The sequence below is a fragment of the Rutidosis leptorrhynchoides genome, chromosome 11 (genome assembly GCF_046630445.1).
Source record: "Rutidosis leptorrhynchoides isolate AG116_Rl617_1_P2 chromosome 11, CSIRO_AGI_Rlap_v1, whole genome shotgun sequence".
NCBI classification, from domain to species: domain Eukaryota; kingdom Viridiplantae; phylum Streptophyta; class Magnoliopsida; order Asterales; family Asteraceae; genus Rutidosis; species Rutidosis leptorrhynchoides.
In genome coordinates this window covers 194992551-195064639 of record NC_092343.1, presented here as the reverse complement: position 1 = coordinate 195064639, position 72089 = coordinate 194992551, and the positions used below count along the sequence as shown (strand labels likewise).

The 72089-nt window shown below is 32.2% G+C and overlaps 2 protein-coding genes and 1 long non-coding RNA gene across 5 annotated transcripts; 1 reads left to right on the top strand and 2 right to left on the bottom strand.

The window, feature by feature from the left end:
* Window positions 1-35189: 35189 nt before the first annotated feature.
* On the bottom strand, window positions 35190-46076 carry LOC139877538 (uncharacterized). The gene is made up of 7 exons (XM_071864973.1): window positions 45751-46076; window positions 38234-38407; window positions 37777-37869; window positions 37602-37670; window positions 36888-37094; window positions 35617-35742; window positions 35190-35523 (listed from the first exon to the last, which is right to left on the bottom strand). The coding sequence occupies exons 1-7, from the start codon at window positions 46009-46011 to the stop codon at window positions 35368-35370; spliced, it is 1086 nt and encodes a 361-aa protein (XP_071721074.1). The 5' UTR covers window positions 46012-46076; the 3' UTR covers window positions 35190-35367.
* Window positions 41851-44351, top strand: LOC139877433 (uncharacterized). 3 transcript variants are annotated; one of them, XR_011768584.1, is made up of 6 exons: window positions 41851-42101; window positions 42876-43086; window positions 43317-43756; window positions 43833-43866; window positions 44028-44123; window positions 44220-44351. It is a non-coding gene; the product is annotated as an uncharacterized lncRNA (long non-coding RNA). The 3 variants fall into 3 exon arrangements; XR_011768583.1 differs by having other exon boundaries at window positions 43317-43866; XR_011768585.1 differs by having other exon boundaries at window positions 42871-43086; window positions 43317-43866.
* A 7698-nt stretch (window positions 46077-53774) lies between the features above and the next one.
* LOC139875341 (uncharacterized mitochondrial protein AtMg00810-like) lies at window positions 53775-54155 on the bottom strand. The gene has a single exon (XM_071862680.1). The coding sequence runs from the start codon at window positions 54153-54155 to the stop codon at window positions 53775-53777; it is 381 nt and encodes a 126-aa protein (XP_071718781.1).
* Between the last annotated feature and the right edge of the window lie 17934 nt (window positions 54156-72089).

Sequence of the window (72089 nt, the reverse complement as noted above, 5' to 3'; positions counted from 1 at the left end):
TGCGCTTCCGGCTTTTAAGAGGTTCCCCGGCAGCGGCGCCAAAAATACTTGATGTTTTAGCAGAGAGGTATAAAATACTATTAAATTTTAGAAGGAAATATTATTAAATACGATACATTTTTACACAAGATATTTATTTATTTATTTATAGAATGGATATACTCAAACCTTGCTACAACACTTATAGGCAGTGTACCTAATCGTAGAGTAGTGTAGTTTTTAGTAAGTCCGGTTCGTTCCACAGGGAGCTCTTTAAACAAAGCTTAACGCTATATTAGTTTACTTTTATAAAAATACAAACATATATATAAGTAATATTATTATTATAAAGGGGGTTTTTACCGTTTAATGACCGGTTTGTCGATTTTAAAACTTTAGTCGCAGTTAAAACCAAATGTAAAATAATAAATAAAAGACTTAATTTAAAGCGTAAAGTAAATAACGATAATGAAATTGCGAATAATAAAAGTGCGATAAAATAAACTTGCGATAATTAAAAAGTACGATAATTAAAAGTGCAATTAAATAAAATAACAATAAAAATGCGATAATTAGAAGTGCAATTAAATATAAAATAAAGGAAATTAAATATGAAATAAAAGAATTATGCTTATTTAAACTTCCGTAATCATGATGTTTGACGTGTTAATTTTAGTTTTATGCCCATGGGTTAATTGTCCTTTGTCCTGGATTATTTAATATGTCCGTCTGGTTTTTGTCCATAACAATCCATCAGTCATAAATATAAAATGCGAGTGTCCTCGTCAAATTATCCTTATACCCGAAGTTAAATATTCCAACTAATTGGGGACTTAAACTGTAACAAGATTTTAATACTTTGTTTAATAATTACACCAGGATGTTGACTGAGTGTAACTCAAGGTTTTAATATTTTGTTATCAATTATACCAAGTGTCCTTGTACATAATTTCACCCCTGTTTTAATTATTCTAGTGGCTATTAATCCATTCCCGTGTCCGGTTAAATGAACGATTATTCGTACATATAAATACCCCGCCCATCGTGTCCGATTGAGTGTATATGGTAATTTATAGGGACGCCCAATTGTAAATCTTTAAATTAAAATTAACAAACTATCATTTAGTTAAACAAATATAAAGCCCATTAATAGCCCATAGTCTAATTTCCACAAGTGTCGTTCTTTTATCCAAACCTCAATTATGGTACAAAGCCCAATTACCCAGTTTTAGTAATTAGCCTAACATCATGATTACTTCGGATTAAATAAGCATAATAATAACTTAGCTACGAGACATTAATATAAAAAGGGTGAACATAACTTACAATGATTAAAAATAGCGTAGCGTTACACGGACAGAATTTCGACTTACACCCTTACAATATTCGCTAACATACCCTTATTATTAGGATTTAAAATTAAAATTAAAATATAAATTATATATATTACGTATATATTGAGAGAAGAAGGAAAAAAAGATGATTTTTGCGATCAGAATTCGGTTGCTTTTATAGGGACTTTCAAAACTTGGTGCTCCGCGACTCGCGGCATTTTTGGCCTTCAAACTCCGCGAGACGCGGAGTTTGAAATTACAGCTCACTCATTTTGGAGTCTCTCTTGCCGACGGTTTTTATATATTTATATAATATATAAATAATTATAAGAATTATTTAAATATTATATTATATTTATGTGCATAGTTGACTTGTAATTTTTAGTTCGTTGCGTCGAGCGTTGAGAGTTGACTCTGGTCCCGGTTCCAGATTTTCGAACGTCCTTGCGTACAATTTAATATCATGTACTTTGTGTTTTGAATCTTGTACTCTTGTAATTTCGAGACGTTTCTTGTCAATAATTGGAACCTTTTTTATTGTCTTTTGTACTTTTGAGCTTTTTGGTCGTTTGCGTCTTCAATTCGTCGAATCTGTCTTTTGTCTTCACCTTTTTTTATTTAAACGAATATCACTTGTAAATAGAACAATTGCAACTAAAAGCTTGTCTTTCTTGAGGAATAATGTTATGAAATATATGTTCGTTTTTAGCATTATCAGTCACAATATATCACAAAATCATCATTCCCTTCAGGTAATGATAATATAGGTGATGTAGTTAACTTTTTCTTTAACAATTGAAACGTTTTCTCTTGTTCATCCTTCCATTCAAATTTCCTCCCTTTATGCGTTAATGCAGTTAAGGGTTTTGCTATTCTGGAAAAATCTTGGATAAATCTTCTGTAGTACCCAGCTAGTCCTAAAAATTGGCGTATATGCTTCGGTGTTTTCGGGGTTTTCCATTTTTCAATGGTTTCAATCTTTGCTGGATCCACCTGAATACCTTCTTTGTTCACTATGTGATCGAGGAATTGAACTTCTTCCAACCAAAATGCACACTTTGAAAACTTAGCGTACAGTTTTTCTTTCCTTAACAACTCTAGCACTTTTCTCAAATGTTCTTCGTGCTCTTGGTCATTCTTTGAGTAAGTAAGTATGTCATCGATGAAAACAATAACAAACTTGTCAAGGTATGGTCCACACACTCAGTTCATGAGGTCCATGAACATAGCTGGTGCATTATTCAACCTAAACGGCATAACCATAAACTCGTAATGACCGTAACGCATCCTAAAAGCAGTCTTTGGAATATCATCCTCATTCACCCGCATTTGATGATACCCAGAACGTAAATCAATCTTAGAATAAACCGATGAGCCTTGTAGTTGATCAAATAAGTCGTCGATTCTCGGTAGTGGGTAGCGGTTCTTGATGGTAAGTTTGTTCAACTCTCGGTAGTCGATACATAACCTAAATGTACCATCCTTCTTCTTGACAAACAAAACAGGAGCTCCCCATGGTGATGTGCTTGGTCGAATGAAACCACGCTCTAAAAGTTCTTGTAATTGGCTCTGAAGTTCCTTCATTTCGCTGGGTGTGAGTCTGTATGGAGCACGAGCTATTGGTGCAGCTCCCGGTACAAGGTCTATTTGAAATTCAATGGATCGGTGTGGAGATAGTCCCGGTAATTCTTTCGGAAATACATCAGGAATTCTTTTGCGACGGGAACATCATTGATGTTCTTTTCTTCGAAATTGACTTTCTCGACGTATGCTAGCACAGCATAGCAACCTTTTCTTATTAGTTTTTGTGCCTTCAGGTTACTAATAAGATTTAACTTCGCGTTACTCTTTTCTCCGTACACCATTAAGGGTTTTCCTTTTTCTCGTATAATGCGAATTGCATTTTTGTAACAAATGATCTCTGCTTTTACTTCTTTCAACCAGTCCATACCGATTATCACATCAAAACTCCCTAACTCTACTGGTATCAAGTCAATCTTAAATGTTTCGCTAACCAGTTTAATTTCTCGATTCCGACATATATTATCTGCTGTAATTAATTTACCGTTTGCTAATTCGAGTAAAAATTTATTATCCAAGGGCGTCGGTGAACAAATTAGTTTAGCACAAAAATCTCTACTCATATAGCTTCTATCCGCACTCGAATCAAATAAAACATAAGCAGATTTATTGTCAATGAGAAACGTACCCGTAACAAGCTCCGGGTCTTTCTGTGCTTCTGGCGTATTAATATTGAAAACTCTTCCGCGACCCTGCCCATTAGTATTCCCCTGATTCGGGCAATTTCTGTTAAAGTGGCCCCGTTTTCCACATCCAAAACAAACTATGGCGGTGTTATTGGTTCCGACATTATTTGTTCCTTTAGTTCTGTTATGCATTGGTCCGTAGATTTTGCACTTCTTCGCGCTATGACTATTTCTTTTACACCTGTTGCAAAATGTCGTGCAGAACCCCAGGTGATGCTCTTCACATCTTTGGCATGGCTGTTTTTTGTTTTTATCGCCATTGTTGTTATTGAGATTGTTGTTGGGATTGTTATTGTTGCTGTTGTTGTTGTTGTTGTTGTTGTTGGGACGGTTATCGTAGTTGTTGTTGGGACGTTTGTTGAAATTGTTGTTGCGATTGATGTTGCAGTTATTGGGATAGTTATTGCGATTGTTGTTGTGATTGTTGTTGTTGTATTGGTGACTCTTGTCATTGGTTTCTTCCCACTTTCTCTTGACTTGTTTCATGTTAGCCTCTTCGGTCGCCTGCTCTTTAATCCTTCCTTCGATCTGGTTCACTAATTTGTGAGCCATTCGACTTGCCTTTTGTATGGAGGGGGCTCGTGTGAACTCACATCTTCTTGAATTCTTTCTGGTAACCCTTTTACAAATGCGTCGATCTTCTCTTCTTCGTCTTCGAACGTTCTGGGATACAATAGGCACAATTCTGTGAATCGTCATTCGTACGTGGTGATATCGAAACCTTGTGTTCGTAATCCTCTAAGCTCTAACTTGAGCTTATTGACCTCGTTTCTGGGACGATACTGCTCGTTCATCAATTGCTTGAATGCTGACCATGGTAGTGCGTAAGCAGCATCTTGTCCTACCTGCTCGAGATAGGTATTCCAACATGTTAACGCCGAACCTGTGAAGGTATGTGTAGCGTACTTAACTTTGTCCTCTTCAGTACACTTACTTATGGCAAACACCGATTCGACCTTCTCGGTCAACCATTTCAATCCAATTGATCCTTCGGTTCCATCAAATTCCAAAGGTTTGCAGGCAGTGAATTCTTTGTAGGAGCATCCTACACGATTTCTTGCGGAATTAGTTCCACTGCTAGATCCAGAGTTATTGTTATTTTGCATCGCAGCCTGCACTGCAGCTATGTTCGCAGCAAGGAAAACACAGAAATCTTCCTCACTCATGTTCAAGTTCTGACGAGTCGCCGGTGCCATTTCCTTCAAAAATAGCCAAAAGAATTGAGTTAATCATATAGAATTTAAGAGTAGTCAATAGTATTTCATAGCATAATATGAACTTATTTATAAAAGCTTTTTCTTCATATTAGCATTTTATAGTTTTAATTCGGGTAGTACATACCCGTTAAGTTCATACTTAGTAGCTATTATACAATTCAACTACTACGATTCTATATGAAAAACTTATTACAATAATATTTCGCGTTCAAACTTTATACAATATTTTACAAACTTACAATACTGCTAATAAACATATAGGATGAAATATAGCACATAATAACTTTGCTACTCGGTAGCTATGAAGGTAATTTTAGTTATTACGCAAGTTGTTCAGTAAAAGAAATAAAGACACGCAATTCATAAGTCCAGAAACAAGTCATGCATTCAGGTTTTACTAAGACAAATTCCCATCCTTGATCTTGTGGAAAGTAACCGTTATGACCATTGGCTAGGCAGCATGTTGTAATGTCGTCAAAAGGACGAGGGTTTTGTAATGTCCAACAGCCCCGTAATAATCTAAAAACCATGTTTCTCACCCCAATTACTGAATTCGTCACTTGTGGGAAGGTTTTATTTAAAAGTTGTAATCTGATGTTTCTTTTCTCACTTTGGTAAGAAGCGAACATCACTAACCCGTAAGTATAGCATGCTTCTTTATGTTGCATGTTAGAAGCTCTTTCTAACTCACGAAATCCTATGTTGGGATATGTTGAGTCAAAATAGGTTCTTAACCCGTAGTGTAAAATTGCATTTGGGTTCCCCGCATTTAACGCTTTAAAGAAAACACGGCGTAACTTACGGTCTCCCCAATGTGATATATCCCAAATGAATGAACCTAACTGATTTGTCACTAAGAGTTTAGGCCTTGAAGATTCTGGCTAAGACGGATATTGAAATGTCCCGTTCATATTGATTATAAACGTTCCATATAAATTGATTTCGTCACGAGGTTTTGACCTCTATATGAGACGTTTTTCAAAGACTGCATTCATTTTAAAACCAACCATAACCTTTATTTTATCGATAAAGGTTTAAAAAGCATTACGTAGATTATCAAATAATGATAATCTAAAATATACCGTTTACACACGACCATTACATAATGGTTTACAATAAGAATATATTACATCAAAAATAAGTTTCTTGAATGCAGTTTTTACATAATATCATACAAGCATGGACTCCAAATCTTGTCCTTATTTTAGTATGCAACAGCGGAAGCTTTTGATAATCACCTGAGAATAAACATGCTTAAAACGTCAACAAAAATGTTGGTGAGTTATAGGTTTAACCTATATATTATCAAATCATAATAATAGACCACAAGATTTCGTATTTCAATATACATCCCATACACAGAGATAAAAATCATTCATATGGTGAACACCTGGTAACCGACATTAAAAAGATGCATATAAGAATATCCCCATCATTCCGGGACATCCATCAGACATGATATAAAAACTCGAAGTACTAAAGCATCCGCTACAACGGATGGGGTTTGTTAAGTCTAATAGATCTATCTTTAGGATTCACGTCAATTAGTAGACTGGTTTACTAATTCTTAGGTTACCAAGTAAAAAGAGGCATATTCGGCTTCGATCGTTCAACCATAGAAAGTAGTTTCATGTACTTGTGTCTATTTTGTAAAATATTTAAAAAACTGCATGTATTCTCATTCCAAAATATTAGATTTTAAAAGTGGGACTATAACTCACTTTCACAGATTTACTTCATCGGGAAGTAAGAGTTGGCCACTGGTCGATTCACGAACCTATAACAAATATGCACATATATATCAAAGTATGTTCAAAATATATTTTCAACATTTTTAATACGTTTTACTGTTTTAAGTTTATTAAGTCAGCTGTCCTCGTTAGTAACCTATAACTAGTTGTCCACAGTTAGATATACAGAAATAAAGCAATATACAATATCTCGAATCAATCCACTACCTCGTGTATATAAGCCTCAGGCTAGATCACAACTCAAAGTATATAATATTTTAGAATCAACCTCAACTCTGTATAGCTAACTCCAATATTACTGCATATAGAGTGTCTATGGTTGTTCCGAAATATATATATAGATGGGTCGATATGATATGTCAAAACATTGTATTCGTGTCTATGGTATCCCAAGATTACATAATATATTAGAATACATGTATAATACAATATAAGTTAGCTAGGATATAACTGGAATAGAATTGTTACAATATTTCCCGTAGCTACAACAATCAAAAAATATCTAATCTTGTTTTACCCATAACTTCTTCGTTTTAAATCCGTTTTGAGTGAATCAAATTGCTATGGTTTCATATTGAACTCTATTTTATGAATCTAAACATAAAAAGTATTGGTTTATAGTCATAAATATAAGTTACAAGTCGTTTTTGTAATAGGTAGTCATTTCAGTCGAAAGAACGATGTCTTGATGACCATTTTGAAAAACATACTTCCACTTTGAGTTTAACCATGATTTTTAGATATAGTTTCATGTTCATAAGAAAAGTCATTTTCCCAGAAGAACAACTTTTAAATCAAAATTTATCATAGTTTTTAATTATCAAACCCAAAACAGCCCGCGGTGTTACTACGACGGCGTATGTCCTGTTTTACGGTGTTTTTCGTGTTTCCGGGTTTTAAATCATTAAGTTATCATATCATATAGATAGAGAACATGTGTTTAGCTGATTTTAAAAGTCAAGTTAGAAGGATTAACTTTGTTTGCGAACAAGTTTAAAATTAACTAAACTATGTTCTAGTGATTACAAGTTTAAATCTTCGAATAAGATAGTTTTATATGTATGAATCGAATGATGTTATGAATATCATTACTACCTTAATTTAAGTAGGTAAACCTACTAGAAATGAAAAAAATAGATCTAGCTTCAAAGGATCCTTGGATGGCTTGAAAGTTCTTGAAGCATAATCATGACACGAAAACAAGTTCAAGTAAGATTTCCACTCGAAATAAGATTGTTATAGTTATAGAAATTGAATCAAAGTTTGAATATGAGTGTTACCTTGTATTATAAAGATATCTTACTGTAAATAAGAAAGATTTCTTGAGGTTGGATGATCACTTTACAAGATTGGAAGTAAGCAAGCAAACTTGGAAGTATTCTTGATTTTATGAAACTAGAACTTATAGAATTTATGAAGAACACTTAGAACTTGAAGATAGAACTTGAGAGAGATCAATTAGATGAAGAAAATTGAAGAATGAAAGTATTTGTAGGTGTTTTTGGTCATTGGTATATGATTAGATATAAAGGATGTGTAATTTTGTTTACTTGTAAATAAGTCATGAATGATTACTAATATTTTTGTAATTTTATGAGATATTTCATGCTAGTTTCCAAATGATGGTTCCCACATGTGTTAGGTGATTCACATGGGCTGCTAAGAGCTGATCATTAGAGTGTATTTACCAATAGTACATACATCTAAAAGCTGTGTATTGTACGAGTACGAATACGGGTGCATACGAGTAGAATTGTTGATGAAACTGAACGAGGATGTAATTGTAAGCATTTTTGTTAAGTAGAAGTATTTTGATAAGTGTCTTGAAGTCTTTCAAAAGTGTAAGAATACATATTAAAACACTATATGTATATACATTTTAACTGAGTCGTTAAGTCATCGTTAGTCGTTACATGTAAATGTTGTTTTGAAATCTTTAGGTTAACGATCTTGTTAAATGTTGTTAACCCATTGTTTATTATATCTAAAGAGATGTTAAGTTATTACATTATCATGATATTATGATATATTAATATATCTTAGTATGATATATATACAGTTAAATGTTGTTACAACGATAATCGTTACATATATGTCTCGTTTCGAAATCATTAAGTTAGTAGTCTTGTTTTTACATATGTAGTTCATTGTTAATACACTTAATGACATGTTTACTTATCATTTATCATGATTAAACATAGTGTATCAATATCTTAATATGATTCATATGTATTTAGTAAGACGTTGTTATAACGATAATCGTTATATATATCGTTTCGAGTTTCTTAATTCAATAAACTCAATTTTATGTATATAACTCATTGTTAAAATATATAATGCGATAATTACTTATCATAATATCATGTTAACTATATATATAATCATATATATGTCATCATATAGTTTTTACAAGTTTTAACGTTCGTGAATCACCGGTCAACTTGGGTGGTCAATTGTCTATATGAAACCTATTTCAATTAATCAAGTCCTAACAAGTTTGATTACTTAACATGTTGGAAACACTTAATCATGTAAATAACAATTTCATTTAATAGATATATATAAACATGGAAAAGTTCGGGTCACTACTGATATCCCTACTCCCAACGTTAACCTTAATAGGTTTAAATGACCTTATGGATAAAATCCTAGGTACATGAACAAAGTGGTATACCCATAAAGGAAAGTCTCAGGTTTTCTTAATCCGAGTTGATCTAACTAAAGCAATATTCCACCACTTAACACTATGCTATGCCTAAACATTAACAGACGTGCAATCTTAGATATTCTAAGGTACTGCTAATTGGATTAGAGGTCTCTCCTTTGCGATCACTTATTCAACCCTTGATCATCTTACAACATCTCAAGAACGTTGCTTCTGACACGGATCATGCTTTTGAGCAAGCTAGTGTTTACTGAACTCTATGTTGCCTACTCTAATCACAACCTAAATGCACAGCTCTTCTTTGACGAATAAATGGTTATTCGTACGTAGGTACTGAAGCGACCCATCCTAATCCATGAGGATGAATACAATAACATATGGTTACATTGCGAGGTATTTGACCTCTATATGATACATTTTGCAAACATTGCGATCGTTTTTAAAAAAAACAAACTTTCATTACATCAAAAGTTAACAGGCATGCATACCATTTCATAATATTCAAACTATAAATGACCTAATCTGTCATTTACTTAATAATAATCTTTATTGAATTCAATGACTTGAATGCAACGTCTTTTGAAATATGCCATGAATGACTCCAAGTAATATCTTTAAAATGAGCAAATGCACAGCAGAATATTTCCTTAATACCTGAGAATAAACATGCTTTAAAGTGTCAACCAACGGGTTGGTGAGTTAATTAGTTTATCGTAATCAATCATTTTCATAATTTTAATAGACCACAAGATTTCCTTTATTCAATAATCATACACTCGCAAGTGTTTAAAAATAATCATTCATATGGATTGAACACCTTGTAACCGATATTAACATCATGCATATAGAATATCCCTAAAACAGAAATCCATCTTTATAATATAAACTTGAAGTACTAAAGCATACCATTTTCCAGTATGGGGGTGTTAGTGCCCGTAGATCTACCTTTAGGATTCGCGTCAATTAGGGTGTCTGTTCCCTAATTCTTAGGCTAACAAGCTAAAAGGGTGATATTAGATTCGATAATCCAACCATAGAATGTAATTTTTGAGTACTTTGTGTCTATTTCGTCAAATATTTATAAAACAGTGCATGTATTCTCAGTCCCAAAAATATATATTGCAAAAGCATTTAAAAAGGGAGTAAATAAAACTCACAATACTGTATTTCGTAGCAATTGTGCATATGATTGCACTGACAAGTATAGGGTTAGCCTCAGATTCACGAACCTATATTAAGTATATATATATATATATATATATATATATATATATATATATATATATATATATATATATATATATATATATATATATATATATATATATATATTTTTATATAATGATCAATATCTGTCTAACAATTTAGGTCAAGTCATAGTGTACCACAATCCTAATGCTCGAGATCGATATGCAAAAGTCAACAAAACTCAATTTGACCCAAAATGACTACCAAAATCTATACATGAATATTATATAGTTTAAATATAGTCGTTTTATATATTTAAATATATATTTTTTTAACAGATTTTATTAGAGTAAATAATATAATTCATTTATTAATAAATAAAATTTTATATTAAAATTTATATAATAAAAATATACTTTTATATATCTTAAGTAATAAGATTTATAAAGTTCATTTAATATCATAAAAATAATATGATAGGTGTTATTAATGTAATTATATTACACGTAGTAAAATATCTTTATATCACATATTTATTTGATAAAATAATATCGATAACAACAATAGTAAGTAAAAATTATATTATTTTGTAATAATAATTATTATTATTCTACTAATAATAATAAAAATATTTATATTTACTAATGATTATAATAAAATGATAATTCTAATCATGACAATCTTAATAATAGAAATACTTTTTAATATTAACCGTAATAATAATATTTTATATAAGAATAATATTTCTATTCAAAATGATAATTTTTAAATAATAATAATACTAAAATGATAATAATAATGATATTTTATAATAACAATGATATTTCTATTAAAAATGATAATTTTAATAAAAATGATGGTTTTAATATTAGTGATACTTTTAATAATAATAATGACAATAAAAATAATAAATTGATAGTTTTGATATAAAAAAATATTAATTATTTTAATAATATTAATAATAATAATAATAATGATAATAATAATAATAATAATAATAATAATAATAATAATAATAATAATAATAATAATAATAATAATAATAATAATAATAATAATATTGATTATTAAATAAAAATAATAATAACGATAATAACGACGATAACGATAACGATAACGATAATACTTTAAAATTATAGAAAATTCAATTGACGATATCTTTTAATCCGTTCATCAAAACCATACGATATCTAAATAAAAAGTTTATAGTTTTTCACCAGCTTTCCAATGACATGCATATCATATACCTAATCTCAATCACATATGTATCAAATTCATAATTTATCATAAGTTATCTAACGACAAAATTAAACATACAAGCATGCGTAATCCTAAATACTCGAGCATTAGTCAGGGATACACTAATAATATATAAAAGTTAAGTTATGAGTGCTCACGTATCAATATTGAGATTCAATATTGCAGGAAAATACGTAGACGCAACGGAGATGATAAACACTGGGTTGACCTCACGAGCTATACCCCAGATCCATACCCATAATCTCCAAAGTAATAACTCATAATTTTCTTAGCCCTATCCTACTCGAAAACCAGTTTTGAAAACTCATTTTAGATCACTCGAGCAGCACTTCGTCGTAGTATTTTATGTATAATACTCATAATTATACTTATTCTTCTAATAATAATATGATGAATAATAATAATAATAATAATAATAATAATAATAATAATAATAATAATAATAATATTAATAATAATAATATTATTATTATTATTATTATTATTATTATTATTATTATTATTATTATTATAATAATAATAATAATAATAATAATAATAATAATAATAATAATAATAATAATATAATTATATAGAGAGAGATATCGGAAGAGAGTTTGAGAGTTGGATGAATTGTGAATGACAGAAAAATGAATTCGTTCGATCTTTAAACACATGAGCTGAACTTTATACCCATGCGATCGCATGGGTCTTGGTCTATATGGCCATACAATCACATGGCCTTCTCCACCAACTCTCATTCACTAATTTCATGGCTGCTGACGATTTTTAATATATTTTATTTTATTTATAATATATTTAATTTATATAATTATATATATATTATATTATATTTATGTGCTAAATAAATTATAATTTTAGTCCCAATGACTCGTACATTGTAGTTCGACTAATATACCGGTTCTGGTTTCTCGAACACATTTTCGTACGATTAGAAAACTAGCCCTTTACATTTCATGACTCGTACCCTTATCAAAATATAGACTAAAATCGTTGGTAGTTATATTACTCAAAGTGTAACTTATACATTTGGTTGTTTTGGTCATTTGCTTCTATAAACCGATGTCTCGTATTATATATATAATAGTCTTATCTTAACTCAAACGTTTTATAACTATATTAATATTAAGTTTTATTACATTGTAAAAATATATATATATTTTCATTTCAAAATATAAATTTGAAATATTTATTTAACAATAATATATTATTTTTCAAAACTAATAATATTTCAAAGTCCGTTTTATATAATTTAAACTCGTTTAAATAATAGAAATTATTATATCAATTAATGTTTTTAATAATATGAAAACCAAATAATTAATTTGTCAAGGAACACGAGGCAATCAAAGTAAAACACGCTTTTAAAATTTAAACAGGAATCTTTACTAACTTTTGACTAGCTCTTGTAAATGACACTTTTGTAAATCACTTTACCAAATATTCCGAATACCGTTAAAAGGAAAAGATTTCCTAATCCAAAGTGGACCTCTCAACAGAGATACGCAAAACATATCACAATGAATCTTGATAACTCAACCATTTGATATTATCTTATAATCTCGTCGAAAAATATATTAAACTTATATCGAAGCAAATACGCTCATGTAAAGTGTTATTCATTCACTACTTTATTAACGTTTCCAAGTCGTAAATAGATCTCATAACTTATATTCATATCAACTAAACCGTTAAATGTTTTATTAATATAACTCAATTTAATAATCATACATATATATATAAATATATATATATATATATATATATATATATAATCATACATATATATATAAATATATATATATATATATATATATATATATATATATATATATATATATATATATATATATATATATATATATATATATTTACACATAATTGTTCGTGAATCGTTAAGAGCAGTCGAAGGGTAATTGATTATATGAACACAGTTCAAAGTTTTTGAGATTTCAACATTACAGACTTTGCTTATCATGTCGAAAATATATAAAGATAAAGTTTAAATTTTGTTCGGAAATTTCTGGGTTGTCACAGGTACTATATCCCTATTGTGACGTTAAGCACACATAACTACTTACCTTGTATCCTAGGTTTAATCAGGTCCTAATACTAGGTTATAGCCACATGAATAAGCGGAAAGGGTGATCCGTAAATTAAACTTCTAAACCGTCAGGGTTTCAGCATAACAATAGGATAGGTTTCAGATAAAGTATTCAACATATAATAAACATTTGTAACAGATAGATAGGCATGCAAGATGAAAGCAACTTAAGATAACAAGATAACTTCATTAAAATAAGGAAAGCGTTCACCATATACAGATGAGATCTGGACCATTACAAGTGCTGACATCCTCTACACTGCTCCTATTACAATCTTTGGTGTTCGCTTCCGGGTACTTAATTTCCCGCTCGGAGGTGAGAAGGCCTTGAAATCTCTAGTGAGAGAAAGTATATTGTAGTGAGAGAGTGAGGAGAGTTGTGTTGAAATTGGATGACAAAAAGCCTTTAAATAGACTTGGATTTTCCCTGCAAACGGCTGGCAGGCCGTTTGGCAGGCCATTTTCCGGGCCCGTTTGCCAGACCATCCCGTTTGCAGGGCTGTTTGCCCTGGCCGTTTGGCAGGCTGTTTGTGAGCCAGACATGCCATTTGGCAGGCCGTTTGGCAGGCCGTTTGGCATGCCTGGTCAGCTGATTTTCCTGGATCGTAACTTGATTTCTTGTCTTTCACCGTTTTCGCTCTAGAATCTATGTTTTAGCTCCGTTTCTCTTGATTCTTTTTGCATATTCTTCGTAATTACTTTATCTACAAATTTAACTGAAAAAGTGATTATTTTGCCGACAAAGTTTGAAATTTATGCTTTTGGAACTCAATATCGGGGGTAAAAACATGACTTTTTAGCCGATATCATGCACACTGATAATGCTAAAAACGAACATATATTTCATAGCATTATCCCTCAAGAAAGATAAGCTTTTAGTTGCAATTGTTCTATTTACAAGTGATATTCGTTTAAATATTAAAAGGTGAAGACAAAAGACAGATTCGACGATTTGAAGACGCAAACGACTAAAAAGCTCAAAAGTACAAAGTACAATCAAAGTGGTTCAAATTATTGATAAGAAACGTCTAGAAATTACAAGAGTACGAGCCACGAAACGCAAAGTACAAGATATTAAATAGTACGAAAGGACGTTCGAAAATTCGGAACCGGGACCAGAGTCAATTCTCAACGCGCGACGCAACGGACCAAAAATTACAAGTCAACTATGCGCAAGAATATAATATAATATATAATTAATTATATATATTATTATATAATATAATTATACGCAGCCCATGTTTTGGATTTAATCTATGAGCTGAATTCCAGACCTCCGCACTCGCGGAGCTTTTATGAAGAAAACATCCGCACTCGCGGAGCTCTACAGTACAACGTGGGCCTATAAAAGGCATCAAATTCTGCACACAAAAATACACCTTTTTCTCTCTATCTCTCACGATATATATATATATATATATATATATATATATATATATATATATATATATATATATATATATATATATATATATATATATATATATATATATATATATATATATATATATATATATATATATGTATATAATTTATAATTTTAATTTTAATTTAAGATTAATAATAATAAGGGTATGTTAGCGAATGTTGTAAGTGTGTAAGTCAAAATTCTGTCCGTGTAGCTATTATTAATCATTGTAAGTTATATTCAACCTTTTTAAATTAATGTCTCGTAGCTAAGTTATTATTATGCTTATTTAAATTAAAGTAATCATGATGTTGGGCTAAATATTAAAGACGGCGTAATTGGGATTTGGACGATAATTGGAGTTTGGACTAAAGAACGACACTTGTGAAAATTAGACTATGGGCTATTAATGGGCTTTATATTTGTTTAATTGAATGATAGTTCATTAATTTAATATAAAGATTTACAATTGGACGTAATTATAAATAACCATATACACTCGATCGGACACGATGGGCGGGATATTTATAAGTACTAATAATCGTTCATTTAACCGGACACGGGAATGAATTAATAGTTAATGGACTTATTAAAACAGGGGTGAATTACATACAAGGAAAATTGGTGTAATTATAGTTTAAGTCCCCAATTAGTTGGAATATTTGACTTCAGGTATAAGGATAATTTGACGAGGACACTCGCACTTTATATTTATGACTGATGGACTGTTATGGACAAAAACCAGATGGACATATTGAATAATCCAGGACAAAGGACAATTAACCCATGGTAATAAACTAAAATCAACACGTCAAACATCATGATTACGGAAGTTTAAATAAGCATAATTCCTTTATTTCATATTTCATCGCACTTTTATTTACTGTCATTTTATTTAATTGCACTTTTAATTATCGTACTTTTTAATTTTATTTATTGTCATTTTATTTATCGCACTTTAATTTATCGCACTTTAATTATCGTTATTTACTTTACTCTTTAAATTAAGTTATATTTATTTTTAATATTTTACATTAGGTTTTAACTGCGACTAAAGTTTTAAAATTGACAAACCAGTCATTAAACGGTAAAAAACCCCTTTTATAATAATACTACTACTTATATATATATTTATATATATATACAAATATAGTTTTAAAAATATAGCGTTAAACTTGGCTAGATCTCTGTGGAACGAACCGGACTTACTAAAAACTACACTACTGTACGATTAGGTACACTGCCTATAAGTGTTGTAGCAAGGTTTAGGTATATCCACTGTATAAATAAATAAATAACTTGTGTAAAATTGTATCGTATTTAATAGTATTTCATAGTAAATATATAACTATTTCGTATACACCTCTACGCACATCAAGTATTTTTGGCGCCGCTGCCGGGGAATCCTAAATGCCGAAAGCGCAACGCTATATAAAAAAAAGATTTTTATTAAGTCGTAATCTATTTCTGTAAAAATATACGTTTTAAATATTAAAAATACAAGAAAAAGAAAAATATATCTATATAATTTTAAGTTTAGTTAAATTAAAAAGTTTATATTTTTTTATTTATTGTGAAAAAGTTATAAAAAGTAATAAGTTATATATATTTTTTATATGTTAAAAATAGTAAAATTAAAAAAGTAAAAAAATCACTGAACCTGCATAAATTCGACCTGCACCTCAGCTGAGTCTGTATAATCCGCACTCGCGGTACTTTTTGCCAGCTGGAATCCGCACTCGCGGAGCCCTCTGATAGGCTAAACCTTGTACGCATTTATTACACAATTAGGTTTAAATTAATTATTATTATTATTATTATTATTAAACCTAATTAGGGTTTATATTTAATATTAATTAGTTTTAGTTTAATTAATTTTGTATTTTAAGTTTTAAGTTTTATTTAGTTTTATAAAAATTAATACTTTTATAAAATAATAATATAAAAATAATATTTTTGTAAAAATTGTATTTTTATAATTTAAGTTTTATTTTTAAAATTTTGTATCTTTTTAATCGTTTATTCGTAATATTTATATTTTTCACTCATAATAAGTTTTGAGTTATAGTTTTTGTCGTAGTTATTTATATTTCTAGATTTTTAGGATTTGCCGTAAAATCCCTTAAGTGCTTTTTCTTTAGACTAAGATTTAGGTGCTTTAGAATTTTACGACGTCGTTTATCGCTTTAGTTTTTAATATATTTTAGTACCTTTTTAAGATATTGCCGTTTTGGATATAAAATTTCTCTAAGCTTTAATACCTTTAGACTCAACTTTTAATTTTTAGTTTTTAGAATTTTAAGTTTCGACGCGCTACTTTCTTATTTTTATTTTTCAGCCTTTTAATTTTTGACGTTTTTCGACGTGCTTCTTTTTCTTTCTTATTTCTCGCCAATCTAGTTTTTTAGGACCTAGAATTTTCTTTATTTTCTTTAAATTTCAACGAAAAATTATTTTAAGTGATTAAATTGATAGACATCCAAATTTTCTGCTTCGTAGTAATAGTTGAATTTGTTAGTGGCTGAGTTGTGAGCTTCCGATTTAAAGGGTTCTGGCTCCCTGCTACATCTTTTGGCTATTCGAAACGTGGGCAAAAGCAGAAAAGTCTATTAATTTGATAACTTATATAATTTTTATCTTTATAACTAATAGAATATTCAGTGTATGCACCGAGCAAAACGTTCACCACCTTTTATACGTTCACCACATGTAACTAGATCAAGACATCTAGCCAATATTGTCGCCGTTTATTTTTCTTTAGAATCATCATCTAGTCGACCAAGTACTCCAATTCAAATTTCCGATAATCCATTTTTTGAACCCGACCTCACAATTGAGAATCCGGAGGATATTCAGGGACAATTCTGAGATCCTGAACCATTAATCTTTCCTCCGGAACCACCAATCATTCAAACAGAGATTGTCGAGGAAGAAACCAGTAAGTCAGAATCCTCTAGTGATTCAGATTCAACAAATTCAATCATGAAAAATTTGGAACCTCTAAGTATGGAAGACCGAATGAGAGCTAAACGCACTGGCCAAGGTCACGCAATTACTCAACCAGACATTAATGCGCCAGATTATGAAATCAAATAACAAATCCTACACATGGTAAATAATCAATGCCAATTTAGTGGTGCGCCGAAGGAAGATCCAAACGAACATCTTCGTACCTTTAATAGGATCTGTACTCTATTTAAAATCCGCGAAGTGGAGGATGAACAAATCTATCTCATGTTATTTCCTTGGACTTTAAAGGGAGAAGCCAAAGATTGGTTAGAATCGTTACCTGAAGGGGCGATTGATACATGGGATGTCTTAGTTGAAAAATTTCCTAAACAATTCTTTCCGGCATCTAAAGGCATGAGACTTCAAGGAGAAATTGTTACGTTCACACAAAAGCCAAATGAAACTCTATATGATGCATGGACAAGATTTGGAAAGTTATTGAGAGGATGTCCGCAACATGATTTAGACACTTATCAAATAGTACAAATATTCTACCAAGGATGCGACATCACTACAAGAAAAGACATAGATATAGCAGCTGGTGGTTCCATTATGAAGAAAACTGCAACTAAAGCTTACAAAATTATTGATAACACTGCTTCCCACTCACATGAGTGGCATCAAGAAAAAGATATCGTTAGATCATCTAAAGCAGCTAGAGCCGATTCTAGCCATGACTTAGATTCCATTTCCTCAAAGATAGATGCTGTCGAGAGACGAATGGAAAATATGACTAAGGATATTCACTCAATACGAATTAGTTGTGAGCAGTGTGGAGGACCACATTTGACAAAAGATTGTCTCAGTATTGAACAAACAATGGAACAAAGAGAGAATGTTTCATACATTAACCAAAGGCCTGGAAATAATTATCAGAATAATTATCAACCGCCAAGACCAATCTACAATCAAAACTAGAATTATAACCGAAATGTTCCATACAATAACCAACAAGGTCCTAGCAATCAACAAGTATCCAACAATCTTTACAATCAGCAAAGACCTATTTTTCCAAACAAACCACCACAAACCGATGATAAAAAGCCAAATTTAGAAGATATGATGTCGAAGCTAGTTGAATCTCAAACACAGTTTTTCACATCTCAGAAACAAACTAATGAACAAAATGCTCAAGCATTTAGAAATCAACAAGCTTTTATTCAAAATTTGGAACAAGAAGTAAGTAACCTAGCAAGGTTGATAGGTGAAAGAAAAATGAAAAGTCTACCTAGTGATACAAATGCTAACCCCTGGAATGAAACAGCTAAAGCCATTACCACAAGAAGTGGTATTACACTTAAACCACCTGAAATACCTGTAATTTCTGATGATTCTATTCCTACTCCACAGGCACCACAAGCTGAGCAAGATAAGGAAACAGAATCGGTAGTTGAAAAGGTTAATGAAGATAACACCGTTAAGGCTAAACCTTATGTTAAACCATACCAACCACCACTTCCTTACCCGAGTAAAATGAGAAAAGAAAGACTTGAAGCCGAGCAATCCAAATTCTTTGATATGTTTAAACAGATAAATGTAAATCTTCCTTTCATTGATGTGATTTCAGTAATGCCTAGATATGCTAAATTCTTGAAAGATCTAATCACAAATAGGAAGAAAATGGAAGAACTTTCAGCTGTTACTATGCATGCTAATTGTTCTACAGTGCTGTTGAATAAGATACCAGAAAAATTATCAGATCCAGGAAGTTTCACAATTCCATGTTTTCTAGGTAGTCTTAGTTCAATAGAAGCATTGGCAGATTTAGGTGCTAGTATAAATTTAATGTCGTATTCACTATACGCTAAACTAGACCTTGGAGAATTGAAACCAACACGAATAAGCATACAACTAGCCGATTGATCAGTAAAATATCCTAGAGGGATAATGGAAAACATGCTAGTTAAAGTTGGTACTTTAGTATTTCCAGTAGATTTTGTTATTCTAGACATGGAAGAAGATTCTCGAGTTCCTCTCATATTAGGAAGACCATTCTTAAACACGGCTAAAGCAATAATAGACATGTTTCGTAAGAAACTGACCCTAAGTATAGAGGACGAGAGTGTTACCTTTTCTGTGGATAGAGCCATGCAACAACCGCAATCTGCAGATGATACAGTTATTATATTCAAACTATAGATTCACATGCAGAATTGTTAGAAGAATTTCCAGAATTACAAGGAACAGGGGAATGTTCTTTAGGAGAAGGAACTGAATCAATTGATGAAGCTGAAATGTTAGCTACACTTATGGCTAATGGATATGAACCAACAACAGAAGAAATTCAAATGCTAAAAGAAGAAGACAGATATCGATACAAATCATCGATAGAAGAACCACCGACATTAGAGTTAAAGCCACTTCCAAACTATTTGGAATATGCTTATTTACATGGTGAATCTGAATTACCTGTAATAATATCGTCTTCTCTTATGGAAAATGAAAAATCCCAACTCATTTCTGTGCTAAAAGCTCATAAACCAGCTATTGCATGGAAGATTCATGACATTAAAGGCATAAGTCCTTCGTATTGCACACATAAAATCCTGATGGAAGAAGGTCATAAAACGTATGTGCAATGCCAACGAACACTAAATCCAAATATGCAAGATGTTGTTAAGAAAGAAATTATTAAACTGCTCGATGCAGGTTTAATTTATCCAATATTTGATAGTCCATGGGTAAGCCCAGTTCAGTGTGTACCTAAGAAGGGTGGCATGATTGTCATGACAAATGAAAAAAATGAGCTTATTCCTACTAGGACTGTAACAGGATGGCGTGTTTATATTGATTATAGAAAATTAAATAACGCCACCAGAAAAGATCACTTTCCCTTACCTTTCCTTGATCAAATGTTGGAAAGATTAGCCGGGAATAGTTACTATTGTTTTCTTGACGATTTTTCCGGATACTTTCAAATTCCAATAGCACCCGAGGACCAAGAGAAAACCACGTTCACTTGCCCTTATGGTACTTTTGCTTACAAACGCATGCCATTTGGACTTTGCAACGACCCTGCAACCTTTCAAAGGTGTATGATGGCGATTTTTTACTACATGATAGAAGAATGCATGGAAGTTTTCATGGAAGACTTTTCAGTCTGCGGTGATACTTTTGAATCATGTCTAGTTAATCTTGAACGAATGCTTATTAGATGCGAGCAATCAAATCTAGTTCTTAATTGGGAGAAATGCCATTTCATGGTTAAAGAAGGCATCGTTCTTGGTCATAAAATTTCAAAGGAAGGAATTGAAGTGGATAGAGCTAAAGTAGATGTAATTGCTAAACTTTCACATCCCACCAATGTTAGAGGAGTTAGGAGTTTTCTAGGGCATGCCGGTTTTTACCGACGTTTCATAAAATATTTTTCTAAAATTGCCACTCCTATGAATAAACTCCTAGAAAAGGATGTTCCATTCATCTTTTCAGATGAATGCATCAAATCTTTTAATATTCTTAAAGAAAAACTCACTAATGTGCCGATCATGATAACTCCAAATTGGAATCTACCATTTGAACTTATGTGCTATGCAAGTGATTTTGCAATGGGAGCCGTTTTAGGACAAAGGATTACAAAACGATTTCAACCTATTTATTACGCTAGTAAGACGTTACAAGGAGCACAAAAAAATTACACAACTACTGAAAAAGAACTCCTTGCTATTGTCTTTGCTTTTGACAAATTTCGTTCATATCTCGTTCTAGCTAAAACAGTGGTCTATACCGACCATTCTGCTCTTAGATGCCTATTTTTGAAACAAGATGAGAAACCAAGATTAATCCGTTGGATCTTACTCTTACAAGAGTTCGATATTGAAATCCGAGACAAAAAGGGAGCAGAAAATCTCGCCGCTGATCATCTTTCTCGTCTTGAAAATCCTGAAATAGAAGTTCTAAATGAATCGGTCATATAAGATAACTTTCCTGATGAATATCTATTGAAGATAGATTATAATGAAATTCCATGGTTTGCAGATTATGCAAACTACTTAGTATGTGGATTCCTTGAAAAAGGGTTGTCGTACCAAAAACGAAAGGAATTCTTTAGTGATATAAAACACTATTTCTGGGAAGATCCACATTTGTTTAAAAGTTGTCCCGATGGAATAATACGCCGATGTGTATTCGGAGATGAAGCTAGTCAAATTTTAAACAATTGTCACACAAGACCAACAGGAGGGCATTATGGGCCTCAACTCACAGCAAGAAAAGTCTACGACGCTGGATTCTATTGGCCTACAATTTTCAAAGACGCACACCTTCTTTGCAAATCCTGTGATGCTTGTCAAAGGGCCGGAAAAATAAGTCAACGTGATGAAATGCCACAAAATGTCATTCAAGTATGTGAAGTATTTGACGTTTGGGGTATTGAATTTATGGGTCCATCCCCAAAATCTCATAATAATCTCTACATTCTCGTTGACATTGATTATGTATCTAAATGGGCGGAAGCACAAGCTCTCCCGACTAACGATGCATGAGTTGTAGTCAACTTTTTAAAACATCTTTTTGCAAGGTTCGGAACACCGAAAGCTTTAATAAGTGATCGTGGTACTCATTTTTGTAATAATCAACTTGAGAAAGTTCTCAAAAGATATGGAGTAACTCATAAAATCTCAACCGCTTATCATCCACAAACAAGTGGACAAGTTGAAAATACCAACCGAGCTTTAAAACGTATTCTAGAGAAAACCGTATGATCAAATCCGAAGGAATGGTCCATGAAATTGGAGGATGCACTCTGAGCTTTTAGAACAGCCTACAAAACTCCAATTGAAACCACACCTTTTAAACTCGTTTACAGAAAAGCATGTCACCTTTCAGTAGAAATTGAACACAAAGTATTTTGGGCTTTGAAGACATGTAATCTTGATTTACATGAAGCCAGACGTCTACGGTTAAGTCAACTAAACGAATTAGAAGAATTAAGACATGAAGCATACGAAAATTCGTTAATCTATAAAGAAAGAACGAAGAAATGGCATGATAAAAGAATCAGAAGTTCAAAAAAATTTAAAGAAGGAGGCAGAGTTCTTCTTTTCAATTCACGATTCAAGCTATTTCCTGCAAAATTGAAATCAAGATGGTCTAGACCATTCATAGTCAAAAGAGTTTTCCCGTATGGAACAGTAGAATTAATAAATTCAAATAGGATTGAATTTAAAGTTAATGGTCATAGAGTTAAACATTACATAGATAATCCAATGGAAGTTGTAGATGAAGTTAATCACGATTTCGACACCACAGCTAACTAAGTGTGGGAAGATTCGAATCTTTTAAGGGTAATATGTATTTCTGTTAGAGTTAGATATTCTGTTTTCGTGTAGTTTTCGATAATGGAATCCGAATGGTCTTTCCCTAGCAGACCCTAAAGAACTAGTCTTCTCCCTCCATTCTGAAATTTTATTTCTTTTAGGTTTTACAAGATGAAGAAATCCTTTGATCTGAACCATGGTCTAATGCTACATGCTAAGATTACTTAACGTAATAATGACACCCTTCCGAGTGAACTGGTATCATTCATAAGAGGCAAAATGGATGGAGTAAGAAAAGAACTAAGGAAAGATCATCATAAGATACATTTTGGTAAAGGCAAATCAAAGTCCACAACAAAAAAAGAGCACGACACCTTAAAAGATGTTATAAATGCGGAAAATGGTCACACGAAGGTAAATGTTCAAATAATCAAACATATTCAAATACCGAATTTGTTACTCTATGCAGAGAAGGACCGTTTATATGTTTAGAAGAAAAGATATTGAAGAATCGAGGTTACGCTTATGTAGCTATGGAGAACCAAATCACACGACTCTCCTATGAGTCGGCTAAAGCAGGTCTCTGAGAATTCTATCTCACAAGTAAGTATGTACAGTTTTTATTTTTGTTTTTATTTATTGCTTTTAACCTTTTGATAATAAACGCTGAATCGTTCGCTATAAAGTATTAAATTGATATTCAATAAAATTAGGTATGCGTAACTGAAATTATTGATATCATACAAAAATTTATTACATCACTGCGAAATTTACCGTTTATTCTTAAGGTATAAATATCTTTAATCAATCAATCCTAAAATATTTCAAAAATTCGTCAGGAGTAAAACTAGGTTATGGAACCGAAATTACTTTACCGAAAAGAGGGGCGTATATTTTTGATAATATTTGATTGATTAAAGTGGGATAAAAAGACCAAAAAGATTTTTAATTTTAATTTTTACCATGTTTTTAAAATTAATAAATTAATATTAAATTATTATTGTAAATCTTTTTAAGTTTTTAAATATTTTCAAAATTAATATTTTCAATATAAAGTTTGTAAAATTAATGTATAAAAATATTAATGATATTTATATGAATTTTTAATTTTATGCATTTTAAATTTAAGTTTGGTGTGAATTTAAAAACAAAAATTTACTTTATTTCATTAAGCTTAAAAATTCGATTTTTAAAATTCGTCGTGAGTTGAAACCTAGGTCGTTGAACCGAAATTGCTTTACCCGAAGGCCGGACGAGAACTTTTATTATCATTATTTTTAATATTATTGAATTAAAGTATGCCAAAAACATTAAAAAATCCAAAAATCTTTGCTTTTAAAACGACACTTAAAAAGTAACAAATTTTAAAACTTTGTTGAGAGACGGACTAGGACACTGATCCGAAACGCCCTCATTCTTAAAAGAAACAAATTTTTAAAAATTTATTAATTTATGTTTTATTAGTTAAAAGTTTTATATATAAAAAAAAACAGCACTCGCGGTACTTGAAAGGGGCCCATATTCGCACTCGCGGAGGTGTCAAAATACAGCTGGGTTAACTGGTCGAACATACCAGTCCCCAACACAACCCACACCCATATTTTCTGCGAAAAACACGCACAAAACCCTCTAAAAATCGCGATTTTTCACCGTTAAACATCAAATTTTTTGCTAAAATCATGTTGAGAAGGATGCTACAAAGAAGTTTCTCAAGGAGATCGGTAATTTCTACATCTAAACACCCTTTAATTCGGATTTTTAGTGTTCTTGGATAAATTTATACCTAATTTGATTTTGATGATTTCTAGTTTAATTATGCTAAAATTGTTTGCGTATTATGCTTGTATAACCTAGATTGATGCTATTTAACATGATTAGAAGTCTTAAACTTCAAATTTTGAGTAATTTAGGGTTTGTGTTCTTGAGCAGAATTGGGGCTTTTTGATATAAACGGGTTATGGCCGAATTTTGTTGTTAGTTTATACTAAATTGAGTAGTGTAACATGTTTAGGTTGCTAAATGATCAAAACTTTGATCATAAACATGATTTTCAAGTATTAAAGTAGACTTTTTGAGTCAAAAATGCATGAACTCAATTTAATTGATATGAATGCCATTTGGAACTTGTTTAATTGCTAGTAATGATTATTTTGACATGTTATTTGAGATAAAAGTTAAAGAACATTGTATACATTTTCATATATGTTTATTTGTAAAAGTGTAGAATTGTTAATATTGTGAAAATGCATATAAAGTTTAATATGGATTAAACATGTCAGTATGATTGTTTTGATTTATGATTTTGCTAATACTAATGCATATTTGGATGCACAAAAATTGTGTTTAATGTGTTTTACAGACTGAAAGGGGTGAATCTTCATCCGCATCTCAGGCTCACAATGCTCCTCCTGAGAATGCAGAAGAACAGGAGATTAACGACCAATATAGACAAAATCTACCGCATCAATTCATTTCATATTCAAATATAGAATTGGCAGATTTACATCCTAATTTAAGGTTTGACCGACATTGGATAGATTATCCAAAATACCAGAGGAACTTGCACACCCTTCAGTCTAATGTTGTTGAAGTACCCAGAGTAATAGATTGGGAACCGTTAGAAACAGTGGGATTGGCCGGTCCAATCAGAGAATTACTTACACAAAGGTATGGTAATTATACTTTTAATGATTGGGAATGTTTGTTTAATATACATAGGCGTGTATATAGAGAATGGTGTGTGAAATTATTATGTAGTGTTGAAATAAATGATCGAGTACCTACCTTAACCGATCGTAGTTTTATTAGATTTTTATTAGGAGGTGTGATGCGCCATATGTCTCTGCTAGATATGGCTCAGGCTTTGTGTATATATACGCCTGAGGAACTAGCATCTACAGATTGTCAAAGGTTGATAGTTAATGGTAGGAGGGTTGATGAAAATTTTGATATGAATGGAATATGGAGTAGAATGACTAGGCATAACCAATTTCATGGGGGGAATAACTATTATACTGATATTGATAGATCTGAGCTAAGAGTAATCCATAGGTTCTTAGCAAACTCGATTACACAGCGAGGTAAGAACAAAGAGAAAGTAAATGAGAATGATTTATTTTATCTCATGTGTATTCGAGACCCACAGAGCGCTGTGAGTATACCTTATTGTGTGGGTTATTATTTATCAGCTATAGTTAAGAGTATACGGCCTAATGGTATAATAAGAGGTGGTATCTTTGTTACTTTAATTGCTGAGTATCTCGGTGTCGATAGAAGTCAGGGGGGATTAATAATTGCAGCACCAGAACTCCGTGATACAATTGGTTTGAAAGTATATCATGGTGCTAAGGTTTTAAAGAAACGACATAACGCTGCAGCACCATATGATGGCCCGCATCTACAGGTCAAAAGAGATCAGCAGCAAGGTAATGCGGAAGGGGGAATCAGATGAGAGAAATGCAAATTTTTATGGCTACACATGAGTATGAAATGGCTAGACAACGAGCATTTCAAGATTGGCAGTATCATCAAAACCAAATCATAAGTCATTGTGCACACATAAATACAAACTATATTCCTACTCCAATGCCCGCATTTCCTCCCTGGACTATACAGACTCGACCACCGTACCCTACATATGACCCAGCTCAAGCATTCTACAGCACATACGGCTATGCATGGGATCCCTACTGGCACCATCCTCATCAACCCTAATTTTCTTTTATGCTTATTTTTATTTATTTGGTAACTTGTAATTTTATACTTTTAATATTTCTTTTGATACTATAATAGTTTTTATAATTTTCTAACTTTTATTATTAGATTTTTAAATAATTTTTGAATGTGGGGTAATATACCCAACTTCAAAAATATGTATATATATGTTTGTAGTTTATCTCATGTGCAAAACAGGGTAAAACAGCGCATTTTCAAAGACTGACATTAAGTTCAGCAAAAGCAACTAATTTTGACGACAAGATGCAAAATATATGTGAAATAACAACTGCAGAAATGAACAAATGATGAGCACCATTTATCATTCAACAAACAAACGCCAATATGTTTGGAAACTTTGGTAAAATTTAATCATTTTTCTACGCTAATCACCCTCAATAATTTAAATTGTACTGATTTCTTACAAGTGAGGGCATTGCAAGATCTTAAGTATGAGAAGGGGTTAAATTCTTTCGAATTTTTAAAAAATTTTAATTTAAACACTTGGTTACCATTAAAAATACTAGTAACGCAGTAGTTGTATTAGAATCTAGTGCTCTCTGATAATAAAGAACAATCCTAGTCTTATATACTGACTACCCAATTCTAGTAAAAATTTTCAATATTTTTCAATTAAATGAACTCAAAATCATGTTTATACATATTTATGAACGATAAAATTAGGTGTTAACACCGAAATTATTGTTACCTCGTAAAGGACATAAATTGAGAAACAACCCAAAATGTTAGAATTCATTTAAAATGGAATAGAGGAAAATAAAAAGGCAAAGAAAGGAAAATAAAAGCCAAGTGTGGAAAAAATTTACCAAGTTATTTAGAACATATGTCACATATTTTTGTACAAATAATTGAAGATACTTTTGTTTTGGACAAAATTAACTATTTTACCCGGTAAATTGTAATATATTTGAAAGAAAGATGGATCTACACGATGAATAATTCCATCATTAAAAGGAAGTAAAGTCTTCCGAAAAAGACACGCGCTTCTTGATTTAGGTCAGGAAGTTGTCGTCCAGACCAGTTGTAGATTCTACGAAAAATCTTGAAAAGTTTTCTCAAAAATCGGCTGGAAATCCACGGACCTCAGCATCAAACAGGGTCGCCAAGTGATCAGACTTATCCTAACCATGAGAGGATCTGTCTCGTACAATGGGGGGCACCGTGCAAATTAGCTTATAAGACTACTGAATCAGATCTCCAGAAAGGATAATCTCCTTAAAGATCAAAAATCAGCTTTTAAGACTGATATTACTCAATTCTTGAGATTGACCTTAAAGATTGAGAATTACAAACTCATGGAATTCGATGATATCTAAACTCAAGCTTGAACGAGAAAATATTTTGATCAAAATTACAAACCGATTTTTTTTCTTCTGAAAACCCATTTTTAATGCATTCATTACCATTGAACGTAAAATCCTAAGAATTCACCTGGAATTCATTAGGTCACCTGAATCAAATCGGGTGTCAACCGTAAGAACGGTGGTTGCATAGCATAGTCGAAGACAGGACCTTGTGACAGACCGAAAAATTTAGGGTGATCATTACTATTGCTCCTACAAAGGATAGTAATTGCATCCGACACGTTATAGACCATAATCAAAAGCATGTCAAGGGACACTGCCTTAACATTTGCTTGTTCAACGCTTTCCTTTACAACCGGACGGTAGTTTATCGAAAGGTAATATACGGAGCAAGTATACTGGACGTTTTGCTTTCCTAATACAAGGTTAGCAATTGGGTGACACAAAACCGCAAGTTTTGAGCTAAAATTTTCAAATCTGAAACCCACAAAACCCACAAAAACAATTTACAAACACCGGTGAAGGGTTATTCTGGAAAACTTATCTAGGGTAAAAGTTAGATTTAATTTTCAAAAGATCAAATGTTTTCATAAAGATCCAATTTCCTTAAGGATCTAAATTTTCATAGTCATGTGGGACTGTAAACCACAACGTTACTATCATTGTTCATACCGCCGTATAGAAATCACTGATGTACAAAGTGTGAAGAATAAAGAAGTGATTCTAGTATATATTTTTTTCCAAGACTATATTGCTTGAGGACAAGCAACGCTCAAGTGTAAGAATATTTGATAATGCTAAAAACGAACATATATTTCATAGCATTATCCCTTAAGAAAGATAAGCTTTTAGTTGCAATTGTTCTATTTACAAGTGATATTCGTTTAAATATTAAAAGGTGAAGACAAAAGACAGATTCGACGATTTGAAGACGCAAACGACCAAAAAGCTCAAAAGTACAAAGTACAATGAAAGTGGTTCAAATTATTGATAAGAAACGTCTAGAAATTACAAGAGTACGAGCTGCGAAACGCAAAGTACAAGATATTAAATAGTACGAAAGGACGTTCGAAAATCTGAAACCGGGACCAGAGTCAACTCTCAACGCGCGATGCAACGGACCAAAAATTACAAGCAACTGTGCACAAGAATATAATATAATATATAATTAATTATATATATTATTATATAATATAATTATACGCAGCCCACGTTTTGGATTTAATCTATAATTAATATAATATAATATATAATTAATTATATATATTATTATATAATATATATAATTAACAAAAGAACGACACTTGTGGAAATTAGACTATGGGCTATTAATGGGCTTTATATTTATTTAATTGAATGATAGTTCGTTAATTTAATCTAAAGATTTACAATTGGACGTAATTATAAATAACCATATACACTCGATCGGACACGATGGGCGGGCTATTTATAAGTACTAATAATCGTTCATTTAACCGGACACGGGAATGAATTAATAGTTAATGGACTTATTAAAACAGGAATGAATTACATACAAGGAAAATTGGTGTAATTATAGTTTAAGTCCCCAATTAGTTGGAATATTTGACTTCGGGTATAAGGATAATTTGACGAGGACACTCGCACTTTATATTTATGACTGATGGACTGTTATGGACAAAAACCAGATGGACATAATGAATAATCCAGGACAAAGGACAATTAACCCATGGTAATAAACTAAAATCAACACGTCAAACATCATGATTACGGAAGTTTAAATAAGCATAATTCCTTTATTTCATATTTCATCGCACTTTTATTTACTGTCATTTTATTTAATTGCACTTTTAATTATCGTACTTTTTAATTTTATTTATTGTCATTTTATTTATCGCACTTTAATTATCGTTATTTACTTTACGCTTTAAATTAAGTTATATTTATTTTTATTATTTTACATTAGGTTTTAACTGCGACTAAAGTTTTAAAATCGACAAACCGGTCATTAAACGGTAAAAACCCCCTTTTATAATAATAATACTACTTATATATATATTTATATATATACAAATATAGTTTTAAAAATATAGCGTTAAACTTGGCTAGATCCCTGTGGAACGAACCGGACTTACTAAAAACTACACTACTGTACGATTAGGTACACTGCCTATAAGTGTTGTAGCAAGGTTTAGGTATATTCACTGTATAAATAAATAAATAACTTGTGTAAAATTGTATCGTATTTAATAGTATTTCATAGTAAATATATAACTATTTCGTATACACCTCTACGCACATCACACACACCGTCTCAACTCATTAGTACAACAACTATCTTGCTCGATGATATACACAAACATAAACTCTACGTGATATAAACACACACGAGAATAATATCACGATACAAGCCACAATCCTAGTTAATTCACCTATACGCTAAGGCAATAACCAAATTCATGTTCCGACCCGTACTCCTACAAGTCCCGCAACAAATAAGCACACTCAAAAGTCTAAGTCTAAGCACCTATCTCAAGTCGCCTAAATTCCTTAGACCATGCTCTGATACCACTTGTAACGACCCAAAAACTCTTACGAGAAAACACGCTATTTTTAAAAAAAATAATAATAATAAACAACAGCAGTTTCTGGCCAGACCAAATGCGTGGCGCGCATAATGTTGCGCGGCGCGGTCTATAACGCAAAACGAATCCAGAAGTTGACAACTGGGCGACCCACCAGGATTTGGCCATTTGTGTGGCGCGCAGGCCAAAATGCAGCGTGCATATCAACTGGAAAATAGGGTCAGCCCCTTTAATACACAAAACAAACCATTTTCGCCCAAAACAAGTTTCGTTAACCGCAACCAACGCTTTTCAAACAATAAATAACCGGGTTTTAATTGACAAAAGTGTAATACGACCCATAATTACATGAACGTGACAATTTCGACTCGTTTCGTTTAAACACAACAAAAGACCGAGCATGGCGATTGGAGACACACTACCCAATCCTAAATCAATCCGAAAGCACGTCTTCTAAAGCAATCTACAAAAGTCCACAAGTTCCCACGCTTACCCGAGCCGCCACCTTGAAAACATATAAAAATAATATCGACGAGAGGGTAAGCTATAAAGCTTAGTGATGATAAATATACTATATACATACATATGCATAAAATGAATACGTATCACCAACACAAATAATAAACACATACCGCATCCAAGTATAACTAGCAAGCTATACATTACGTACCACCAAGCCAAAACCGCAAGTTTAGCTACAACATAATATATATATATATATATATATATATATATATATATATATATATATATATATATATATATATATATATATATATATATATATACACATGCGAATATAGCCAAACACAAGGTTAACCCCTTAACCTTAAACATAAGAAGGTTGGCCGAACTACACATGCCTAAGTGAATCTGAACTCCACAAGATTCACTACCTTCCTCCCGAATACAACTGAGGATGGCCAAACTACACATGCCTTATGAACCTGAACTACACAAGATTCATACCTCGACTAAGGGACTATAGGGTCGGCGGAACTACACACATCCGAGTGGATCTGAACTACACAAGACGCACACCCTAAGTCATAACAACATAAATGGGAATGTTGGAACTACACACGACATCATGAATCTGAACTACACAAGATTCACCATCCCAACACGCCTCATCCACGACATCAACATCAACGGGGATGACCCACTTGTCATTGTGAATCCGTAACACCCGATATTCACTACCCCAAAGGTGGTAACCTAAAACGCACAAACGTGCCATGTGGACTCAAAACTCATAGAGTCCATCATCTTACGCACATGTAAAGTGAACCCGAACGCCCAGGGATCACTCTACCCCACCCGCACCCATCCTATAAATACATACGCATATAATATATTTACACTCACCTTGTCGCCTTGATGAATGTAAATCCAAATCCGCAAACCGCTAATGGAATGTACCTCTTCCATTTATCACATAACAAACAACATAATTAGGGTGGATTACAAACTAACCCAAATTGACACTTAGTGCAATTTTGACCCAAATGCACTTCCAAGCACAAACCGTGCCCAAATTAACCAATAATCACTAACACTAGTGAAAATGGTCCTAATACGTCAATTAAACCAAATCATAAGTGTTAAACACTTGTCTAACCCAAATTGACACATAAACCCTAATTTTGACCCATTTCAAATTTAGTCTTCCAAATACACCCAAATGAGTTCCAACACTTCCATAATCACTAACACTAGTGATTATACCCAATTTACAAGGTCTAAACATAATTAATTCATCAACCAACTCAATATCCACCAACAACAACACAATACCCGATTACTAGCTCCAAACTTCCATTAAAGAGCTATGTGGGTTCTCAAGAACTTACTAGTTCAAAACCCCAATTTGAACAATAAACATAAACAATGAAATTCAGAGTTAAAGCTTACCATCACTACCAAAATGTAGCTATGAATGAGATGAACAACTTTAACACTCGAACTTTGGTGAGAATCCGACTTCTTCTTCTCCAAATCAAGCTCTCTCTCTCTCTCTCTCTCTCTCTCTCTCTCTCTCTCTAAGCCCCTTCTCTCTGTCTCTCTAGATGTAAGTGTGTGAAAAGAGGTGAAATGAGGATATGATAAGCATTGGGTCAGTTTTGTGGCTCAAAAATCGACCCTCAAGTAAAAAGACCCAAATGCCCCTTTTAAAATGTTAAAATCACGAATCTAGTCTGCCAGCAGGTTTTGCGCGGCGCGCTTTTCAACTGAAATGAAATCAGGGACTGAAACTGTCAGCTTCTGATTCTGATGTAAAATCTGAAAATGCATAACTATAGGTAGACTTTTCCTGACACTTTCTGAGGACACTTCCTGGTGACACTTTCCGGCGACACTTTCTGACGTATAAAAATTCAGGGTGTTACACCTTCTTTTCGTCATTACAGTATGCAAAATGCGAAACCTCATCGCAATCAGCGGTTCGCCATAAATGATCGAACAAATCGTTAACGTAAAGGCCGGTAACCGCCACATCTAAGGTATCGAACCTACCACCGTCGTATCGGTCCAGGTCATCGGAAAACAACCCGCCGCCGTGAATCTCAAACATAACAGTGTTTGTGGAAACCATTTTTGTGTATAAAAATTGAGAGTGAAAATTTGAAAGTGAGAATATATGATTTTGGTTAAGTAATGAGGTATATATATATATATATATATATATATATATATATATATATATATATATATATATATATAATATGAAATAGGTTGGAAAAAAGAAAAAAAAAAGCCAACAGATCCAAAATTTAAAAAACATTGAAGCGGGCCCCACTTTTCAATCGTTACTGCCGTTGCAGTAGCCACTAGCGAAGTTAGTGGCGGTTTGCTGGTGATGGTGGTGACAGGGTGGCGATGGGTAACGGTGGTTGTGGCAGTACCATTACATGTGGCCTAAACATCATTTAATTATTTAATGATTATCCACATAACTAAAACCCCTTAAAGAATAATTCAAATTATTCATATTTGATGACTCATAAGAGTAGTAGGAGTCGTGACACTGGGTTCAGTGTTAAATTTCAGTGTTAAACTTAACATTTAGATTTAACACTGAGGTCAAAACAGGAGAAATCGTTCAGTGTTAAATTTCAATGTTAAATCAATTATAGTTTTATTTTTTTATTAATTATTTAGTTTAATTATTATAAAAAAATTAGCTCAAATAATATTATAATGGTGAAAAAAAAAATTGACCCGATACTACAAGTAACAATGGCCCAAAAAAAAAAAAAAGAAAAAAAAAAAAAAACCTAAAAAATACACGTGGTTGTTCATCTATCTCTCTCTTCACCTCCTCCTTCTTCATCAATACACCTACAAAAAAAAAGAAAAAACAGAAAAAGAAGAAACTGAAAAATATAAATAATACGGAGTAAAAGAAGAAAAAAGAAAAGAAAAGAAAAATAATAGCGTTACACAGGTAAAGGTGGGAGGCGACGACGAGTTTTAATGCCGGTTTAACGCCGACGGGGAGTCGACGGTACTACCGTCCCCGGCGTTAAATTGGCATAACGGTGAAAAAACCCCACAACTCCTAGTGCTCTAATTGATGATTTTTAATGATGCACTTATGTAATAAAAACATATAGCAAAAATTGCTCACTCAGATCATAACAGCTTATCATAGATTGTAGTTAATCTGTTATAACTACCTTCCAACTTTGTTCCCATTCCTATGTGGGACAAGTTATAACCAAATTTTAGATTCGATATCTCATTCGCCATTATTTTATTTTAGATCGATATCTCATTCACCAATATTTCATTTTCGAATTTTTTTAGTTTTTATTTGAAATGGCAGGTAGTATTTAATTTTTTGAAATTAAAACATATAGTTTCAAACTCCGGTTTGGGGTGACATGGATACAAACCGAACTTTCAAACGTCGGTTTGGGATGACAAGTGGCAAACCGGAGTTTCAAACTCTGGTTTTACTAGTTTTGTAATTTTTTTTTTTTTTTTTTTTTAAATTCCATAGTTTTGTAAACAACTTTCCAAAAACTACCATTCAAAAAAAAAATAATAATAATAAAAAAATCCATAGAAACTTACGTTTGAAATTATAACATATATGTAATATAGAAACTTAACATTTATTAAACATACATGTACATAAAACAGCACTAAAACAACATACTTCAATCAATTCCCAAAGACATAAATAGATACCTAAATTCATACTCATGACATCACACTTTCAAACACATAATTCGATCATCTTGAGTCATTTGTTTATTCACAATGACATCATTCACACAAAGCACAAGCTAATAAACATTTCTTCATTACAAATCATGAATTAATGATCTTTCCCATTTTCATTAAGCTTAATAACCTTAAGCTCTCTTTGAAAATATTCTCCAGCATAAACGGGTGGATACTTATCAGCATGAGGCGATTGCGCATAATGACCCAACGGCTTCATTACAGCATCAGATGCTACTGCAGAAAACAACTAACAAAACAAACAAGAAAGTAAACATAAGGTTAATCATTTAGTTTATCTTATTAATTAAATGGTCGTTGACTAATTATTTGATGTACTCACAGTTGAGGATACTCTCCATAAGCTTCTATTTTCTTTTTTTGCTTTTTCAATTGCTTCTATTGTTTTTTCAGTTACCACAACTTCATGCAAACCAGCCATACAGTCTCCTGCGGTAACCCATTCTAACTGCACATATTGAAATCAATTGTTTAGAATGAATTTAAGTTAATTAATTATAAAATACGAATTGAGCTGAATAATACTAATTACTATACTATCTAAAAGACAAAACCTGTAACATTATTCATCAATAGTAACCAGGGGTATTTTCATCATTTTACCTTCTTTTTTTTGGTGTCCAACGATAAAAGAAGCAACTTTCGTAAAAGAATCATCCCTTCAATGTTACCAAAAGATGTCGAAAAAAATTCTTTTTTACAAAAAAAATTAACTACCTTTTTTTTTCTTCCCGCTAAACGATAAAAGAGGCAACTTTCATAAAAGGAACAACCCTTCAATGTTACCAAAAGATGTCGGAAAACATTCTTTTTTACAAAATAGATCAACTAACTTTAAAAAAAAAAGAACGCTAAAAGAAGCAACTTTCACAAAAGGAACAACTCTTCAATGTTAGATGTCGAAAAAAAAAAAATTTTTACAAAATAGATCAAGATTTTTTTTTTAAAACTCGCAATTAAAACGGAGCCCCCGGCGCGAAACGAGGGCTCCACAACTAGTTTCGGACTATCATAATATTCATAAAGCTAAGGTAACATTATTTTGATACAGTTTACATAATACATAGATAAAAAAAAAACTTATTAGAAGTAACAAAACAGGCGGGTTAGTCAGACTAGGTGTCGTTTGTTTTCGGTTAGCAGACCTTATTATGTCTTATATCACGTTTTTACTGCAGACTGTTTGTTTTTATAAAGATATAAGATAAAATAATGTCTTATTCTGTATTCAATCTCGCAGACTTAGAAATTTACTTATAAGTGTTGCAGACAAGAGTAAGTTATTTTACAGACATAAAAACAAACAATTTTTTCAATATTTAAAAACATACGGACCTTTAAACCACATCTTCTTTATAAACATGGTCCGCATATCTTCAGACAAAAACATCTTAAAAACAAACAATATCTAACACGTTAATATTTGACTGGTTATACTTACCCACCAAGGGTTGCAATATGTCTCTACTTTTTAGCAATGAACGACCCATTTCAACTTTAACTTCTTTATTAATTTTACCAATTTATAAAACAAATACAGCCCGTATGACATTTTATTCATAAAAATTGGGATATATTTGCCTGCTTTATTACCTGTTTTCCGGTTTGAATAAGGAGACACCCTTCCGGAACCTTTACTTCTACTTTCTTCCCGTTCCTTAGCCAAATGTAGAGACCGGGAAATTTACTTCTGTAATGAATGGTTAAAAAGTTAAGATCATAATGATATCCTGCAAAAACAGTACCCTCTTTTCCATGGCTACCCAAATCGCCCCCTGTTGGAGAAAGAAGATGTGGGCCCTGCAAATAAAATTATATATGCTTTTATTGTGGTTGATGTTACAATATAAAGAATTGAAAAAGACAAGTCTAGTGCTGGCCATTCAATTTATTTATTTTCTATATACAAAGAAAGATTATTTTTTAAAGCAATGTGTAACCACGGAGACTTGCCTGAGTGATCACTGAGTTGTCCAATTAAACATACCACCCGGGTTCAATTCATGACTATGCCAAATTGTTTAGAAAGGGAATGTGACTAGAGGGTGCGCATAATGCGCAAATCACCCGGTACCATGTTTCGCGCTTGGGGGCTTGATTACCCTTCTCTAGGGAGCCAATGTGCTTGTCGGGTTTCCTTTCTTACCAAAAAAAACGCACACACCTCAAAACTATTTTTTCCATGAATATATTGTCCACTTCAGGACTTGAACCCATAACCTATAATGGTTAGAGGGGCATCTTGATATTGCTATACCAACAACAATTTGGTATATACAATGAACGATAAATGATTAATAGACTCACATTCTTTAAAAGACTAGTGAATGCATCCTTTGGAAGGCCAAATCCAATTGCTGCCATTTCTGCAACAGCCTGATGATATGGAGTTAAGATAGAGAAATTCGAGAAATGAACATGCGAATATATAGTTGCTAAAAAGGGAATATAGATTTATGTAAGTATGAAGTCATACACACACCTCTACAGCAGACATGAGTTTATAACCCCAAGAATCCATAGTTTCTTCCCACTCAGGAAAACCTTCAGGAACAATATGATCAGCGTTGAGATCCTAAAATACGTTCACAATTACATTTTTAGGAAACATCAAGCACATAAGTAATGGATCAAGATGGTTCTTTGGTATCAGTTGGTTGTTTGGGTTGGATATCTTAATGCTTTTGACCAAATAAGTGTATACTTTTGTTTAACGAGTTATATCACTTCAATAGAAATATATAACAATATTTAGGAAGAATGTATAAAAAGTAGTATTGGTGTCAATGAAGCGTAGGTCAGTATTTTATTTTATTTATTTATTTATTTATTTATATTTTTTTACGACGATATCGACATCGAATGCCCTCATTTGTCACCCACACAGCTCAGTTAGTAATGGGCCGGTTTTAACTTAACAAGTCAGAATAAATTAAAACCTGAAACTGGGTAGTCGATGGTCTAGGACCAATTCTCCACATGTAACGCCATTTAAGATCTGCACCCTTTGGAATCAAAGGTTGGTGCTCTTTTGGTAATTCTTTAGCCTTCTTAAGCATATCTGGGACAGCCAAACTACGAGGAACTTCAAGTCCGCCTGGTGTTGCACCATTCTGTTTATTATTTATAACAAATAAAATTTAGAAGTTAATCAGTTTTTGCCTCAAACAAAAATAGGAAATTTAATATGGTTCCAAATCTCTATTGGCCCGCTAGATTTTGTTTCAGCATCACCAATAGCAAGAGGTGTTTCAAATAGCATAACGAGTCCACAACAATTGTATTACAACAACAACAACAACAACAACAACAAAAAAACCCAATACCACATAAGTGGTGTATGGGAGAGGTGAGATGTAGACAATCATTCCCATATCCGAGAAAAAAAACAAGTCATTTCTTCACCCAGAGTGAAAACACTCTCAAAGGTAGAGAAAGTCATCCCTCTCTTCATTCGACGGATAGAGAGATTGCTTCCGAGTGGACCTCCGGCCAATAAGTAGGAAAAAATTTTAAAAAAATCACTACTACAAAAATTACATTAGAGACGCCCAATAGAAATGGGTTAAAATGATTTTGAAAGAAAACGGTTTCTAAAACTACATAGAAACGGGTTGGTTTAGATAAACCCCATCTCTGTTCTAAAAAACCCACGCGGAAGTATAGAAAAGGCTTTTTTAATATAAACCCATTCCTATTCAGTTACTTAGAAACGTTGTTAACAAAATGGTTTTTATTGTTTGGAACCGCTTAAACTAATCTAACCCGTCTCTAAAAACCCTTGTGTACCCGATCCAAGTTTCTAAATATCCTATTTGTTCTCAAATATTAACTGTTAATAATAATTAATTAATTGGTCTAATGGGAATGTGTTTGATAAAGTCAATGAGCTTAGGGTCAAATTAAAGAAATGTCAAGCTGATATTGATTCATCCTCATGATCTGAGTGTAAGGAATGAAGCATCTTTCATTTTGAAACAATATGAAGCTGCTAAAGTTGATGAATTGATCCTTCTGCAACAAAAGGCTAAGTTACATTGGTTAACTGAAGGTGATAAGAACACAAAGTTCTTTCATAGTGTGCTTAAGAGTAGAAAATAAAAAAGCAGGGTGGATAGCATATGTGATGATAATGGTACCAGGTTCAATGGTGACCAAGTTAATGATCAATTTGTCAAGCATTTTGAAAAGTTCTTGGGTCATAATGGTAATTACAGGCCTATTGAAGATCTTGGAGATATTTTCACTAAGAAACTTTCAAACTTGGAAGCTCAAAATATGGTGTCTCCTGTTACTGATGATGAAGTTAAAACAGCTTTATTTGACATTGATGATAATAAGGCTAGTGGCCCAGATGGCTATTCTGCGGTCTTTTTTAAAAAGGCATGGAGTATCATTGGATCTGACATTTGTGGTGCTATCAAAGAATTTTTTGAAACTGGCAAACTACTAAAGGAGGTTAATTCTACTTTAATTGCTCTTATTCCTAAGCTTGATACCCCAAATAAAGTTTCTGATTTCAGGCCTATTGCTTACTGCAATGTCCTATATAAATTCATTAGTAAGATCCTTACTAATAGAATTAAAAATGGGTTGGATAAGTTGGTTGGTTTAGTCAAAGTGCTTTTATCCCAGGTAGAAATATTCATGACAACATTTTGGTGGCTCAGGAAATCTTTAAAGGGTATAATAGGGCTGCTGGCCTTAAAAGGTGTGCTCTTAAGATAGATTTGCAGAAAGCTTATGATACTATCAATTGGAAATTTTTAGAAGATATTCTCATCAAATTTGGTTTTCATGATTTAATGGTTGGATGGATTATGACCTGTATTTCAAGCACATCTTTTTCTGTGTGCATCAATGGAGAAATTCATGGATATTTTAAAGGTGGTAGAGGTTTGAGACAGGGTGACCCTATTTCTCCATATATTTTCACTTTGGTAATGGAGGTTTTATCTTTAATCATGGAAGCTAATATCAAGGAAAGCAGGAGATTCAAGTACCATCACAAATGTAAAGAGATGAAATTATCTCACATGTGTTTTGCAGATGACTTGCTTATAATGTGTCATGGTGATGAAGATTCTCTTAAGGTGATTAAGAAAGTGTTGGATGATTTTGGGCAAGTTTCAGGTTTGTTGCCTAATATGGGGAAAAGTACTATTTTTTTTAGAAGTGTGCCACTGCAGACTCAATTTAAAATGATGCAAATTCTGCCTTTTTCTCTTGGTAAATTTCCAATGAAATACTTAGGAGTTCCTCTGGTAAGCAAAAAGCTGAGCATTAAAGATTGCAGGAGCTTAATAGATAAAGTCAAGAGCAAGGTTTTAAATTGGAAAAACAAAAAACTGTCTTATGCTGGAAGATTACAACTTGTTACTTCTGTTTTGGCTGCTATGCAGATATACTGGATGTCTGTATATGTTCTGCCTCAGGGAGTCATTCAAGACATTGAAAGGGCTCTTAAAGGCTTTTTATGGTGCCAAGATGTTAATTCAAAAGGAAAAGCTAAAGTTTCATGGAAGAGTGTTTGTAGGCCTAAGGATCAGGGTGGTCTAGGTATTAAAAACTTGAAAGAATGGAATGAAACATTGATTATAAAACATATCTGGAGAGTGCTTACCCAAAAAGACACCTTGTGGGGTAAATGGGTCAATTTAGTTAAGATTAAAGATTCAAGTTTTTGGGATATTTCTTCTAAGTATGATGATAGCTGGGGTTGGAAACACTTATTGAGCCTTAGAGATAAAGTGAAACTGCACATTGATGTTCAAAGCATAAATGGTGTCGATTGCTTCCTGTGGGTAGATAATGCTGGTAAAAGGGTGCCTTTTTCAGCTCAGCAAGTATGGAAAGATTATAGTACTAATTCTAGTACTGTGGAATGGAGTCATATTATTTGGTTTAAGCAATTTGACCCCAAGATGGCATTTATTCTATGGCTTGCTGTTTTAAAAAGACTGCAAACTCAAGATAGAATTCATCAATGGCTGCCAAATGCTAATCTCAAATGTGTTTTTTGTGATAAGGAGAGAGATTCCATAGACCATTTATTCTTCAAGTGTGAATATAGTTTGGAAGTTTGGAACAATTTGAAGAGGTTTTTGTTGTTCAGGGGGATTCCAAACCAATTTTCTCAAATTGTGCAGGCTATGTCTCAATATAATATTTGGAGTATTCTTAATAGGTTGGTATTTGCAGCTAGTGTATACTATATTTGGCAGGAAAGAAATCATCGCGTGTTCAGAAATGAAAGCAGGCCTGTTAGTGTTTTAAGTAATGTAATCTTCAAATATGTGCAGATGAAATTGCAGACTTTCAATGTCAAAATGTCCCCTGCAGTGATGAAGGCTGCTGCTATGTGGAAATTGAAAATTTTGAATTCTAGGTTTGTTGCTATGTAGTGTTAGCATGGGTTTTTTGTTTTTGTATTGTATTGTTTGTTTTGGGGTTTGGGTATATCCAGCCTAGTGTATGCCATTTGAAAAGTAATATATTTTTTCTTTTGCCAAAAAAAAAAAAATAAAAATAATTAATTAATTATATCCAACTAAAACTTAGCATTTTTTTAACAATTTAAACTAAGATCTCTCAAAATTCAAGCTCTATTATATTCCCAACACTAAAAAACCGTTCATGTTCATATTTTGGGGAAAATCCATCTCCATATCTGCCCAAAGTAAACCCTAGCTACCGCCAAGACAACAGCTGCCTTTGCAACCATCTACAACCGCCATCGTCGGTCATTAAGCCGAGACCACATCTGCCTCTTGCATCAATTTTTTCAGTTGATTGACATCGAAAAAGGTATATTCTAAAAGTCTCGTTATTTTCTTGTGCTGTACTTCATACTTACTATCTAAACATTTATATGTTAATATGTAAAATCTGGTTAATGCCCAATTGTAATTATCCTTGCTGCTGCCATGTGTTTTTGTTTGTATTGCTCACTGTTTTTGGCAATACGGAGTATGAAATCTCATAATCTCCCACTGTTCTATTTGTAAATATGTGTATTCATACTTTTAGTCCCTGCAACCATTATATGTTCTCTTGTGTCTTATTTTAATAAATTTATTTTCTCTTTCAAAAAAAATAATAGGAGATGTGTATGTATATACATAATTAGTTATTTTGCTATTAATAGAAACTAGGTTAGTTTTATGATTATTATAAAAGAAATTGCATCTGATTTTGCAAGAGTTTTATTCCAGGACTCATCTCCCATCGCCTCTATTTTAGTTTCTAAGTTTCAGTTATTTTAATTTGTAGTCTGAAAGCATGCTATACTGAATTTTTTGCGACTTGTAATTCTGTGTGTAAAGTTGTGTCTTATTCGATCCACCACAGGCTATAGCATGTTTTAGTTTTTCAGTTTCCATTATTGTAATTTGCAGTCTGAAAGAGTGCTATACTGATTTTTTTTACTTGTAATTATGTGTGTGAAGCTGTGTCGTATTCGATCCACCACAGGCTGTACCATGTATCCATCTTTTTCTTTTACATTAATTCAATTGTCTTTTAAAAAAAAAAACTTATCGATTCTTTTATCTTACCTATACATGAATTGGAAAAGCATAGAAATATGATACACAAGGAGAAACCTCTATTTATTCGGGATTTCTATGATCATTTGGATGACACGACCAAATCCTAGATTTGGTGTTGTGCTTTTTCTCGAGGAGGTCTTCGGGCCTAGTGTGTGTAAACAAACTGTTGTTACCTCTGAAGATCTTATGTCTCTCCTAACAAATGGTTGGCTCGATATGTCAGTAATAACTTATTTCGCCATGTAAGTACATTCTTATATGTTTTTATTTTACAACCATATTTGAAATTACTGTTTTTTTTAAAGATCTATATATTTTAGGGAGGTGATTTGTACACCACTAATTTTAGCCATACACCACTAAATATGCAGTAGACTGTTGTACAGTACAATGCTTTAATGCACGTTTAGTGGTGTATGGCTAAAACTTAGTGGTGTACGAATCAACACCCTATATTTTAACATCTTTGTAGGTAGTTACATGAGAGTATGCAAAAACTGTGTGGAAATAGATGTGCGGTTTTGAACCCCTATGAGATTCGAGGCCCTCGATGTGTTAACAATCCTGCCAATGTCATGAATTATCTTCTGAATGTAAGTAAAACACATGAGAAGGATAAAACGTTTTTCCTCGCACCCTACTATCAAAGGTACGTACCTGTCAGATACTCTTTCTGTTTAATTTTCATGTATGATAATCGTGTATACTAAATTTCTGTCAGATACTCTTTTTTGTTTAAATTTTGTGTATGATACTCGTGTATACTAAAATACTTACAATTTTACTAGCAAACATTGGGTCTTTGTTCATAATTTCCCCCCACGACAACACGGTGTTCGTATTAGATTCACTTGGGTTAAAAACGAAGTCAGCAAACGAAGACAACTACTCAATTGCAAACCCTATCAGAATGCAAGAGTTTTATTATGCTTATATAATTCAATGTTATTTTGTTTTCAAATTATAACACGATATTAATACTTTTTAGGATACTTGAAGATGTTCGTTGGATCTTTCCTAAGGTAAATTTCCTTTCCGTTTTTTATATATGTATGTAAATACATACCATATTAACTGTATTGTTTGTTCATATTGTTTTGGTTTGGGTCAACTTTGATATGTTATGATCAAGTTGTTTGAGTTAAATATTGACACAAATAAATACTTGTTCATTTGAAATTAGTGCCACCAACAAAAAGGAGGTTGAGAATGTGGTTACTACGTGATGCGGTGGATGCATGAGTTCATCATATTTAAACAAGATGACTTTTCGCAAACTGTAAGTGTTTGTTAAATGATTTTGGTATATAAAGTACAAAATAAACCAACTGTTTGTTACATAACGATTATTATAATTTATTTTTCTTATTCACAGATCCCAAGACTCATACGAAGAGATAGATTTAAACAATACTGTTGCTATGTGGCTATCATATTATTTGAAGACTTGTAATAATTTGTTTGGTTGTATGAATGTGAATTGAGTTTTGAAGCTAGCCAAGTATTTTTACTTCTTTTTTTTTTTTTTTTTTGTATGCTAAATTTAAGATTGAAATTGAAGTTTATATTTGTTTGTTTATATATGGTTCAGTTTTTGTATAATGGTATCCATTTTTTACATACAGCAACTACTATGTTTCTGCTAAAAAAATATGTCCAGGTGATATATATATATTATTCCCTCCAAATATCTTTTGTTTATATGTTATAGAATAGAGATAGGTGATTTAGTAAGAAATTGGGCTCTAAAACGTTTTAGAAACAGGTTAATTATAATATACTGGTCTCTAAATACTTTAGAAATAGGTTTGAAGTTTAAAAAGCAGTCTCTAAACACCCAGAATAGAAATCGGCTCTTTAAAAGTTTTAGAAATGTCCCCCCTTTAGAAACGGGTTTAAGAACACATCTCTAAAGTAGCAAACAACCCATTCCTAAACACATTTTCTGTAGTAGTGAATAAAATTAAATGAAAAATAAAATTGTGACCCATGAAAATGGTAAAATCAAATTTCCATGAGTTTTAAATCTTGCCTGAAATTTACTTGTATTAATATAAGCATATTATAGTTTAGTTATTTCATATAAAATAAAAATTTAACATAAGTCTTAAGTTATGAAACTATAACCTAAACCTGCAAGTTTATTATCTTATAAGGAAACACCAGAGTTTCTTTGTTTTCTTGTATAACCAGCCGAAAAGGAGAGTAGTTTAGTTTTATGTTTGGACTAATTGAGTTATCTCTCGACTATTTTTGACTATTTGTCTCGCGAACTCAAGATATGATGTTAGTGAAATGTAAGCATAAGACTTATTGTGATGATATTAAAAACTCAATCTCTATCTCTATATATGTTATAATATGATGGTTAAGAAATTAGCATAGTGTTCTTGATAATTTAACACCCAACTTTGAAAAAGAACAAAATACATGTGTTATATACTCTTTCTTCTTCTTTCCTTTTTAGTAAATTTTTCATGATTACATTATTGTCTTGAATGTTGTCAATTTTTTGCTTGAAATAGACAATCTCGCGTGTGTGCTCCACATGTTTTGTAATTTCTACTTTATTAAATTAAATTAAAATCACATTATAAAATAAAATTTAAAAATAATATCCTGTATAAAATAAAGTTTAGGATCATACATTCAAATCAAATGTCATCATAAAACATAAGTATTAATGGTTATAAAATTGGTTCTTATAACTTCTTGTGTATATATGTATCACGTTTTGAAACAAGCAGTTTGAAATAGTTTTTCGAATAAAACGTTTTTCGAATAAAACATTTAAAACTGCTCCATTCAAAACGTTTAATTTAGTCAAAAATAATTAAGTGAATAGTTTCAAACAGCTTATCAACTAATTCAAAAGGAGGCTACTAAATCAACCAAGTTATTATAACCTGATAATGAAGATGAGGACGCGCTTGAAGAAGCTTAAATTCATCTGGCATTTCGAAATACTTCTCCATCATACTAATAAACCGATCATCATCTTCAGCACGACATCGTGGATCCTTCACTAGTAACGCACCAGTCTCTCTTAAAATCCGACTAACCTCCAAACATACTTTCTCCAATTCGGTACTTAAGACGCCATCTAAGCAAAATTGGCCAGATGTTGCGTCCACATACGGAGACAGATCGATAACAGGAATATCCATTTCCTACTTCTTTTTGCTAACTCTTGAAGTAGAGTTAACTAAAGAATGCAATGCTTGGTATAAAACTCAATGATCATGTGAATATTTATGGTGGTACATAAGTGCATGGAGATTTTTTGGAAGAATAGGTAATTGGAGATTTCATTAATGTGATGACCACACATTATATTTTGGTTAAATTTTATTTTTATTTTTATGAAATATGTATACATCGACATTAAATATAACCCTACTGCATGTCTGGATTGTTCCATATACGTATTATTTGATTTTGAAGAAAATATCATACTGAAATTTAAATAGACCTTTCGTGTATCTTATCTACATTGTACATGTGTTTTATATAAAGAATAAATAAATTAGATAAATTGTGCATGCTTCAAATGATCGATCGATAGGTTGCAAAATATATATTTTCTTCTTGTAGCTCATCAGAAATAGAATTACTTTTCTGACACAGGATTAAGTAAATGGAAAATGTAAATTCTAGGATGTGTTTTTGTTAAGTAATGTAATTGATGGATATATTATTTGTGTATCCATGAGTACAAGAATGAGGCCATATATATAGCCAAATACCCTAACAAAGTGTAATGGGCTAAGCCCAACAAGCATAATACATAGGCTATTATAATAATATAGTCTAACATCCCCCGTAGTTGGAGCGGGAGTATACCGGACGCTCAAACTGGATCAAAACTCGTCAAACAATGCGTATGGGAGACCTTTTGTGAAGATGTCTGCAAACTGATACCTGGATGGCACATGAAGAACTCGCACCTGTCCCTGGGCAACAAGATCACGAACAAAGTGAATGTCGATCTCGATATGCTTAGTCCGCTGATGTTGAACTGGATTAGTAGATAGGTAAACCGAGCTGACATTATCACAATATACCAGAGTGGCTGAGGTGAGTGGACAGTGAAGCTCTCGGAGAAGGTTACGAATCCAACAAGTCTCGGCAACAGCATTGGCAACCTCGCGATACTCCGCTTCGGAACTGGAGAGAGAGGGCGTGAGTTGCCGCTTGGATGACCATGACAAAAGGTTATTACCGAGAAAAACACAGTAACCGGAGGTAGATCGTTTGGTAGTTGGGCAACCAGCCCAATCGGCGTCAGAGTAGGCAACCAATGTAGTGGGAGATGATGCGTATAACTGTAAGCCAAGATCATTGGTACCCTGAATATAACGAATAATCCGTTTCAGGGCGTGCATGTGCTGTCCTCGAGGATCATGCATGAAGAGACAGATCAGCTGAACAGCATATGAGATGTCGGTTCGAGTGAATGTCAGATACTGTAATGCCCCTGCAAGGCTTCGATAGAGAGTCGTGTCCTTGACAGGAGGACCGTGACTAGTGAGCTTGGCACCCGGTTCAACCGAGGTCCTGCAGGGATGGCAAGTGGGCATTCCAGCCCGCTCAATAATCTCGGTAGCATATTGCCTCTGAGAAAGGAACATGCCAGATGCAGTACGAGTCGCGTGAATCCCAAGAAAGTAGTTCAAAGGTCCTAAATCAGTCATAGCGAATTCCTTATGTAAAGAAGATATAATCCGCTGAAGTAAACCTGTAGAGGAAGCAGTCAACACAATATCATCAACATATAGAAGCAAGTAGGCTGTATCAGATCCTTGACGAAAAATAAAAAGTGATGTATCACAGCGACTTTGATGAAAACCAATCCGCTGTGCATATCCGTCAAAGCGTTGAAACCAAGCACGAGGGGCCTGCTTGAGGCCATATAGAGATTTCTGCAATAAACATACATGATCTGGGTATCTGGTATCACGAAACCCGGGAGACTGATGCATATAGACAGTCTCAGAAATCTGTCCATGTAGAAAAGCGTTCTTAACATCTAGCTGGTGAACAGGCCATTGCCTAGAAACCGCTAAACTAAGAACCGTACGTATGGATGTCGGTATAACAATAGGACTAAAAGTCTCATCACAATCAATGCCAACTTGCTGGCTCCGACCGTTAACAACGAGTCAAGCCTTATACCTGCTCAAATTACTGTCTGCATTATGCTTTTGCTTAAATAGCCACATGGAGCGAACGATGTTCGTGTCCGATGGGTGAGGCACAAGTTTCCAAGTACTGTTGTTAATTAAAGCATTATATTCATCAGTCATAGTTTGTTTCCAGTTAGGGTCGTTAAGAGCTTCAGAGTAAGTACGGGTAATGGGAGATATGGTTGTTGTGTGAAGGTTGAGACGTTGAACCGGCTTGGTGGTACCAAGGCGGGTTCGAGTGATCATGGGGTGAGTGGAGAGAGAAGTAGAGGAAGATGTAGCCTCAGTAGGAGGAGGCTGTGGCTCCGGAAAAGTACGAGGTAGAGGTGTAGGGTCGGTAGCCTCAGTAGGAGGGGGCTGTGGCTCCAATATAATAGGAGGTGGAAGTGTAGTGTCGGTAGCCTCAGTAGGAGGAGGCTGTGTCTCCGGTGGTAGATGAAATGTCCGGGAAAAGGGATTTGGAAGAGGGTCCAAAAAGTCATAACATGGTGGTTGAGTGGGTGTCATGGAACCGAATGGGAAGCAGGTCTCATCGAAGGTGACATGTCGAGAGAGGATGATTTTGTTGGTGGTAAGATCTAGACATCGGTAACCCCGATGATTGGAGGGGTACCCTAGAAAAATGCATGGAGTTGAGCGAGGATCAAGTTTGTGTGTGGTAGGAAGGTGAGGGTAGCAGAGGCATCCGAAGACTCGAAGAGTAGTGTAGTTAGGTTTTTGTTTGTAGAGACAGAAGTGCGGGATGTCATGATTGATAGTGGAAGAGAGAAGAATGTTAAGTAGGTAAGCTGCCATGTGGAGAGCTTCCTCCCAGTAAGTTGGCGGGAGATGAGCTTGAAAGAGAAGGGTGCGAATTAGATTGTTAATGGTGCGGAGCATGCGTTCGGACTTTCCATTTTGCTGAGAAGTGTGAGGGCAGGAGAACCGGAATTGAATACCATTAGTTTGAAGAAGTTGATGAAAAGCAGTGTTATCGAATTCACCCCCATTATCACATTGAAAAGCTTTGATTTCTTTGTTAAATTGAGTGCGAACAAATGTACGAAATTTTATGAATGTGGTAAATGCGTCAGATTTATTGCGTAAAGGAAAAACCCATACATAATGCGAAAAGTGATCCAGAAATATAATATAATATTTTAAACCACTAAGACTAGGAACAGGAGATGTCCATAAATCTGAATGAATAATATCAAAAGTATCATTAACATTAGAACTTGAAACAGAAAAAGGGAGTCGCACGTGTTTGCCAAGCTGACAGGCATGGCAAAGAACAGGGGACGACGTTTTATTACGAATAATATCTTTATTAGAAATGAGTCTTTGGAAAACATCATGCCCGGGATGTTCGAGACGTTGATGCCATGTAATCGGACTGGTGAGAAGAGCCTGCTGAGAAGAATGAGAGATGGGTGATGTAAGTGGGTAGAGATCCCCGGTGCTATCACATCGAAGAAGCAGGTGACGTGTAAGATAGTCTTTTACAGAAAACCCAAAAGGATCAAATTCAACAGAGACTAAATTATCACGGGTAAATTGACAAACAGATATGAGGTTTTTAACGATGTTAGGGGTTACAAGTACATTATTTAAATGTAACAGACCGGTGAACATTGGGTAACAAGCTATGGCCGGTGTTAGTGAGAGGAATGGTGTTCCCGTTATCAACGGCTACTGATGAATATTTGCAATTATTAAAAACGGTACTAAGATTATTAATATAGAAGGTAAGATGTGAAGACGCACCCGTGTCCATGTGCCACCCGGCAGTACCGTAATCCTGAAGAGTCATTACACTGAATGCATTAGGAGGAATAGTCTTCTGAGTTGTGTAAAAATGTTGGGCCTGCTGTTGAGCCTGCTGTTGGGCCTGTTGATGGGCTTGTTGTTGGACAGTTGACTGGATTCCTTGGACATAATCGCTGGCCATTTTATTTTGAGCCAAAATTTGGGCTTGACAATTAATAATATTTATCAATTCTGCATATGTTGACGACGTAGCGTTTTGACTTTGTATTCGGCAAATGTTGTCATCAGCCATGGTAACAATTGAAAAAAAAGGGATATTAAAGCACAAGTGAGGTAGGTTGTTGTCTGCCACCCATTTACCACATGATGATTTGATTTTTCTTTTTTTTTTTCAATATAAATAGATCCAATCTGTTGAGTACTTGAATAATTCCAAACTCAAAGCCAATCACATTTACCTCGATAACCGTTCATTATATATTAAAAAAAACCAAATAAAAATATATCCTATTGAGTAGATGAACAATTGACACCGTAGACGAATATGTATCCCGGTAATCAATTAATTTATTAATTGATTTCAACAACTAGTATTATTATTATTTTAATAAGAGGGGTATACACCTTTTTGAAGCAACCAAATATGAGTGTAAGCAGCAAAATCAACCACGTGTATATTGCAAAGGAATTAAATAGATAGTGGAATAGAAATATGAGGTGCAAGAGACATGCGGCGGTGATGATTTTGATAATGGATAATGAAGAAAAGAAAGCAGCAGGTGTGGTATTATTGATTGAATCGCCAGCAAGAAAAAAGAAGAAGAAGAATAACCTAAATAATCAGGCTCGATACCATGTTAAGTAAAGTAATTGATGGATATATTATTTGTGTATCCATGAGTACAAGAATGAGGCCATATATATAGCCAAATACCCTAACAAAGTGTAATGGGCTAAGCCCAACCAGCATAATACATAGGCTATTATAATAATATAGTCTAACAGTTTTCACATTGAAGATATATCTTACACAATCTACTAATACTTGAAGATATGATATAAGGGGTTACACAAAGAATGAGTTTAAACGATCCACTAATCTTGTAGTTTTTAACATTTTATAAATGAGTTTTTCGTACTTATAAATGTCAATATAAGTCCGAACCGTAGAAGACTATGGTGTCAAATGTTAGAATTGAGTATGGATTTAGTTATCTGGATTGTTCATGAATTGTGAAAACACTATTTTAATTAAGTATTTCGTCCCAAACAAGCCTCGAATTAACACGAAATCTTAATTAGGATAAGACGTACAATAATGGATTTTGATTTCAGGAAAGAAAAATTCAAAATCAAAGTATCAGGGAAAATGTGTGTGTGCCGATTCTACCAAAAATGAATCTATACATTAATTATTTTGCCAGTTAAAGCGAAGGGATGCAACTCTTCAATTTTGGCGAGAAAATCGGTTGATGAAAAGTCATACGTTTTGGCGGAAAATTCTATTGCAAGGCAACTTTTTAATATAAAGGATAGTGCCTTTTCGGTTGAGGTTTGAGGCGCTGCCCCTTGGACCCCTCCAGACTCGCTGCCCCTTAGACCATTCCAGGGGGCACGGCCCCCTTGACACCCGCAATTTACGCGACAGTTACTAGCCAACTCTTACAAGCGTGTACTCCACACTCTCTGAACCTGTTATTAAGTATAACAAGCTAACTCTTGCATTCAAGTAAATCCCATATAACTAAAATGAATGTTGGATGACACTAAAATCACCAACATCAAAAACTTTGAACGTCAGAAAATATGGTGTCAAAAATTTGAAGTGTTATTAACTTTTTGACATTTTTAAATGTCATTGGGTATTCCTTTTTGATGCTTTTTAGTTTCAAAAAATTGTCACTTATATGTGTCAAAAACATGTAAAGTTATTGACGAAAATGTCAAAAAAAGTGTCAAAAATTAAACATTATTTTGTAGTGATATGAATACTCAATTTTCACAACTGCATTCATTATCAAACAACCGCATTACCTTTGAGATGTTTTTGTCTGAAGATCTGCGGACAATGTCTATAAAAAAGATGTGGCCTAAAGGTCTCTATGTTGATTAGTGAAGACTCTTGTTTTTTAAATCTGTAAAATAGTTTAATCATGTCTTCAACACTTAGAAGCATATTTCTAAGTCTGCGAGGTTGTAGACAGAATAAGAAATTATTTTGTCTTATGTCTTCCGAAAAAAACAGTCTGTAGTTAAAACATCTGCGGACATGAAAACATAAGACATAATAAGATCTGCATACTGAAAAACAAACAACATCTTAATTTGTATCGTAATCGTGGTTGAAGTGTTACTATTTTATCTTTGGATCGATTGAATAACGAATTCTTCTATTGTTCGTGTTATCTAATAATATATGTATAATTTGTACATGGTATTAGAGAGGCCACCATACCTCGCAACCGCGAGATTGAGTGTTGTTGTTATTGAATCAGAGAGGATCGTTTGATATTCATCCACGTTCTTGTCTGAAATCCTCTTTTATAAGGTTTGTTTGACTCACGTTTGGGGGTTTTCAAATTAGGGTTTCTTCTTGACGATCCTGGTTAAGAAGAAGTTGAAGTGGTGTTCGGATTGTTTATTTGGGTGAGGTCATGGAATTTTTTAGTCGGCTGATCTAGCGTCTCGACTTCGGCTTCACAAATTAGGGGGTTCTAGTAGAACCCTAGGTGTTTATGTTCTTAGTTGTTCCAGAACGAAAGGTGTTGTTCTTGTCTTCTTGCTTTCAACTGGGCATCTGTGAGATTTTTCTTGTTCTTTATCTTCTTTAATTTATTATATTGTGCTAGCGATTTCCTATGTAGAAGAGAGGATTTAATGTAAGACATGGAGTGGGTTTCATGAAAACTCACTTATCTTGATTACTGCTTGAACTATCCTTTAGGGTTTCTACTTTGTTGCTCTTTATTTTACGTTTTTTAATTTTTTATTCTATTCTGTTGTTGTGAATCATGGTTAGTGGTGATACTGGTGATTTCAAGACTACTCAAGTAAATAGTCTTGATTTAGGTGATGCTCTATACCTTCATGCTAGTGATACAAGTAGAACTACATTTATATCACTTAAGCTAAAAGGTACAGAGAATTACAATGTTTGGAGTAGATCTATGTTGTTGGCACTGCAGACTAAGAACCAGGTTGATTTTATAGATGGTACTTGTATTATAATTGAAAATGATCAAGTTCTTAGAATGCATTGGGAAATGTGTAATTCTATCATTTTGTCTTGGATTTTAAACTCAATATCAGAGGTATTATTTTTTGGGAAAGTGTTTTCTAAACTGGATAAACCTGTTTGAGATGAATTAAAAGAAACATATGATAAAATTGATGGTTCAATTACATTTAATCTTCATCAAAATTAAACATGTTAATCTAGAATGATTCTTCTTTATCTATTATTCCAGGAAATTGTATTGTTTATTGTATGTATCAAATGATGTATTACATCGAATATATAGGCTCAATATAACTTGGAGCCTAAGCTAAATCTAAACCCTAAAGCCCATGGGCTTATATGTCTAATACGCTCCGTAAGCTAAGGGCGAGGAACGACCAGTAACTTGGATCTCATAAATAGAAATCTATGAGTAGCTGATAGCTTTGTAAAGATACATGAAATTTGGTCATCTGTAGATATGAACTGTACTCGTGAAAATCCTCGAGCAACCATTTTCACGAACAAAGTGAAAGTAAAATTCTACGTGTTTTGTTCGTGCATGAAAAACGGGATTGACTGATAAGGAGGTCGCACCTAGATTATAACACCATAGTATAATTGGTGAAGATGTGTGAATGCCAAGTTTACAAAGAAGATCTTGAAGCCATGTAAGCTCCGCAACTGTATCATTAACGGCTTTGTATTCTGATTCAGTGGAAGAACATAAACTAGTGCGTTATTTATGAGCGGTCCATTAGATAAGATTAGAGCCTAATTATATGACATATCCCCCCATTGATATCCTGTCATCTAAACATCCAGCCCAATCAGCATTAGAGAATGCTTCAAGAGATGATAGTTTTGTGGATGAAGTACATTTCCAATGACTATCCATAAATGCCCGAAGAGTAGTTTCAGAGGCTCGACGTATAAGCATACCATGATTAAGTGTACCATGAAGATAACGTAATATTATTTTAACCACATACCAATGGTGCTCAGTTGGGGCATGCATAAATTGACAAACTTTGTTGACTACATAGGTGATGTCTAGCTGAGAAAGAGTAACATATTGAAGTGCACCAACAACTTGTCGATGTTTAACTGGATTCAAGAACATAGAACTGTCAACCAGATGGGGGCTAGATGTAGCCATCGGAGTGGGCATAGATTTGGGATAGATTTACAGTCAGAGAAGCCAACCCATTGTAAAAAATTTCATTATGTACTTTCATTCAGAAATGATAATATTAGAATCGAATGGAACAATTTCAACATTTAGAAAATAGTTAAGGGAGCCAAGATCTTTTAATGCAAAAGTAGATCCAAGATGGCGAATAAGCCGCTCAATAGTATCAGGATTGTTTCCAGTAATAATGAAATCATCCATATAAACAAGAATGTACATGACAGTGCCATAATAGGAGTAGATAAAAAGAGATGGATCCGTTTTTTAGTCTGTAAAGCCTAGATCGTGAAGATACTTGGAGAGTCATTGAAACCATGCTTATAGAGATTGTTTAACACTAGAAATAGACTTATGAAATAGACAAGAATGATCTGAACGTTGTGGGTCAATAAAAACCGAAAGTTGTTTCATATAGACTGTTTCCTTAAGATTGCCATGGAGAAACTCATTTTGTACATCAAGTTGTCTGAGCGGGCACTTTTGAGTAATCATGAGAGAGAGAGAGAGAGAACAAACCTTATAGTTGTTAATTTAACAATGAGGCTAAATGTCCCTTGAAAATCAATCCCTGGTTGTTGCCGAAAGCCTTTAGCAACAAATCTCGATCTATAACGGCGGTCGGCAATCGATAATTAAAAAAGAAGTGTTGGTCAGAATTTTAAGAGGAGTTAGAAGGTATCTGCGGTGTAATCAAATGCGTCGAAATTTTGAAGAATTCTGGAAAAACAGTAAGTTTTCGGTGAACAGTGGTGGCGATGCGTAGTAGAGATTCGGTGGTCGTTCGGGGCTGAATTTTTTAGGGCTTGGCCAGAATTATATTTCGAATCTTTTGTTGTAGGAGGTGTTGTGTAATTTCGTGTAACGAAGACTAGATCTGAAAAATATTGCTAGCGGTTGTTGTCTAATAGTTTGCCATCCAGGAAAAAAAACGAAAAAGAATGGTTAACTTAGATGTGATACTATATAATTCCAGAAAATTGTATTGTTATTGTATGTATCATACAATGTATTACATCAAATATATGGGGTCAATATAACTTGGACCCTAAGTTAAATCTGAACCCTAAAGTCCATTGACTTATATGTCTAAAAGTTACTAATTATTATCATAAGTTGAATGCTTTGTAGAAAATGTTTAATGCTCATGTCAAACTACCTGATTGTGTGTGCCATGCTAGTGAAGGTTTTAAAGCTCATAATGATCTTATTAAACGTATGCAATTTTTAATGGGATTCCAAGAATCATTCTCATCTATAAGAAGCAATATTTGGTTAATTAACTCTCTTCCATCTGTCAAAAGTGCTTTTGCTACTGTGTCTAGGAAAGAATCTCATAGAGGTTCTTCTCAAACATCTGCTTTTCTAGTTTCAAAGAATTTTGACAATAAAAGGGTTATAGGAAGAGGTCCAAATCCAAATTCCAAATGTACTAAATGTGGTAAATTAGGACACACAATTGAAAGGTATTATGACATTGTTGGTTATCCTTTTGGTTAGTAAGGGGAGGAATAATTTTTCTCAATAATTGAAAACTTGATTCGAATAATATGTTGTGTTGATGCTAAAGGACGTAGTCCTAGTGATGTTTCATTGATTAAGGATCAAATTTTTAAGCTTCTGAATTTTTTCAATGAAAAGTCTGTTGGTAATGATGTTTTCAGTAATACGGGAGGTGTGACGATCCGAAAATTTTCGACCAAATTTAAACTTAATCTTTATATGGTTTAGACACGATAAACAAAGTCTGTTAAACTGAATCTCAAAAGTTTGAACTGTTCAATTGACCTTCGACTGTTCGCGACGATTCACGAACAACTAAATTGTAAATAGATAAATATATATTTCAATATATATAGATATGTATATATTTGAAGTCTAAATTTAAAATACTATGTGCTCTAGTTAATTATGTAAAATAAAAATAAAATATAATATTATTACTAAAATAAATACATATATATAAAGTATATTAAAAATAAATATTTAATGATTATAATACTCGTTTGATGTTCCGATTGATATTAAACAAGATGAATTCAAACTTATATGATTTTAAAATAAACGTTGATCCGAAAATAAATTTCATAAACTATAGACTTATTAAAAATATAATTAGGAACTATTTATTTAATTTTAAAAAAATTTATATTTTACTTAGGGATTGAGAGTAAATATTTAATGTAATTTTTATTTAATAATTTATGATTGAATTTTATACCATAATGACCAAAATAAATAAATATAGTTAATCTAAAAATTTGGGATCTTTCCGAAGACTTTGATCCGCCACTGATTTCAAATAGTGCATGATACACAGTCCGTGAAAACTGTCGCTGGAATTGAGAGGTTGCACTATTTCTTGTACACGTTTGTATTGTTATCATATATTATTAATATTCTGTTGGTACCCGATTAAGCATAGATGATTGAAAAGAATACTATGCGTTACTGTTTTCCTTCTTGTTTTAACCGTCCACTATCTACTTACCTTTACCTATATATTTAAAATATATATGAGATAGAGACTTGTAACCATCACAACCAATAAACCCATTTGACTTGTCTCTGATTAATGTATCTCTTGACTTTTCCACAAAACAAATGACATGTATATATATATATATATATATATATATATATATATATATATATATATATATATATATATATATATATATATACATACACATTTAAATTAATTAATTAAATAAAATAAAATAGACAAATAAACCTTCAACATCTGACAGATTCTATTTTCTCTGCATTCGATTTTCCTTATCTACCACCTACATTAACTAACAATTGAGTATACTGCTTTAATTATTGAATAACATCATCTTTATTGTTTATATAATACGCGTATTGCAACCAATTCAGAAGTAAAACAAATATTTTTTTTTTTACAAAACCATTACCCTCTGTCACCATCACTTTTAAGTGATATCTCAAATTCAAATCAATTTTAAAAATCTAAGAATGCAGATGTGTTAGGATTCATATAGATGACCTATCTGCAAAATTTCAGATTTTAACTCTTCCAATCGAGTATGAATTTTCGAGTTAAAACTTATGAACAAAAAGTCAAACTATATGTTCTTGGTAAAAATTCGAGCTTGTTTTGATGTTTCAAGTCCGATTGACGATTCCAATAGTTTCTATATATGATTAGAAAAATTTATCGTGTTATAATCTCTATCTATTACATAATCGAAACTGAAAATCAATTTTTTTTGAGGCAGTCGCGAATGGCAGCAACCATATATTTTTTTTAACTTTTTTTTTCATTTATAACCAAGAACATCTTTAGTTTATATTTATAAGTATTAAATTCGTTATTATTAGTATTTAAGGTTCCTTGGTTCGATTTTGGTTTTGAATTGAAGAAGATGAAGAAACTGATATTTGATATAAAACTAATTAAAATGGTCCTTATAACAGAAAAGCGTAGTAGACTAGATGGTTAGGGGTGTTTCTGATTATCGGGAGGTCCTGAGTTCAATTCTTGCTTGTAGCAGTTTCTTTTATTTTTTATTTAACTAACAACACATCAAATTACTATTGGGCCACTATGTTCCTCCTTGTTGGGCTGCGTTCTGGGGATGTATGTTGGGCCGAGATTCGATCACGTTTGTTGGGTTGTGACCCAATATGTAAGCAGGCTACTGATTAAGGTTAAATAGAAATAAGCTAGGAGTTAGATCAGAAAAACAAAAGGCATATGGATGGTTTGGGACGTTGTTCAGTTAGCAAGAGGTCTTAGGTTCAATCCTTGGTGGAGGCATATATATATTTTTTTAAAGCTCATTGCTTTGAGGTAGTTTACATATTACTCATAACTATTATTATTATTATTATTATTATTAATATTATTATTATTATTATTATTATTATTATTATTATTATTATTATTATTATTATTATTATTATTATTATTATTATTATTATTATTATTATTATTATTATTATTATTATTATTATTATCATTAAAAAGAGCATTAGGATTATTATCATTACTATTGTTATTATTATTAATATTATTGTTGGTATTATCATTAAATATTAGTATTATTATTATTATTATTATTATTATTATTATTATTATTATTATTTTTATTATTATTATTATTATTATTATTATTATTATTATTATTATTATTATTATTATTATTATTACTACTACTACTACTAAAAGTATCATTATTTTTAAATTTATCATTTTTATTAAAATTAGTATTATTATTAAAACTAACATTCTTATCAAAATTATCTTGTTTTATCATGATTATTATCATAATTAGTATTATTTTTATCATTATTACTATTAGTATTACTAATATATCAAATAAAGATTTTTCTATATAAAAATATATTATTAACATAAAACATAACTATATTGAGATTTTTGTAATAAATACTAGTTATCTATTTAATGTATATAAAAATAAATATATCTAATTAAGTTATTAATGAAACATTAAAATAACAACTATATCACTAATAATACATAAATTTGTTCGATTACCATAATATGTGTTAATATATATACATGATATAGGTTCGTGAATCCGAGACCAACCCTACACTTATTCAATGACGTCATATGTATTTTTACTACAAAATACAGTATGGTGAGTTTCATTTGCTCCCTTTTTAATTGCTTTTGCAATATATATTTTTGGGCTGAGAATACATGCGCTGCTTTTATGTTTGACGAAATAGACACAAGTACTTTAAATATGTTCTACGTTGAGTTGTACCACTTTGCATATCTTCCCTAATAGCTTGGTAACTAATATTTACATGTTGGAAGAACATGTAAGCGCGAATACTATTGATAGATCTATCGGGTTTGACCACCCCAACCGATCTAGTCGCTCTAGTATCGTAAACGGTTGCATAGTACTTCATTTTTACTACACTTGGTACAGTGTAGGGAGATTTCATAATAAAGGGAATATGCAACATTAATTGTTAAGTATGGTTACCGAAGCGCTCAACAACTTATAGAATACTTTTATACACTTGCGAGTGTACATATATTTATAAACGGAAATCTTGTGGTCCATTAATATATTGAAATGATTGTTATGATAAACCTATGAACTCACCAACCTTTTGGTTGACACTTTTAAGCATGTTTATTCTCAGGTATGAAAGAAATCTTCCGCTGTGCATTTGCTCATATTACATGGAGTCATTCATGGAATATTTAAGTCAGTACCTCGCAATGGAACCAAATGTTGAAGACTTCATCTAGGAGGATTAGGACGGGTTATCACAGGTGGTGAAAGGACCCGTTCATATATATTATAAACGATTCAGAATAGTTGATTACATCGCGAGGTATTTGACCTCTATATGATACATTTTACAAACATTGCATTCGTTTTTAAAAGACAAACTTTCTTTACAACGAAAGTTGACGGCATGCACACCATTTCATAATACATCCAACTATAATTGGTTTAATAATAATCTTGATGAACTCAATGACTCGAATGCAACGTCTTTCAAAATATGCCATGAAGGACTCCAAGTAATATCCTTAAAATGAGCTAATGCACAGCGGAAGATTTCTTTAATACCTGAGAATAAACATGCTTTAAAGTGTCAACCAAAAGGTTGGTGAGTTCATAGGTTTATCATAACAATCATTTCAATATATTAATAGACCACAAGATTTCCGTTTATAAATATATGTACACTCGCAAGTGTATAAAAGTATTTTATAAGTTGTAGGCACCCAGTAACAAGCCTTAACGTTCATGTTTTACCCTCTGAAGTACACCAGATCAGGTGTGTTTAAAATAACCTCGAAGTACTAAAGCATCCCATAGTCAGGATGGGGTTTGTCAGGCCCAATAGATCTATCTTTAGGATTCGCCCCTACCGTACATAGACAAGTAGTTTAATGTTACCAAGCTAAGGGTATATTTCTGGTTTAAACCCACATAGAATTAGTTTTAGTACTTGTGCCTATTTCGTAAAACATTTATAAAACAGCGCATGTATTCTCAGCCCAAAAATATATATAAAAAGGGAGTAATGAAACTTACAATACTGTATTTCGTAGCAATTATGTATATGACGGAACTGAACAAGTGCAGGGTTTGTCTCGGATTCACGAACCTATATTAAGTATATATATATTTATATGTTGGTCAATATCTGTCTAACAATTTAGGTCAAGTCGTAGTGTATCACAATCCTAATGCTCGAGACCGACATGCAAAAGTCAACAAAAGTCAACTTGACCCAAAATGACTTCCAAAATCTATACATGTTTATTATATAACTTATATATAGTCGTTTTATATATTTAAATATATTTATCAGATTTTATTTTACTAAATAATACAAGTCATTTATTAATAAATAAAAATTTATATTTAAATTCATATATGATAAAAATATACTTTTATATATCTCAAGTAATAAAATTTATAAAATTCACTTGATATCATAAAAATATAGTGGTATGTATTATTAATGTAATTATATTACGTGTGGTAAAAATATCTTTGTACGCATATTTATTTGATTAAATAATATTGATAATAATAATAATGATACAAATAATAAAATGATAGTTTCAATAAAAATATTAATTTTTAGTAATAAAGATAATTTTAGTAATAACATCAACTGATAACAATTATAATAATAGTTTTAATAATAATATTAAAATTAATAATAATTCAGTTGGCCATATCTTTTAATCCGTTCATCGAACCCACACGATTTCTAAATGAAAAGTTATTAATTTTTCTTTAGCTTTTTAACGACATGCATATCATATACCTTATCTCAGTAGCATATGTATCAAATTCGTGATTTATCATAAACTATTTAACGACGAAACTAAGCATACAAACATGCATAATCATATATACTCGAGCACTAGTCAGGGATACACTATGAATATAAAAAAAATAAGATATGAATGCTCACGTATCAATATTGTGATTCAATATTGCAGGAAAATACGTAGACGCAACGAAAATGATAAACGTTAGGTTGACCTCACGAGCAATACCCTCGAACAATACCCATAACCTCCTTAGCTATAACCCATAATTTCCTTAGCTCTATCCCGTTTGAAAACTTATTTTGAAATCGTCTGAATATAACTCCGACGTAGTATTTTATGTATACTAATAATATCTTGAAATAATACTAAGTAAATATATATATGTAATTCGATTGAGAGAGTTTAGAGAAATATATTTTCAAGTTTCTATGAAATAATGAAACCTATTGAATTCTATTTATAATAGATTTTTGAATTATTAAAGTGAATTATTAAAGTATGAATTATTAAAGTGAATTATTAAAGTATGAATTATTAAAGTGAATTATTAAAGTATGAATTATTAAAGTGAATTATTAAAGTATGAATTATTAAAGTGAATTATTAAAGTATGAATTATTAAAGTGAATTATTAAAGTATGAATTATTAAAGTGAATTATTAAAGTATGAATTATTAAAGTGAATTATTAAAGTATGAATTATTAAAGTGAATTATTAAAGTATGAATTATTAAAGTTAAAGTAAAGTAAAAGTAAAGTAAAGGTAAAGTTAAAGTATAGTAAAAGTATAAAACTATGTACGTATAATACGCGTATAAAATATATATATAATATTAATTTAAATCGTTATATATATATATATATATATATATATATATATATATATATATATATATATATATATATATATATATATATATATATATTTAATAAAATAAAATATAAATATCGTTATCTTTATCATACTGGTTAAGTAATGAGTTGTTAAAAAAATAGATTTCTTAAATCACAGTGGACCTCATAACATAGGCCCGTAATCATATCATAATGTATCTGATAATTCAATCATTTGATATTATCTCTTAATTCTGTCGATAAATATATCGAAACAAATATGTTTATGTAAAGTATCATATATCTAATACTTTGTTAATGTTTTCAGTTAATATTATATATTATATATACATATCTATATACACATAATTGTTCGTGAATCGTCGAACATGGTCAAAGGGTAATTGATTACATGAATGTAGTTCCAAACTTTTTGAGATTCAACATTACAAATTCTGCTTATCGTGTCAGAAACATATAAAGGTTAAGTTTAAATTTGGTCGGAAATTTCCGGGTCGTCACAGTACCTACCCGTTAAAGAAATTTCGTCCCGAAATTCGATCGAGGTCGTCATGGCTAACTATAAAAATGTTTTCATGATGAATATGAGTTGATAAATAGAGTTTTATCATCATTGAGTAATATAGATAAAACAATTTGATTACGCGAAGAGTATAAGTGAAGCTATCGCAAGAGAGTGAAATGAGTAAACGTATGTTCGTTTTAACCGATGACGTAGTTATGATTGATTTCCGGAATTCATGGGATTTAAATAAAATCTTTGCAATAAGATTTGGTTCTTCGGCGATTAAGGAAATCAGGATCTTCTTTGATTAAATGCGATAATCTGTCTCGATTTCTCCGTCTGATATTTTACTATAATTCCACCCCCTTCGTTTCTTTATTTCCACAGCTCACACCTTCTAGTCTTTCTCCCCAATTCATACTTTAAAGCATTCGTTAATATGCTTCATCCAGTATTGATTCTTGATATACTTTTAACTTTCATATCTGTCATTCTTCTTTTTCATCTACCACCGGAGGAAGTTATTTTCTTCTACCATTACCTTGGGGTTATTGTGTTTTTCATTCTCCCGTATCTTTATATTGCTATACGCATTTATATACACGGTTTGTAATTTCGGGGTTGTTATCGGGCTTTATATTCTCCATTATATTTCGGAGCTTCATGCTTTCGTTTTCTCTTCCCGATCTTAAGTCAAGCGGATAATAGTCCAGAATTCGTAGATATGAATTTTTGGATGAACGTAGTTAATGTTCCAAGAAGAAAATCGTAATGGCACGATCTTGATTTGGCAAATTACCAGAATATCCGAAAATATAGAGCTATCAAGATGATATGTTCTTAATATGTTTGAAAATTGGGTAGAATGTAAGAGTCGTGTAAACAGTACATGATGACGGTATGTTCTGTGAATCATCACGTTCCATTAGAAACTCAGCATGACTTACTGTAATATAATCACGTTGATCAAGTGTCATTATATTATACTAACTCATGCTTCAGTTCCCAACACTACTTCAAAAACATTCCTATTTTAAATTCATAATTTTTTTTTTAAATTTAGAAACTAACACAGTTTCTTTTTATGTTGTAACGCAGATATTGCGAAGAGATAAAAGATATCGAATACGAATAGTTGTGAAAATATCTTCAGGAATATCGATGATATTATAATAAAAGATAAGATAATATGGATGATGAAGAAGATTTGTCTGTGAAGGTTTAGAATAAGAAGTAAGGTGTTTGCTAACGATTTCAGTAGACACTGAATCATTTGGATCCTTTTAAGGCAAGTTTAGTCTTTCTGTTTTGTCCACAGCCTCCTTCATGGTCTGCTCAATCCGTTTTCCAGTTTCAAACCTTCTCTTTTTCTCAGCTTTACCACCATACTATTCTTTATCATCAAACTTTTGACTGTTAAAGTCGTTTACAGTTTTTGCTGCTTCATCAGCATTTTTCCAATTTCGGAGAACTAGTTCATAGTTTGGGATGTTTTTCAGAAAATTCACATTCGAAGTATGTAAGTCTAGGAGATAGACGTTATATGTATAACTTTTGACGTAAAATTGTCGCGAAATTCAAAATACTGATTGCTAATTCCCAGTAGTTGGTGTGACAATTATTGTTACAGGATGTAGGTGAGTACATGATGAGGTTTTAATGAATAAGTATAGTGGCTTTTCGGAGAGGCTTAAGTCGAAGGTTAATGAAGTTGTTGATAAGTTTACTGCTAATGTGGCGAGATATGAAAGGTTCCCCGGTAACAATGATGAAGGGGTAATTGTTATAATAAGGTTTATTCGTATAAACAAATGAAGGTGATTTGCTGGAGCTGTGACAAAACTGTCTATTTTGGAAAGAGATTGAAAAATTATATTTGGTAATAAATATCAAAGGATCTGACACGGATACGTGTTAAACTATAGCTTTGGTTTCGAGAGCTTTTCAGATGCATGACAGTGGGTAATATGTGGTTGGATCATCATCTCGCATGTCTTTAGGAATTTCGAAGTGTTTGAACACATATTGTAATTGTTAATATACATATGATGTTCTAAGATTTTGAATGATACAAATATTTTTGTGAGTTCCATGAATAGAAATGAGGTTCTAGGACAGTTTTGAAGTCAAAGTATAGTTTTGAAAGATGTAGGAATCTAAGAGTGATGATTTCGGTTATATCTTGAATCGAATTCTGAGATTTCAAAATCAGAATATGTAATTAGATTTTGAATGAGTATGGTTGTTTTGATTTCTATAAAAGAATCTATATTGTTGTGAAAGTAGGGAGTATAATGGATGATTTGCTGAATCAGATTCGAAGAATGTAACATATTAATTGTGAATTTATATATCTCTCGGGTATTAACTACCCGTTAAAAAAAAATGTCACAATTAATATTTTGTACAAAAGAATTTTATTACAGTCTTTATGGAAATATATGTGTATATTTCTTCAGATGTAATATAGATTTAATGAGTTAATATTAAATTAAACTCACTTGATTTATGGTTAAGGCTAGGATAGATAATTTCTAAACTTTAGAAATTACATAATCGTCGTAGAATGTTTTCCCAATGAAGTTATGAATCAATACTTCATCGTAGTGGTATTCCTTAGTATCTACAGGGCGTATGACGTCGATGCTCATGGGACAGATTGTGAAGTTGAGGTTTACGATGCGGTTGTTGTTGGTGGTGGTAATGGTACTGTTGGTGTTGCTGATGGTGGTACTGTTTATGCTGCTAGTGCTGCTGCTGGTGTTTGTAACCTTTGCACCATATTCTCCAAAGCCACTACCCGAGCGCGAAGCTCGTTGACTTCTTCTATTACACTGGGGTGATTGTCGGTTCGGACGAGCCGATAAATAAAATCTAGAATTTGGTGTAGTATGTAATCGTGACGAGATACTCTAGAAATAAGAGAGAAAATGGTGTTCCGGATAGGTTCGCCGGTAAGTGCTTCAGGTTCTTCGCCAAGAGGGCAATGTGGTGGATGGAAGGGATCACCTTCTTCTTGTCTCCAATGATTAAGGAGGCTACGAACCCATCCCCAATTCATCCAGAATAGATGATGACTAATTGGTTGATCCATTCCGGTCACACTGCTTTCGGAACTTGAGTGGGATTCCATTTCGGAATCCGAGGGACTTGAACTAATGACGAATTCCATTTCGTACGATTGAATAAAGAATTTTTAGATATGAAATGATTTTCCGGCTATCGGGTGGTATTCTAATTATATAGAGCAAAAGGTTTCGTAGATTACGGAGGAATTTACGGAATATGTCAGGCAAAGTTTACAGTAACAGATACGCTAAGATATGAATTAGCAGATACGCTAAGATATCAATTTTGTCTATACACTATTCATGCAATCAATGCAATAAGATGTGTCTAGACTAAGAATGATAAGCAGGTAATTTCCGACAAGAATGATGAGCAAAACTTTTGAAATGCAGACACGGTCGAAGTCCAGACTCACTAATGCATCCTAACGACTATCAGTTAGACACACTAATGCAGAACTGGTTCGCTAAGACCACCGCTCTGATACCAACTGAAAGGACCCGTTCATATATATTATAAACGATTCAGAATAGTTGATTACATCGCGAGGTATTTGACCTCTATATGATACATTTTACAAACATTGCATTCGTTTTTAAAAGACAAACTTTCTTTACAACGAAAGTTGACGGCATGCACACCATTTCATAATACATCCAACTATAATTGGTTTAATAATAATCTTGATGAACTCAATGACTCGAATGCAACGTCTTTCAAAATATGCCATGAAGGACTCCAAGTAATATCCTTAAAATGAGCTAATGCACAGCGGAAGATTTCTTTAATACCTGAGAATAAACATGCTTTAAAGTGTCAACCAAAAGGTTGGTGAGTTCATAGGTTTATCATAACAATCATTTCAATATATTAATAGACCACAAGATTTCCGTTTATAAATATATGTACACTCGCAAGTGTATAAAAGTATTTTATAAGTTGTAGGCACCCAGTAACAAGCCTTAACGTTCATGTTTTACCCTCTGAAGTACACCAGATCAGGTGTGTTTAAAATAACCTCGAAGTACTAAAGCATCCCATAGTCAGGATGGGGTTTGTCAGGCCCAATAGATCTATCTTTAGGATTCGCCCCTACCGTACATAGACAAGTAGTTTAATGTTACCAAGCTAAGGGTATATTTCTGGTTTAAACCCACATAGAATTAGTTTTAGTACTTGTGCCTATTTCGTAAAACATTTATAAAACAGCGCATGTATTCTCAGCCCAAAAATATATATAAAAAGGGAGTAATGAAACTTACAATACTGTATTTCGTAGCAATTATGTATATGACGGAACTGAACAAGTGCAGGGTTTGTCTCGGATTCACGAACCTATATTAAGTATATATATATTTATATGTTGGTCAATATCTGTCTAACAATTTAGGTCAAGTCGTAGTGTATCACAATCCTAATGCTCGAGACCGACATGCAAAAGTCAACAAAAGTCAACTTGACCCAAAATGACTTCCAAAATCTATACATGTTTATTATATAACTTATATATAGTCGTTTTATATATTTAAATATATTTATCAGATTTTATTTTACTAAATAATACAAGTCATTTATTAATAAATAAAAATTTATATTTAAATTCATATATGATAAAAATATACTTTTATATATCTCAAGTAATAAAATTTATAAAATTCACTTGATATCATAAAAATATAGTGGTATGTATTATTAATGTAATTATATTACGTGTGGTAAAAATATCTTTGTACGCATATTTATTTGATTAAATAATATTGATAATAATAATAATGATACAAATAATAAAATGATAGTTTCAATAAAAATATTAATTTTTAGTAATAAAGATAATTTTAGTAATAACATCAACTGATAACAATTATAATAATAGTTTTAATAATAATATTAAAATTAATAATAATTCAGTTGGCCATATCTTTTAATCCGTTCATCGAACCCACACGATTTCTAAATGAAAAGTTATTAATTTTTCTTTAGCTTTTTAACGACATGCATATCATATACCTTATCTCAGTAGCATATGTATCAAATTCGTGATTTATCATAAACTATTTAACGACGAAACTAAGCATACAAACATGCATAATCATATATACTCGAGCACTAGTCAGGGATACACTATGAATATAAAAAAAATAAGATATGAATGCTCACGTATCAATATTGTGATTCAATATTGCAGGAAAATACGTAGACGCAACGAAAATGATAAACGTTAGGTTGACCTCACGAGCAATACCCTCGAACAATACCCATAACCTCCTTAGCTATAACCCATAATTTCCTTAGCTCTATCCCGTTTGAAAACTTATTTTGAAATCGTCTGAATATAACTCCGACGTAGTATTTTATGTATACTAATAATATCTTGAAATAATACTAAGTAAATATATATATGTAATTCGATTGAGAGAGTTTAGAGAAATATATTTTCAAGTTTCTATGAAATAATGAAACCTATTGAATTCTATTTATAATAGATTTTTGAATTATTAAAGTGAATTATTAAAGTATGAATTATTAAAGTGAATTATTAAAGTATGAATTATTAAAGTGAATTATTAAAGTATGAATTATTAAAGTGAATTATTAAAGTATGAATTATTAAAGTGAATTATTAAAGTATGAATTATTAAAGTGAATTATTAAAGTATGAATTATTAAAGTGAATTATTAAAGTATGAATTATTAAAGTGAATTATTAAAGTATGAATTATTAAAGTGAATTATTAAAGTATGAATTATTAAAGTTAAAGTAAAGTAAAAGTAAAGTAAAGGTAAAGTTAAAGTATAGTAAAAGTATAAAACTATGTACGTATAATACGCGTATAAAATATATATATAATATTAATTTAAATCGTTATATATATATATATATATATATATATATATATATATATATATATATATATATATATATATATATATATATATATATATATATATATATATATATATATATATATATATATATATATATATATATATATTTAATAAAATAAAATATAAATATCGTTATCTTTATCATACTGGTTAAGTAATGAGTTGTTAAAAAAATAGATTTCTTAAATCACAGTGGACCTCATAACATAGGCCCGTAATCATATCATAATGTATCTGATAATTCAATCATTTGATATTATCTCTTAATTCTGTCGATAAATATATCGAAACAAATATGTTTATGTAAAGTATCATATATCTAATACTTTGTTAATGTTTTCAGTTAATATTATATATTATATATACATATCTATATACACATAATTGTTCGTGAATCGTCGAACATGGTCAAAGGGTAATTGATTACATGAATGTAGTTCCAAACTTTTTGAGATTCAACATTACAAATTCTGCTTATCGTGTCAGAAACATATAAAGGTTAAGTTTAAATTTGGTCGGAAATTTCCGGGTCGTCACAGGTGGTATCAGAGCGGTGGTCTTAGCGAACCAGGTCTTACATTAGTGTGTCTAACTGATAGTTGTTAAGATGCATTAGTGAGTCTGGACTTCGACCTTAGCTGTATATTATAAGTATTGCTTATCATTCCTAGTGGAAAATTACCTGCTTATCATTCCTAAGTCTAGACACGACTTCCTGCACTTATTTGATAGATAGCGTATAGATAAATTCATATCCTAGTGTATCAGTTACTGTAAACTTTGTCTGACACGTATCCTTATTTCCTCCATAATCTACGGGATCTTCTGTACTATAGATAGGTATTCTATGTAATTAGAATATCATCCGACATCTAAAAATCATTTCATATTGAAAATTCCTTATCTAACCGTGCAAGATGAATTTTGCAACCAGTTCAAATTCCTCGAATTACGACAGCTATTCCGATATAGATTTCCACTCGAGCTCCGAAAGCATTGTAACCGGAATGGATCAACCAATCAGCCATCATCAATTATGGATGAATTGGAGCTGAGTTCGTAGTCGACTTAATCAATGGAAACGAGAAGAAGGCGATCCTTTCCATCCACCACATTTCCCTCATGGCGATGAACCTGAAGCACATACCGACAAACCAGTCCAAAATACCATATTCACCCTCATTTCCAGGATATCTCGCAATGATTATATGATATCCCAAATTCTAAACCTTATTCATTCGCTCATTCCGACCGACAATCATCCCGGAATAATAGAAGAAGTCAACGAACTTTGCGCTCGAGTAATCAATTTGGAGAATATGGTGCAAAATTTACCAGCTTCAGCAACATCACCGGCACCAACTGTACCATCAATAAGAGCACCAGTACCATCAACAATCCATGCCTCAACATCTCATTCTGTACCTCGAGTATAATCATCGTACTACGTATTGTTCTACCTCAATTATCTTCGTTCTACATGGCGATTATGTAAACTCTAAAGTTTTAGAGATTATTCATTCTAATCCCAACCGAAAACCAAATGAGTTTAATATCATATTAACTTATTAAATCCATGATTTCATCTGAGGAAAATATATATGCATATATATTTTCATAAAGATTGTAATTAAAAATTCTTTCGTACAAATTGTTATTGGTGAAAATATTTTAACGGGTAGGTAATACCCGAGGAATATTTAGATTTCACATTAATAAGTACACTGTACATTCTTTCAAATCTAATTCAACAGTCATTTACTATCCTATTTACAACCACTGATATACGTATCCGTTCACCGCAGAATAACCATTTTCATTCAATTTCATATTTGGATTTTGATCTATCAGAATCCAACAAGTGGCATAATGAAGAAAATATTGGATAAAATAAAATTTGTTAGAAACAAACAATTTAACTATGAGAAGAATTTTGTTAAGAATCCACGCTAACTGTTCCTAGCTAATTGTTCCTAGCTAACTGATTACATTTTATTTATCACAATTTATTTATCGCAATTTATATTCTCGCAATTTTATTTATCGTCATTTAATTTCTGTTATTTATTTTACGCACTTTAAATATTGGGACATGCATACAAGGTTTTGACATATCATATCGACGCATCTATATATATTATTTAGAATAACCATAGACACTCTATATGCTGTAATGCACGAGTTCGCTATACAGGGTTGAAGTTGATTCTACAATAATATATATACTTTGAGTTGTGATCGAGTCTGAGACATGTACACGGGTCACAATATGTATTAATTAATTCGAATATTATATATTAAGCTATATATGAATTATTGGACTGTTAACTGTGGACTATCAACTGTGGACTACTAACATTGGACAATTAAAATGAATTAAAATACTGATTATAACATATAAAACTAAACAATTCTTCAAGTTTGCCACTTGATTTCATCTTAAATATCCTTCGTATCTTGTCGATTACAATCGGCGTTTAATCATCTAAAAACACAATTCTCCTGAAACCACATCGGATTGATAACCGATGATTCAGATAAGGCTGCATTAAATGTAGAGGAAACAGTAAAATTGTAGATGGCCTAAATGGCCAAGAGTTTGATGATAAATAATGGAGTGTTGGGAACGCTCGATAGAAAATTTGGTACAGAAAAACGAATTGAGCTAACCATGAAGGAGACCAAGGACAAATACAAGGACCAAACTCTATATTCAAAGAATTCAGGTAATTTTGGATCCGATGAAATCTTTAGAGAATGTCTTGCTCCGAAGTCATGTTAAAATCTTGCGAAAAATTTTTCTTCATCAACCTTCGAACTTAGAAATTCCAAAATATCATCATAAATATCTTCGATATTTCTGAGGATATTTTCATAAATATTCTTGTCCGAAATTATCTACCTCTTCATGTTTTCTGTATTCCATTATATTGAAAACTTCTGTAAAATCTAAGTATAAATTATGATTGAATTGTGAAGAAGTGTTAGGAATTGAAGCATGGGTTAGTATAATATAATGACACCCGACCAACGTGATTATATTACAGTAATTCATGCTGAGTTTCTAATGGAACGTGATGATTCACAGAACATACCGTCATTATGTGCCATGTTACACGACTCTTATATTCTATTAAACCTCTAAACAAAATCAAGAACATATTTTCTTGATAATTCTATATTTTCCAGTGACTTCTGATAATTTGACAAATCAAGATCGTGCCATTACAATTTTCTTCTTAGAACATTAATTATGTTCATTTCGAAATTCATACCTATAAATTCTGGACCATTATTCGCTTGACCTAAAGTCGGGAAGAGAAAACAAAAGTATGGAACTCCAGAATATTAAGGAAACGAAGGGAGTGGAATTATAGTGAAATACCCGACAGAACAATCAAAACAGATTATCGCATTTAATTAAAGAAGATCCTAATTCCCTTAAATTCCGAAGAATCAAATCTTATGACAAAGATTTTCTCTAAATCCCTTAAATTTCAAAAATCAACCATGACTACATCACCGGTTAAGACAAATCTGCATTTACTCATCTCAATCTTTTGTGATAGCTTCAATCGTACGCTTCACATAATCGAATCTTTTTATCTATATTAATCAATAATTACAAAACTATATTTATCAACTCATATTCGTCATGAAAACATTTTTATTGTTAGCCATGACCACCCCACTCAAATTTCGGGACGAAATTTCTTTAACGGGTAGGTACTGTGACGATCCGGAAATTTCTGACCAAATTTAAACTTAATCTTTA

Excerpts from the sequence above, each read along its gene's own strand:
- LOC139877538 (XM_071864973.1), bottom strand. The coding sequence starts at position 46,011 with ATGGATATTCCTGTTATCGATCTGTCTCCGTATGTGGACGCAACATCT. Across the intron at positions 37,870-38,233 it reads CATCGACTACCCAGTTTCAG|GATCTCAACGCTGATCATAT; the intron begins GTTTTAATTTAT and ends AACGTATTTTAG. Across the intron at positions 37,095-37,601 it reads TCACTAGTCTTTTAAAGAAT|GGCCCACATCTTCTTTCTCC; the intron begins GTGAGTCTATTA and ends TTTTATTTGCAG.
- LOC139875341 (XM_071862680.1), bottom strand. The coding sequence starts at position 54,155 with ATGGCTACATCTAGCCCCCATCTGGTTGACAGTTCTATGTTCTTGAAT.